The sequence below is a fragment of the Danaus plexippus genome (genome assembly GCF_018135715.1).
Source record: "Danaus plexippus chromosome 22 unlocalized genomic scaffold, MEX_DaPlex mxdp_27, whole genome shotgun sequence".
NCBI classification, from domain to species: Eukaryota; Metazoa; Arthropoda; class Insecta; order Lepidoptera; family Nymphalidae; genus Danaus; species Danaus plexippus.
Window position 1 is genome coordinate 2,917,900 of NW_026869855.1, and position 72,089 is coordinate 2,989,988.

The following is a 72,089-nucleotide window of genomic DNA, read 5'->3' on the forward strand; positions in this document are numbered from 1 at the left end:
AGCTTTTTGCAACGATGCTAAGATTAAAAAGGAATATTTTATACTAAAAATTTAGCATATTATTATGAGTTATGTATCAATTGATCTTAAATACTTATGTGAAATATAAGTACTTGAATATCACTGTAAATTTAGCGGATCATATTTCAGACTTTATTGCCATAGAGCTCTGTTTGAGCACGCAATGTGTTTGACCCATTTACGAGGTTTGAGCTCAAGTTTTAAGTTTACTAAGGTTTTATAAGGTTAAATCAATCTGTACCATGAATCAAATTTAACATTTTTATACTCGTTTAAATGATATGCACTAAAATCCCTAATCAATAAAATTTATGTTGATTTTCTTTCATATAAATCTCATTTAATATTGGTTAGGGAGAATAGGTAGAAATTAAGACAGAAAAATATGGTATGTCCGCTAGTATAAGCTTATTTATTTATGATGAATTCTCATAAAGCAATACATGTGTTGAAATTCTTTTAGTAAGGAATAAAAATGAATTTTAAAAAGCTTTTGTATTCATAAATTTTTGTTGATAACAACTATATTTATTTTTATTGGCTCTGGTTGGTTGAATTTCGGTTCAAAATACAAAGAATTCGCATTTGGTAACCTTAGAGCCGAAGAGAGGTTTTAAATAGTTGAATCGTTGAAATTTTAGTCTCGTATATAAACACATGAACATATACATACAATTCTTTATAAATATAAGCATTTTATACATATAGCATTTATCTATATATTAAAAAAGTAACCGTTAATACCTGGCTAACTCAACGCTTTTATCTTAAACAGTTAGGGCAGCATCTGTTTCACAGAACTTTTTGACATGAATATAACCTGCCGCTATTAAAAACTTTCTCTTATTTGTTATAGAGTCCGAAGCTTTAAGATTCGAATTAAATAAATTTATTTAGAAGATTCTTTTGTATTAAAAAAAAAAAAAACAACGATAATAAAACCGGTAATTTATATCTGAAATAAATATTGCCATTAATTACTTTAGCTGCAGACGGAAGGCTTAAGAATTCAAAAATAACTGCAAACTTCTTTTATAAATTAAAAATTTATAAACTTAATGTACGATCTACTTGACCTACGCTTGTTATATATAATAGTAAGATAATAAAATTTAATTTCTATAATTCATAAGCCTCGATTAATATGAATTATAGTTAGTTTTGATGTTAGCATACATTTGTCAACGTTTTAGGTTACGGTGAGAAACAATTATGAAAAAAATGTAATATCCTAGTGTTATTTTAGCGATAAATGTACATTATTGTTTCTTTCGACGCAAATCAATATCAGCTATCTCCAACGATAACGTGTCTGTAACTTATACGGAATTGGTCACTTTACACACACTGATATGAGATATATAAATACATGTAAAGGTATGTGTTAGATTATTCTCCTAAGACATAAAAGTATAATCGTCGCATATTTTTAGTAAAATTTAACGAAATATAATGATAAGTTCATTATTAGAGCTAATAAAGGATATTTTGTTGGGTGCATTAAGATATGAAATCAACTCTGTGACAGCTGACTTCTGTTTTGATTTCGTTTATTCGAAAACAAAGTAATTCTGAAAAGTCAAAGAACTATTGTTTGTTTCCTTTGTCATCGATTACAAGCATGTATTTATTTTTCGTCTTAGTATAGAAAAGGTTTCAAAGAAAAGGATTTGTTGCACCAAAATAGTAATTTTTCATACAATGCTTCTGATTTATTAATTAAATTTACTATGTTCTCAAAGAAAAACTTTTTATAGACCATAGTAATGTTTACACAGACGTTAGAAACACTAGATGATTTTAAGTGGTTTCGATGCTAATGCAAAAAAGAAAAAAAAATTGTTTTATCTGAAATAAAAGCTCAAATTAATTCAATTATAAAGAGTTTTATTATAACTGCATAATATTTCCTATTCCATAAAAAAAAAACATACACTATTTTTATGATAAAAAATGTTCGTGTATTAATACGAATAAAAATCTATATAAATTTTCATTGCTGTATTTAGGTATTAATAGATTCTCAAAAAAAAAACTGAACTAACCTAGAAGCGACAAAAATTTTATATTTAATTTGCGGTAAAACATATGAAATAAAAAAAAAAACGACGGGAAAATTCTCCGCCTTACTCGCGTTAAACAACTTGAAAACAACCAGACGTTATAAAAAGCAATAATGTTGTGTGCTGCGGAATTACGAGACTTTTTATTTTGTATGGAATTCGTCGCGTGTTCAGTTTGAACTTTGGGAACTGTTTACTGAATAGGAAACATTTTTATTCAGAATATTTTTCATATGTACATACATGATAAATTCATTACGTAAATTACGTTACGTTTTGTCATAGTTTTGCTTGCTTAATATTTATAACTAATTGATATATTTGGTTATGAAATCGTTTTATCTGTCAAAGGTTTATCTTTTTTCTAAACTAATAAAGGGATATTTTCATTTCGTGTCTACGCATTGGACAAGTTTACAAACAAAATAGTATTAGATTAGCTAAAGGCTGAATAGAAAAAAAAAATCTTTGTTTATCTGAACGTAGTTATTAAAAATTTTAAGAAACGTGATCTTTTTAATGTAACAATATTATGTGTAAGTGATAAAAATTTATATATTGCATCTGTATCAAGAAAGTAGCACGTATAACGGTTCGAGATTAAGTTTTATGGACGATATACAAGCTCACCTGTGATATGAAGGAAACAATGTTTATATAAAGGATTGTAACTATTTGTTAATTAATAGATTACTTTTCATATTATCTTTTTCTATAATAACGCAAAAATATATGTGTTTAGTCAAATTTTTAATTACAATTTATGATACTATAAATAGTCTAATGATGCCATAAATTTATAATATTATTACATTTTTCCGCGGTCGTAATAAAAGTATATTAATTGCGGTGTATAATATTTCTCTTTATTATAAAAATATACGTATATTAATTAAATTAATCTTTTTATCTCACATCTTCAGACGGTCGTCTTAAAAGCATTTATGTGTCATTTAAATCTCACATTATTCTACAAAGCAAATATTTCTATAGTATGAGTTCACAGATGTATCATATTACCATTATTTTCACATAAAATAATTATAATAGATACATCACAGCAGTAAATTACATTAGGTTATTAATAACTGACTCACTATTAATTAAAATGATCGCTATAAAGATCGATAATATTTTTGCTGAATGTTAAAAGCCTACATCTTGATAAATTACGCGAAATGATTGACGAGTCAGTTGAGTGAAATGTCCAATCATCGTCATTAAATTTAAAATCAGGCACTTGAGAATTAAGTTGAAGATTTTTTTTACAAACTCACTATTGCTTTAATAATATTATTACGTATAAAACCTAAACTGGATTCGTATAATCATTATCTAAGAAAATGGGGAATTTATGCAAGTAATCATGTCTTTAATTTCCTAAAGATCTTCCTTAGCTAAAGGTCGCAATGGATTTATCTGTTTGGATTTTATCTGGCACCTATTCGTATAATCTTATCACCTATACTTTAACTATAGCTATGTTATTAAAATCATGAAGCGTTTTACTTTGCAATTAGTGTCATGAATAGCTGACAGCTAAATGCAAATAGATTTTAGATTGAAGTTGTTTTTATTCAAAGTATATGCAAATAATAATTTGTGAATGAAAAATATGTTTTTATTAGAACGATAATTTAAGTGTTCTTAACATACTATTTATAATATAGAATTAAATAATGTTCTATAACGAAATTTAAACATTATTATGAATATTTTACGGGCTTTTTTTTAAATCACACACAGTAATCGTTTTTGCAGTTCAAATATTTATACAGTTAGTTTAATCCAATGATAGTCTTACAATGCTAAAAACATATCTCTGTGGCACTGGCATCAACTATTGGTATGCTGCTTGTATCCACGGATTTGCGTGACTTTCACCATGTCATCGGTCTATTGGATGTTGGTATTTATCTAAAACAAAAATGCTGTAGAGAACTCTGTTTGAATTGATTAAATGATGCAAGTTAGATTTCTAGTCTAGTTCTAGTAAAGTCCAAATAATGCCGCAAGAGTCTGCTATTTTCAAATTTTTCTTAACGGTCTACTCATTGGATGGTGTACATAGACTGTTGGAAGATTATTTCTTAAAAATTCTCGTTAAATCTGTGACTAAGCCACAACATGTCCCGCGCTTCGAATAATATTTCTCTGTTCATGATAAAATCGTCTATACACTGAAAGTCTTTAAGTATTGGTTTTATACCGTTTTGTTATTCTATTGAGTTTCGATCTTCACTTGGTACCTTGTTGTTCTTTATTTTATTCGCACCCATACTCATTTCGCATATAAATATATTTTTTAAGGATATAAGGCCAATTTCATTTCATAATATCAGTGGAATTGTAAAGGAATTTGTGTTTTATAGAGTAGACCTAAACGTTTTTAAGTTTCATAAAAAAATTATCTTAAAAATTATGCATATAATATCGTTACACAATTCATTTTCTTGTGCAATTAAGAAAATATAAAATATTATTCCTTTACTGCGGAGTTCTTTCTCAATTAATTGGAGAGTTTTCCTGCCTCATAGCTTTTTAGCTAAAATTGTATGTAACAACCAAGTAAACTTCGTAACTGTTAGTTGTTAGTCAGGCTTGTCAGCAAAATCTGGTGTAGAGATTGCTAGCATCCCCTTAACTATCGTTACTATTATAATTGGCGATGAATGGGACAATAAGGCAAAACTTCAGGTTTTGTACCTACAGCTTGATAAATTATAGATAGAAGTAAAGTAACGAAGCCTCATTAGATAAAATTTAAAACTAAGTACCCTGTAATCAAGCATTTTTTGTACCTATTACGAATTACTCTGCCATTTAAATTTCCTTACAGCTTACAAGCATCAAGTGGTCTCAATGTGGATATTCTTTTAACACATATATATTTTCCTTATAACACTTTATACTAACATATTTTTAATTACGATTTCATCCGCAAAAAATAATTTCTTATCACCTTTATAGCAAGCATTCCTGAGAATTTTTAGAAAACATATTCTTCTAACAAGTACATAAAAGAGCTTACTATTTTCTTAAAATATTGTTTAATATTGTAAGTATTCTGAACAGAACACAGACAATGCTTTCCTAATACTATGTATGCAGGAGCGTTGCACAAATTCTTAGTTATGGCAATTTTGCACGTATCGCGGTTACGAGTACTCGAATGGCCGCAGCTATAACTTCATGTACTAGTGTAGAAGCATTGTTCGGGAAATTGTTAACAGAATTCCATTTTTTTTGCTGCGTGTTTTTTTTTTATATTACTTGTAAATGGAATATATTAAAGGCCTTTTTATAATTCTTAAACAACATAGTCAGTTCTTCATAAAATCAATCATTAAACAACGACCGATTGGTAGCATATACATATTTTTATATGATTCCATTGGCATTAGGATATTAATGAAAAGTAGTACTGAAAATAGCAAAAAACATAATCTTTACTACAGGAATTATTGTTTATCGTCAGGTCACACACATTTTTATAATTTGTAAACAATTTACGTCGTTTACCAGCAACAAAGTGGACGTCAATTTTTTTAATTAAAACTTACACGATGAAGTTTACTTTGATCAAGCTTGCGTCGGTTTAATGTAATTTAAATATACAATTGGCGTATATCCAACCAACATAAATTAATCAATTCGTGAACACAGTGAATAGCTTTGAGGATTAATATCTGTTACGTAACGTAACTATGCAATCTAAAATAATCAAGATTACGTTAACAGCTCTTCAAATTCTGATTGTTGGCTAAATCGACAATTTTGTAGTTTGTGGACATAACATATCAACCAATAGAATAATATTTATTGGACTTTTTGTTTGATTGGATAATGAAACTTTTTATTTTTTGTACTCACCACAAATGGACACAAAATTATGTTTTTTATTCGAACTACGAGCATCAACTTAAAAATCAAATACAGAACACGATACTAAAAGCAAATGTAAAGAGAACGTTTAACATTTGGTTCTTCTAAGATGACTATCAAAGCTTACAGGTCACATTCTCGATTAGTGTTTTCCATCAGCTCAATGTTAAAATTGGATATATTAAAAATAGTAATTAATATGTTGCTGATAATTGATCCAAAAATAAAATGAAGTTGTTTTAATGTTTTAGGAAGAATCATGATTTGTTGTCTGACCAAGACTGTTTAGTTTTTATTTAATATCTATCATCTTAGTTAATCAGAAAATCTACAGATAATTTATATTATATTTTTAAAACGCCTTTTTTATTCTACTTGAAAAATAAATTATATTTTGAAATAAGACGAAGATTTTTCTTATTTTAGAAATAAACTTACTTTCATGATCTTATGGATGCATGTTATATTTACGAGAATTATTACAGTAGTTTGTTTTAGTTTTTTTTTCGATTGGAGTGGAAGAAAAAATCTACCACTTCCGATTGTTTGAATATAACAAAGGAATCATTTAGTTATAAATAAAAAAAATCAGTTTAATTAATTATTCTAATCAGATAAACAACTAGATTAGTAATTCGATAAGACTAAGCTGAGAGACATCAGACACTCAAGTTTCCAGGATATATGAACTTCCTCAAATATTTAACGTCTTTGCTATGCTAATATCGGGGCTTAAACTTGAGTATTCCAATATTATCTTCTAATATTTTATTTGTTTTAGATTCAAAACGACTTTAACACTCAAACCTTGAGATAACATTTATTTTTATATAGAAAAATTGTTTCGTTGCCATTATTTTTCTAGATTTTTGATAATATTTTTACATTTCTTTAAACCAAATCATTAAAATATTTTGGTATCAAGATACTAGTGTTGCATATTGTAAGAAAATATTTACCTTTGTTATTAATAAGTAAATTAAAAATGGAAAGCAGTTCTTGTATATACGCTGATTGGAAGTAAGATTTAAAAACTGTGCTCATTTCTATACAACCTCCTCTGTAATCGCAAAGGCGGGATAGTTTTCTTTTACATTGTAAACATGCTTTTATTATTATATAACTTTAATTAAAAATGGTAAGATAATTAATAAAAAAAAAGGTTCTTATATCATAACATTATGTTGTGTTTGTTAGTACTGTAACTACATCTAATATATTATTTTCAATCACGCTCACTCTACGTTGTCACAAGAATTTGTCTTGGGAAAGCTGAGGATATGAATGAAGGTGACATGTGCGGTGTGTTGTAAAGTTTTTGAACAGTAAAACATAGTGACACTTTTACCTTTAGAGCTGTAAATAAAACAATTTTTATTCAGTAAATATCTGATTGATTTTTAATTGCAAATTTTTTTTTACATTTTAAAACAATCTCAATGCATTTATAATTTAAGATACAGGTGTCATGGACGTTTTGTTTCGAGCTAATTCGGTATGATTTTACGTCATAACAGCCTATGTCTGGCTCAATCTGGGATGTGATTGGTTTGTGTTAACAGAATGGGATAATGAACGAGCATGACCCAATTAACGAGATTGGTTAGTACATTAATAAATTTTGAACTTAGCTTTAAATTTGCCAACGTAGCAAAATAGTCATTCTTGAATGGTGTTTGGTTGATGAATTAAAAAAAAAAATTTAAGACGGTCTAAATTTTAAACTAACATCGAAATACTTTTACGTTAAATTTACATTTCCTGGCAAACCATGTTGTGGAATTAAGTAACCAATTGTATGAAATTATATTAAAATTGTTCACGTTAGACTTGATATTCTTTAAATTTATTCTTAGGAGGATAGGAAATTATTAATTTGCCCATGAGACCACTTTGGAAAATTTTAAATTAAACCATATTAAACATATTTTGATGGTTATCCGATGAATTTGTTTTTACTATTTTCTATAAAGTCTTCACTTTCACTTAAAATTTATAAATATACAAATCTTGTACTGCAAAATGGTTCTTTATAAACATCAGACATAAATACTTACTTCAGAAATTTTTAATGTAGCTGTTTGCGTTTTCGTATTTATTTAAAAAAGAAAATTTCAAAACGTTATGTAACATTATACCAATCTTCAAATAATTTTAGACATTTTTATCATAAATATCAGACATAAATACTTCAGAATTTTTTTAATGTAGCTGTTTGAGTTTTCGTATTTATTTAAAAAAGAAAATTTCAAAACGTTATGTAACATTATACCAATCTTCAAATAATTTTAGACATTTTTATCATAAATATCAGACATAAATACTTCAGAAATTTTTTAATTTAGCTGTTTGCGTTTTCGTATTTATTAAAAAAAGAAAATTTCAAAATGTAATGTAACATTATACCAATCTTCAAATAATTTTAGACATCGGGTAAGCCACTTTAAGTAAAAAGAAGTTAAAGATCAAAGTAAAACTTATTAATTTTCAGGATTTATTGAATGTTTGTGTTTTGATGCATTTTTTAATAATTCTTGTTATAAATAAGCTGGAACGTCTTGTCGTTTACTGAATTGCACTCGGCTCTGATTCTGTTTGGATACAACAACATTTTAATGACATTCTCTCATGAACGGAAACTTAAGCCGTTAGGAGAGCCTAAGCTCACAGACATTTCAGGGATAACGAGAAGAAATATAACTACATATACGGTTCTGACAAATTGTAATAATCATTAACTTAGTTTTTGGTTGCGAGCTTATTATAGATTTAAAGATAATTTTGAAATAAATACAATTAATTTAATTGAATAGAAGAAATATCAAATTTTGTAATTCGAAATTAAAAAACAACGGTTTATTAAACCATTTTTTTCCTTTAGATAAATGTTTGAATTGTTTGATGAACAAAATATTGATATAATGTTTTAGACATAAAAAAATAACTTTTGAAAGACAAACTTTCTTCTATATAAATAATTTTAGTAACTTCAAAACCACATCGACTTTCTGTTGAATATAACAGTTTGAGTCAGTCAGTATAAATTTCGGTTAGGTTTTTTTTTTCTTACCTGACTTTATATTTCGGGAAAAAATTATTTTCATAAAATTCGTAAAATAGTTAAAAAAGTTATATCAGCTTATGCTAATCTTATATTGTAGAACTTCAGAGATTTGCTTAATATCAAATAACTTTTTGTTTATCTGTGAAAATTTTAGTCTCATCTGTATGTAAGTTTTTCCTCGTAATTACTATTCGGTTAAATATTCTCTGATTATCTATAGTTATATTTTATACACATAATATTGTCTTTGGGATAGACTGGTTCAGGAAAGGGAAAACAAGTTTATACACGGAAGCTAGGATGTATAACTTGCAAGTTAAGGAGATAATATCAGTAAAATGGCTGGAAGCCACTTTAGGAGAAGAACTGAAGATCGAAGATCGTTCGCTATGGAAGAGCCCCATATTCAGCAATGAAAGGCTATACAATAAATAGCTTATTATTAACGGGAAAGAAACTCCTGAGGGACGTTAATAAGAAAAATAATTAGAAAATACACAGGAAATTAAGACGAGTTTATTACAATACGTTTTAAGGTATTTTAGTAGATGAGTGACTGTTAAAAATAATATTTCGTCTTATTTATTTTTGATAGAATATAATAGACATATAAATAAGTATTAAAAATATACAAAAAAGAAATCTATTGTCATTTCGACTTTTGACTTATGGCTTATTTTGTTTTCATCAGATAACCTTAGATATTATTAGCGTCGTGGTTGTATTTATGCTTGGAATATTGTTTACAAGTAAATAGCTGTGTATGTGAAGTTTCGCGTAAAGTTAACCCTCATTCAACTCGATGGTAAAAATTATGAATTTATTCAAATAAAAACTTAGTAAATGATTTTAAAGAAACGCTTGAAATATTCCTACAAATGTTCCAAAGCAAGCCGTTTCAAAGTTTTTCGTCTGCCAATGTTCTTTTTTAAGTGCCTATATTTATTTTTGTTAGATTTATTTATAAAATCTATTTTTTTTTATTATTGTGCCATTAAATATGTAATTTAAGATTTTTAAATTATTAATTTTATATTGAAACGGATCGTGTTACGTTAAAAAAGAAAAACTTTACCAAGCCCTTTGTTGAATAAAGAATTGAAATTTGCTTGCATAAGTTCAATTTTGTTTATGATTTAATTTTAAATAGAGTTTGTATTTAAAAAATAAATTTAAAATAACTAGACATAAAACTGATAAAGAGAGAGAGTTTATTTTAATTTCTATAACCCTAACTTGGCCCCATTATATTTAATACAAAAAGGTTAGGCAATGAAAGGTATAATTTTTATGCTTCAGCAAAACTTTAATTAAGTTCTTGTGTATTATTGTTAGCCATAAACCCAAGTTATGAGGGTATACTAAGTATTTGGCGGATAATAAAGCAAATTCTATCTTTGCATTTATACTATAATATATTACGACTTTTTACCCGGGACTTAACTTCGGATCCCACGGGATTCATAGAAAATGAAGTGGTCTATGTGATAAAAGGGTATTTACATTTTTTTTACCCACAACATTTTATTAAAATTAGATTTGATATTTTTTGTTTTATTGAATACCAAACATATATTTGCATTATCATTAGTGTGATAAATTATAAGATTAGAATTTAAGTAATTATTGTGCAATTCTTTCACAGTCTAAATAATCCAACTATGACTATTTATGAAGTCAAGTTATTGGTCAAGACTTGTATCCTTAATTTCGAGAGATATTTACATTTGTTTTTGTAATCCAGGATTATCAGATATATTTAAAGTTGAATTACGTCTTGCGGCAGCAAAGGTCGAAAGAAAAATCAGTTCTACTTAAAAAACTATATTCAATATATAATTAAGACGTATAACTATTTACATCCGCAATAGGTGTGATTACGTCAGCGATTGACTCCAGACTGAATAGTTAAAACCCATTTCCCATTCGTACTGATGGTGCAAGGTGTGCGGTGTCTTTTTCGCTTTCCCCTGCTTTCCCCTTCCCACCGATAGCGTCAGCATCTGGTACTCAACACCAGCTAGAGGTTGTGGTGGGCACTCCACTTCAATATAAAGTCATCTTGTAAGTCAGCGACAGTTCAAGAACTTATACATTTTATTTTGTTACCCAAAATGTACAGATGAATACTTTATTTCTTATCCTTTTTTGTCTTGGGACTAAATTGTATTTAAGGCAATATGCATAATTTTTTCCTTTACTAAATATATTTCACTCTTGTATATTTAAATATACGTCGTTAATATAAAATATTTTGTACTTTTGTCTTAGTTAGAGCATCATTTTTAAATCTTTTTAAAATAATAAATTACTATACTTGAAAAAAACGAACACGTCTTTGTTTCATCAATTACCTTTGTTTTTGTAAAATTCAAATGGCAAGATGGATTTAGTTGAGTTCAGCTCTTAGAATTAAAATTAGATATTTCCATCTATTCGTTTCCTAACAGTAAATATTTTAATTTTTTATAAAACTTTCTCTTACTCCTTCTATATGTTTATTTAAATTCATTCGGGTTTGCTCTTCTCAGTAATACGTAGAAGATTATTAATCAAAAATCTGACATCCATTATAATAATTGTACAAGTACAGACATATGACGTGAGTTGCAAAATTAATACCACAATGAATCGTAGCTAATAATTTTATAATGAATATGAAAAATATGTTAAGATAAACATATAGTAACATTTTACTCACATTTTCGCCAGGTTTCATCAATCTTAATACGAAATAAGCTTAAAATAACATGGTCTCAAATATTATCATCTATTCCTCTCGTAAAATCTTTTCACAAGTATAATAAAATTATGAGAGCGTGGGCAAAAGCAATTGAATAGTTTTAACCTAGATTTGAGTCTTCAAATTCATATAATTATAACTAACATTAGGTGATTGTGGAATGGTGACAAAAATATTTATTTTGGTCATACAAAAAATGGTACTTTGGAGTAAGGTAAAAAGCTTTTTTTTATTTATCATAGAAGATTTCAAATATATATATATCTGTTGTGGGTGTTTAGAGGAGTTCTGAACCCACGCCTAGAATTATTTCGATATAAATAAACAGTAAAAAATTCAGGTTTATATTTCTTTTAATATTGAATATTTTCGTAATAAAGCTTTTCATCTTAAATAATACAAATTTATAAAAAGTCATCCGCGGTTAGATTAAAAGTATAACCTGCTTCGTTCAAATAGCGGAGCAAGTAAATGTAAATTTATATGAGTATTAGTTTAACATATTATTATATTATACCTTTAAAATAATAAAGTACATTTTTAATATTTATAAATATATTTTGTATTAATATTCATTATTTCATTTACTTTATGTATGTGGAATAATTTTGATTTAAATGTATGAATGTATTAATAATGCCGTGGGAGAAAAATTTAAATTTGTTGCTTCGTATTTTGCAATGCACTGGCCAGTCTGGACTAATGAATAAATAAAATAAAAAATTCGTAACTAACACATTATCATACATTCCCTTTTTTGTTATTTTACAATTTACATATTAAAGGAGTTTATAGAGAAATTGTAATCAGAGTAAATAAATACTATACACATTTAGAAAATGTGATTTCTTGAAAGTGGTTGGGAACAAAAGTTTTTCAAAATCCTATTGCTTTGATAATTTATTAATATCATATAAAACAAACGGTTCAATTTAAATAAATTTAAGTATATTAGATTTTGACATCCCGACGTGAAATTTCACATCTCGTCTGCCCGTGATCACGGTTGCTGAAAAGTAACCGAAATGTCGGGATTATGTAGTTTTTTAAAATAATAAAAAGCCCCGTAGTTTATCCGAAAAATATTAGTTTCATTTAAATGTTAAGGATATAGTAATGGGCGGTATGATCGAAGTATTAATGGGAGATTTTCGCAAAAATGTTTGCAGTTGTACACGAAACACGTTAAGATAAAATAAAGGCATGTATTAAATTTTCTGTCTTGGCTCTTTTTTTTAATATTTTAAGAAAAAGCAGAAATATAAGAGGGCATTGATGAGGGCACATTTTTGTAGGTAAATTTTACGATCTTTTTCAAATAGGGCGTTCCCTATTTTAAGTACTATTTCCCTATTTTAGTAGTATTCATACCATTATATATCGATTATCATCACTATATTATGATTTCTATACCCAAACAGTTCACACTCTGTAGTTACTGCCGTCATGACCTGCTATGTCTCAGAAGAATAAACAAACTAAAGTGATTAATGGCGTTTTGATGAAACTGTTTCAAAGTTGCGAAATATTATATGGTTTAAGAGGCATAGATAAAGCTGTCAATTATCTCGTAGAGTTTATAAACACATAATCCTTCTCGTCTCCGGTTTTATTAACTTAGATTGCTTGTAGGCAAACTTGAGATATTACTTAGAAATTCAAATCTACCTAAACTGCATAACGGCAACAGACTGCGAGTTAATAATGTACATAATTATGTCATAGAAGCAATAATATTAACAGGATCCGCCCAAGGCGACAATTATATTACACACATTCCACTAATCGAAATGACCACTCTGTCTAGTTCTAAAGACTAGTTTCCATTAAAGGTGTCTTTGCTGTGACCAGGGCCAGACTCTAAATTTTGCAGGGGTTGACTTTAAGCAGCCCTGTTTTTTAATCGACTTCAAAAAATGAGGTTATGAGTTCAACCTATATGTTTATAATATTGCCAGAACTGAACCGTTTTCATATAAGTTACTTTATATCAGCGTCTGAACAAATATGTCAAATTTAAAAAGTGTATGTATGTTTTTATTCTCATTTCTCCGATATTAATCAAAATTGGTTCAGTAGTTTTTGAGATAGATAATTTTCACGAAGGATTTTATTATGTCAGTGTAATAAATTATCAGTTAATGTAATAAAGTATGATAAGTATAGTATAAGTACGTAATGATTATATAGATATAAAATAACAGTTTAAAAATAATAAAAAATCTGTTATAAATCTTATAAATATTTTCTACATTATAAAATTAGTATATTATTTAAGGTCGCGAATAAAACTGCCTCTAAAAGCTACTAAATAAAGTATGAAGAAATTTTTGTAATTAAATTATAATTTGAAGTTTTCATCCAATGCATGAAAATTTATAAGTACCTTAGTTTTAAAAATAATCTGCTTAGGTTATATTCATTCCGTATTATTAATTATTAAAAATAATATTCATAAAATTAAAGTAGATGTTAAGTTTATTTCTATTTATCCTTGCTCTATCATGGCACTGGGATAACCCAAAAAATTGTGTATATTTTGTCCGCATAAATGAAGGAAGCCAGAATATTTGATTGAACTATGAGAGTAATTGTAATCATAGTGATTTTTTTGAGTATATTGTATTGACATGAAACAACAAATATTATTCGGAAACTCGATGAGTTAATTTAGTAAAATTTTGCAAGATTTTTTTGTTTGCCTCGTCGCTGTGGGCATTTTCAACATGCGAGGTGATAAAACATATTGTTTTCGAAACTAAAAAATAAAAGATAACTTTTGAAATTTAGTTTGAAGTATAATTTTTTTCTTCCGATCAAATGCTTTTTCAATCATTTGACCTTGAAATTTTACAATATTGAATTATTGGTTTCTATTATTGCTTTACTTGTAAAATGTATTTTTCACCTCGTTGGAATATAAAATGCTGTTGTCGCTAATTAACCGCGAAGCCTCATTCCGGACGGGTGTGTGATGAGGAAGCTGCAGGCATTTGTTCATTAAAAAATATAGATTAATTGATTCTATATTTTTATTAAAATTACATGTAAATTTACAAAAGCTATTGTGTTGGTGTAAAAATAATGTTATCGTATTTTTTTAATGTTAATATTATATAAAATATATATAATATTATAAACTTTTGAAATATTTAGTTTCTAACGAATTAACGATAATATTTTTGAAATTAACTTATCTGTATGGCAACGATATCTAATAATAATCATTGAAGTTATTCATAGTAAGTCTTATTTGATATTAAATATCAGATGGCTGCGTTTTCATAGTATCTTCTTAAGAACATAATATAGTATAAAATATATAAATCCGCCAATATTAAAACGTTCAAATGAGCTTATTTGATATGAGCACGTGTTATGTGATAAATTCAACTAGAAGAAAAAGAATATGTATTCAGACAAAGCAAAATTGCTGTTTTCAATAAAAATTGAAATATTGTCCGTAGCATTTGACGCCAGCGTGACTTTGTAGAATGTAATTCTATTATTAAATTTTCTCGTGTTAGTGACATTGCGACACATATTAGAGGAATACATAAGTAATGAGTTTAAGCATTGTCCTGAATTTGTTTCAATGATATTTTTTTTATCATAATTTTTATTTACATATATAAACAAAATATTTTTTATATCTAAATTGAAAATAATTTAAACGAAACACTTACTTCATGGTGATTTTTTGCAAAATAAGACTAAGTAGATTAGGACAAATTTCTCCTCAAAATCATATAAAATGTATTTCTAAATGCATCTAAATTCCATTTCGAAGTGTATTCTGTGTAAGACGCTTACTACCAGCTTGTTTAGAACTAAGATTTACCAATATTTAACGTCTGTGTTTAATCCACTGTGGCTTAAACTTGAGAATTTCAATCTAACGTTACTTTAAAATCTTAAGACGTCAAAGATAAAGTGCAGCTACACTAAGTCTTATTTAGACAATTATTTGGATTAAAGATGAGTGTAAGGTTGTCATATTTTTATTTATATCTTTAATCAAAAACGTATTTCAGATTAAGTTCCAACAGAGCTTTAAAGGAAAAATGTAATCGTGGTAAATAAATTAAAAACTTAATTCCTGTTTAATAAGGTTTAAATTGTGTTTCAAAACTTATAAATAATAAACAACTGTTATGTGGTCTACTTTCGTTTATTATTCCGCAAACTGTTAACAATGCAATCACATCGCAGATTGACTCAGTCCGCTCTCGTGTTGTTATGTCGCAGAATTACGGAATTAGCGTAAAACCGGCAATACCTAAAAATCGGTAAGCTAACAAGAAAACGTAACTGTACTTCTATAAGTGATACATAGTTTAAAAGTTTTGAGAAAAAATAACGCTTGCCTTAAGATTTGTATATAAAAACATTCTTCTTTTGAAAATACGAATATTTAAGTCCAGTTCTTGCTGATGCCGATTTGATAGGCCTGAGAAAGAACCGGAGCATCATCAAAGTACCATCATTTCTATATATATTTAAATTTGAATAATCAAATAGCCTATCATTTCATTAAATTCAATAAAATCTTAGTCATCAGTTTAAACAAGATGAGGATCCTTTTAACATTTTTGCTAACAAAAATCGAAATTATTCAATTTTCAGAAATAAAAGGTTACATCGCTTCAAACTTCAAAGACAACAGTTTCACATTCCTATGTGGCAATACTCATATGTTCGCTTTGAGAAGGCGTTAGCAAATAAAAAGAAAGTATGAATGGTATTGGTTGAGCAATGAAAATACTTCTTGGTCCATTTGATGATCGGGCTTTTTATAATTCCAAATATTAAAAATCGTATATCCTCCTTAATACATTTGTTAAAGAATTTGACTATGATTCCTCATTTTACAATAATTTCAGAATCTAACTAAATAGTACACTGTTTCTGTACGGGCTATGTTGTATATTCCCGAAACATTATATTGATTTAATTATTATGAAAAATTGTTTTTTACTTTCTCCCGGAAAATAGGGGTAATATAAAAGTCAGTGTCAGTATATGTGTGGGTGTTCGTGTTTATGTGTGCTTGTATAATTATATTTCTTTCAGTATCGTTGTAGCTCTTAAATAGATCTACCGATTTTCTGTGACATATTGTGACACTGACTAATTTATACCTGTGATTAGGGCTGCCCAGATTAATCTTTACCAGGTCATAGGTATCAATAACTCTTTTTGAACGTTTCCTTACGGAGTTCTGGCCAGTGAAATGAGAAAGGACATCATCGCAATTTCTTTCATTTTTGGTCCAAATATGAAAGTGCTGGCCAATAAAAAATTATCCTGTATTCCGTTAGAACTTGTCTCCCTGAATATTTATTATTATGACACCAAAGCTGTAGGGTTATTGTCCTTGGTTTTATTGGAGTTCAAAAATTCAACATCTTCATACATTTTTAGTGAGTTTAATAAACAAAAACAAATAATTTGTCCTACCATATTTTTATTTTGAAAATCGTTTAGTAAGATATTTTGCTTCTTGACCTATTTCTGACAAGAAAACATATTATATCTCATTTAAACCACTTAATGTTACTGGATAGTCGGCTGGGATGCCGGGTGTTTTTCCTAAAAAATGGCAATAACAATGGCCGCGCAGGTAAACACTCACGCAACCAATGGAATACGGTGCAGCGAGCAGATGCCCTTCTCTTTACCGTGCATTACCGTCATCGTGCCATGCTCATTAGTTTGCTCGCAATCGAAAGCAATGCTGCCGTGTGTGTCCGTGTGATGCCCACTAGTTCTCGTGCTTTGATTTGTTTTGTTTTTATTATCTCCGTTGTTAAGTTTAAACATTGCTGCGAGTCATGGCAAAGTTGTATATCTCGTGCCATGTGTCGACAGAGAATCGGCGAAGATATGATTGGGTTTCCAGAGAAATGCAACATCTTGATATCGCCCAAATAGTGATAGAAGATAAAGTAGCTCGACAATTGGAGCCTACAGCGTTCATTTGTCAACCCTGTTGGAAAAGAACGGAATGAACGCACCAGCGACTTATTCGGAAGGCTGAACAGCAAGCTGATCAAGACCGTGATCCATCGGAAGTTCCAAATCCAAGACCAATTTCACCGATTTTGCCAGGTCTTCTTCGTGCTCCAAACACCGCAAATAGTTACATTTTCCAACATTGTACGAATGAATTCCGCTGTCGTGTTCCAGAGAACATAATTTTTTGCATGGTATGCTGCTACATATTTCGTGCCAAAAAGCGTGCGTGTCTGTAATGAGCACGTGGAGCAAAATCTGTGGCATTTACTTCCTCTTCTGAGGAATTCACTGCAGCTCAAATAATGACTATCGTGTCTATGTTACATAATCATATTACGGAGGAAATACTTGATTTTGAGCAGTATGAAAATAAAGCACCGGCCGGGTTTCATACTTGGACAGGACTGATTTAAGACCAGTTTACTGAATTATTAGACAATTTACCAAGTCTGAGACCTAAAAAGAATAAAAGAACCGTACTGGCGGCAGTATCAGTCAAGTTAAGAATAGGTGACTCGAACGCGTGGCTTTTAATACGAAACAGCGTTTCAAAGGTGATTAAAAATCGGACGCAACGCTCTGTTAGAAGATTTTGTGCCCTTAACGAGAAATATCATATTTCCCGTGAGGGTGTAGCCCACTGGAAACTTTTTCTACCCAACAATCTGTTTGGGAACCCATCGAGCCCAGAAGACGAAAGGAAAGTTATAAGGATTGTGATAATGAGATCTAAGATTTTCGCGAGTATTCATTTAAATGAAACTAGTATTATTCGGATTTACCACACACCTTGTCTGCCCGTGATCACGGTTGCTGCAAAGTAACCGAAACGTTGGGATTATGTAGTTTTTAAATAATAAAATCCGCGTAGTAAATCCGAATAATACTAGGATTTGTGATGGCACGTACATCTATCTGCAAAAAAATGGAAATAATTTTTTCCAACGCAAGTCTTACAGCCATCACAAATACAGAAACCTCCTGGAACAGTTAATGGGTTGGTTCTATGCTATATTGGCTCAGCAGTTTAATACTATCAGCTCTTTACTCTGGTGAATTGAATGAATGAAATTGAATTTAATAATTTCTTTTTATATAATCTAATTATATCTAGTTTATATAGCGATGTTAAAATATTTCATATCTTACAGTAAATAAATTCTCAAACAACATTTCAGTTAAATATTCCGTGCAATATTTCAGGTATCATTGAATGCGAAGTCTTGGTTGCCATCAGAATACTAAAACGTTGCCTTTCTGAGTTGGATTTATCACGATACGTGCAAATAACGAGTATTGAGATCAATATTTCTTTGGAAATGTGAAAACATTTCTACTTAAATATAAAATACGAATAATAATAAAAACAGTAATAATAAAATGTTTCAAAATTTTACATTTATTCAAATTACTTTTTTGCATATTCTGCTCAAATTACAATTAAATTCAATGAGAAATAAAAATATATTATTTATTTTGCACATTACATTAAATCACTTGAAAAAACGTATTTATCAAATAGAACTCATATAATTATCAAAAGTATAACAAAATTAATAAAAACACGACATTATTTCCATCAAAAAAATATAAGTGTGATTGAAATGGTATTTGTTTTGTTTTTAAAATTACTTTACTATTATTATTATTTTTATTATTATTTTATATATATATATATATATAAGAGCGTCAGGATGGTGTCTCATGGCGGTCTCAGCTATACGTATCCATCATTTTGAACTCGCACCCTCACGTATGAGAGGCAGGCCTTCAACCTCCAGGCCATCACATCTTTATAAACGAAACCTGGCAAGTACCAATGTGATCTTTCCGAGTCATATGTACTTTCCAAGAGTTTTTAGACACCGCTGACGGACGGTGAAGGAAAACATCGTGAGGAAGTAAGGAAAACATTTCCTCTCGTTTCTGCTGGGTGGAATATAAAAAATAATACGCTTGAACAAAAATAGCAAATTATGATATTTTGTTAATTAGGTTACTAAATTAAACTGCGTAAATGGGAAAAAAATTACATTATTTACAATTTTTTCAGATGTGGCAATTTTTGAGGATGTTTCCTTTATTTTTTGTTATTTATTAGTGTTGTTATATTATTTCCAATTGTACAAATGAGACAGATTTTCATATAAACCTTTAATTATTTTTTAACAAAATTAAACTCATTTTTTATTATCGTTGTTTGAAATAAAAAACTATTATGCATTACAAAATGCGATAAAGTGTTATGACTTGGTTAAAATTAAAAAAAATATATATCATTCGAAACATAATTTATGATATAAAAACAAAATAGACATAAAGTTTTGGAATATTGCCATGTTATTGTAAATTAAAAGTCAGTCCTAATTTATGTGCACTGTCGGAAATTTATAAACCTGAACTATAGTTCAATGGACTGGCAGCAAAGTAACGTACAATAAAAAAAAATACATTTTGTATAATATAAGCAGTATAAATATATTTAAAAATATTATTCGCTTCATATAAATACCAAATCATACGATTTTCAAGTAATTTCATTATCGTATTAGTTAGAATAATAAAAAAACGTGTAGTAAAATGAAAATCTGAAAATCTAAAAGTCTTAGGTCTAATTCATTTCTATACTTTTATCAAAATCGAGTGAGGAAACAAGGAAAAATAAACAGTTTAAAAATATATATTTCTGATATAATTGCCTTGAAATAAGATCTTAAAATATATTAATATATCATTTAGAGTCAAGGTCTAGGGTCTGGGAGGAAATTAAATAAATATCTGATATTTGTAAGAACATAATGAACATGATATATATATATAAAGATTTATTTATTGCTTATGGTAAGTACCAGATAGTTCTCGACTTCATTGATAAGAAATATTTTTATTTGTTATGGACTAAAAATTAATATATAACACTCATTTTACAAGTTTTAGGGAAACTAATAAACTGCCAGAGGCATATTGTTGTAATGTTTACAAAAATCACTTAAAACCATTTTATCTAGACACTTTAGTCCAAAATCAAAACGCAAATTCATCAGACATTCAGACATATATGCGTCCAACGAATTCATTTTATAATTTTTTTGATTAATTATAGCAAAAGATTTGTTCGTAATTGTTTAAAAAAATTGTGGTATTCAAAAAAAATCAGGGACAGTTAAAAGAAACAAATAAACTTATATGTGTAATGGATTAAAATAACATAGATCTTGACGTAGTTTTTATTACTTTTGTTAGACTGTGGTCTGATTATTTCTTACGTAGACAATACATCCTCCTACAGATATATGAGCCGGGAAAGCTGTTCCTCGTAATTTAAATCTGCTACCGGTTACCGAAATAACGTAAAATTGAATGAAGCGTCTGTATTTTTATGTTTTTCTTAGAAAAATATAATCACCAACAATATTCTTAGGTCTTGCTACTTTTCTATGTTATATATTATATAGAAGTATATATTTTGAATCACGTATCTAAACGAAATAGAATGAAATGAAAATGTTTAAAAAAAATATTATTAGAATTGTAGCTAAAAATAAAAAATAATGTAACGAAGCAACTTTTGAGATTTAAAAGTAATTTTTTATATGAAATATATCATGGAGTAAAAACTAATAAAATAAATTTGTCAAATTTCATTACTTTATTAAAAAAAATATATTTCGTTAATATTTAGTAGAAAATAATTCATATAAATAGATATCCAATGAATTCTGCACATGAAAAATTTTAAAAACTTCTTCAACTCGATTTCAGTCGAGTAATCCTTCTAAAGTCAACATTGAAACACGACCCGTTATTTATTGAACTCGCCGGACAACGACACTTTATTATGCAATTGGAGACCAATATTCCGTACCTCAATAATACTTGAATTGTTAGTAGTAATATTTTAATGTAAGCTTGCTTTCTTTTTTTAAAGCGATAATAACTTTCCAAGTTCAGTGTAAATGTCCGAGTACATATATAAGGCAAATGTTAAATGTATTGTCATTGTGCATTGTCTCATTGTATGGGGTTTTCCAATAGGGACGCTTGAACTTTGACAGCTGATTGCGGCCATGTTGTTTGAGTGACAGCTGTCAAATGCAGTGTGTTATATTCATTCCGTCCTCCCAAATCACTATGGCAGGTTACAGTGTCGAGCAGCACGTGCAAATCATAAAATTGTTTTATGAAAATGGGTCTTCAGTTCGAGCAACGTTCCGCGCACTTCGCCCGTTTTACGGTCGCGATGATCGTCCTGCCGAGTCGACTATCCGTCAATTGGTGGACAAATTCGAGTCAACCGGGTTAGTTAACAATCAGCCGGTTCCCGTGCGTCAACGTAACGCGAGATCTGCCGAGAATATCGCCGCTGTGCGCGACAGTGTCCTCGAAAACCCGCGGCAGTCAATTCCGCGTCGCGCACAGGAACTCGGCCTTTCGCAGACGACAACTTGGCGAATTTTGCGTTGTGACTTGAGCCTGCACCCGTACAAGATCCAGCTGACCCAAGAGCTCAAGGTTAATGACCATAGACAGCGCCGTGTGTTCGCTGACTGGGCATTAGAGCAGTTGGAAGTTGACGCCGATTTTGGCAAAAAAATCATCTTCAGCGACGAGGCGCATTTTTGGATGAATGGCTATGTCAACAAGCAAAATTGCAGTATTTGGGACGAGACCAATCCACACGAGGTTCACCAAGTGGCAATGCACCCGCAGAAAGTGACTGTTTGGTGCGGATTTTGGGCCGGAGGCGTGATTGGTCCGTATTTTTTCGAAAACGATAATGGTGTGGCCGTCACCGTCAATGGTGAGCGATACCGGTCGATGATAACCAACTTCTTTTGGCCTGAAATCGAGAATATGGATCTGGACAACATGTGGTTTCAACAGGACGGCGCTACGTGCCACACAGCACACGCTACGATGGAAGTTCTGCACGAGCAATTTCTGGACATGGTCATCTCGCGCGGAGGCGACGTGAACTGGCCACCGAGATCGTGCGATTTGACCCCGCTGGACTTTTTCTTGTGGGGTTTTCTTAAGTCGCAGGTCTATGCCAACAAGCCGCAAACCACCGATGCCCTCAAAGTCAACATACGCCACGCCATCGATCAAATACAGCCCGATTTGTGCGCCAGAGTCATCGAAAATTGGACCTTTCGTGTGCGCGCCACCAACCGAAGCCGTGGCGGTCATTTGAATGATGTCATATTCCATACATAATGGGGTCGATAGACCTTCCAAATAAAAAAAAAATTTCGCAAATATCTTTCCTACATGTATTTTTTTTTGCATTTCAAAGATTAAGCGCCCTTAATGGAAAACCCTATATGTATTAAAAGATAATGTAAATGAAGAGATTTTTTTCCTCTTCTATGACTTCATTCACACTGAATTGCGGAATGTGTTACCAATGTCAACCTTTAATTAACGAAATTATAAAGCCTGATAAATTAATAGCAAAATACCAATAAGTATGGTTGCACTCATGGAATTTCCAACATTAATATTATTTGAGAATTATCTATAACCTTTCATTTTAATTTTACTACAAATTATTTTAACCATCGTTTCGTCATTTGTCATCCTAGTGTCTTATCATAAGGGTTATTATAACATACAATACCTTTTTCCTTGACCGTTGATCAAAATAAAATTATTTTTAAGTAAGAACGAAACTGACTTCAACAAAACAATATAGTAACATAAGAACTACAAAGCAAAAAATATTTTACACTTAAATACAATTTCCTAAACTAACCAACCTAACAATAAATTCTAAATATATGTACAAAAATCGACTAAACACCTAATGTAGTGTAAATAAACGAACACTATTTTTATTTACTTTCAAATAATCCAATTTAATACTTAACTAAATATATACAATTTCTTAATATCTAATCACATTTTGAAATCGAATAGAGCAGAATTTAGTAGCTGTTTCATGATGGGGAGATCTTCCTTGCATATTGTATAAAAAAAAAAATATTTCCTCAATTGTTTTGATTCCCTTCAACTTTCAAAGCATGCCATTATAAAAACCTGACTTCGTGATCATAACACAACCCGAAAGATGCAATATTTTCAAATCCTGTCGTTGACGAATAGTTATGGATTTAATGCTTTTATTTTAATTAAAGCATTGTTAGTGAAAACATATTATTGGGTATATAATCTTATCAGCAATGAAAACTTAGCATCGACATTTTATAGATCAAATAAGCTTAACTATTAAGTAAAATATATAAACGTATAAAGTTTGCTACAAATATAATCAAGCTAAAACCTCTTAATAATAAAACTTCTTGTATTTAAAATAACATACTAAAAACTTTTGTAGTAATGAGATTGATTTTTTGATGCTGTATAATGTTTATTACTTTAATTAAATCTGTTATGTTCGAGGAAAAAACAAAGTTGTAACATAATATACTTTAAATATTAAAATACACAGCGAATTCGACAAGACCAAAACTTATATCACAATAATTAAATATTTTGCTAAGTATTCCCAACTGAATAGTCATTCAAAGGTTTAACATAGCCTGAATTGAGTTATATCGTCTATGCTACGATATTTATTATAAAAAAATATTTAAATTACCTTTTTTAAGTTCCTGTATTTGATTTGAATGTTGAAAACATTTTTATGGTTATTTATACAATCCTGGCCTTAAAAGATTAAGGTTAATCGAGATTTAATGTAATGTAACTTTATAAATGAAAACGACAGAACTAGGTCAGGGGAGAAGCCTTTAAAATTAATAAAAAGTGACAAAAAATTTTATTATTCATACATACTTTATCTTCCATTCAACCACATTTTGAACTGTTACATGCAGTTTCACAGCTGCAGCAAATAGTTTTTGTCAAATCTAACGTTGAAGAAATGCCATCGAAAAGACAAAAAATAATGGATAAGTGAATAGAATTTAAGACAAAGTATGTATAAATAATAAGTTTAATGTGTTTAAAAATATTGTAATGAATTACGTAATCAGAATTTAATAGTGCTATTTATATTGATTTATAATGAGATTACTATGACATAAATATAATAAGCATTCTAATAAATAAATTTTTTAATTAGAGCAAATTGCAATCACATTTTTTAGATGAAATTAAACATTTAAAATTAAATTTTCGAATTCGAGTTTTTTCTATTTTTTGCATTTTCTGAGAAGATTTACTATTGTATAATATATTTATTTTTTCACCATCGGAAAGTAGAGATTTCAACGAACAGAAAAAATACCAAGTTTTTGAAAAAAGCTGATATTTTGATGGGTGATTTTTCGATTGAAAATGAGGGTGCTTTTTCGATATTACTTCGAAATTAGCTGAAAAAGTAAGTATTTCTAATCAAATAAATTTCAGTGTATTTGGGACATAAAAAGGTAAATTTTCACCAAATTTCGTGACAATTTTTTTTTTTTTTTGTAAAAGATAACAATAAAAAACCAAAAACTCGGTTTTTTAAATTTTTCACATAAATTTTGAGGTTATTTGAAAAAAGTATAAAAACAAAACTTTTAGATCTTTTTATTACCTACAACTTTGCCATATTACAATTTTCAGTAGGACTTTTAGTTTTGCCGGAAATCGAGAAAACCCATTTTTTACCCTAAAATACCCACTCCCACACCCTTCCCGACCTCAGATCGCCCGTAAATTATTTTACCTTTAATTTTTATAATATTCCTCTCCTTTTCTAATGGGTTTCATTCTACTATATTTTTTCTTGTTACAAAAGTTATCGAGATTGGTCTAAACGTCCTCTGCAATATGTACAGAATGCTAAATTCAGTATCTCTAGTATTTGCATCAAAGCTTATTGGTAATGATCGAGGGCAAGTAAAAAACCTTGTAGAGGAATGGTATTTTTTTAAATATCTATTTAAAATTTAATTCATAATCGTAAATCTGTTTTAAAAATAAGTGACGTATCAGCAAGCATTGATGCTCCAATATACTAAAACCTGAAGGCTCTGTAAAAGATGATGCGATTATTTCTGTAAATTTGGCAACAAATAGTCGTACATTGTAATAAAAATTAATGGAATAAATGATAAATAAACTAATACTTAAGTAAGATAACATTTTATTTATTTAGTAAGGCAGTCAACAATATTATTATACATTAATTACACTAAATAAATAATATAAAAATAGGAAAAGAAAAATGTTATAAAAAATAACCACAGCCTATACGAGTACTCCTGTTTGTAGTATTATTTATACTCTTGTAAGTAACATATTTAAACTTATTTAAATTATTTCCGTAATATATACTTCATATTCTTATTTTTTTTTGATACAAAAGTATTCATTTTAGAAGTTAGTGTTAATGAGGAGGTATTTTTAAGTATATTGTAATTATTTTTATAAAGCTGAGAATTTTGTAAAAAAACCTTTGTGACTTTTTCGATGTGTAAATTCATGTGTAATTTTTCACATATACTTAGATTGCATATGATTTTACAATTATCACTTTACATTAATAAATACTATCGAAGCGATGTGCATAGACTATAGAGCAAACCCAGAGTCGCTGCCCGAAATCTATCTTTTATTTGCATATTACATGTATTTCATATTTATTGATTTCTTTACAAGTTAGGTCTACACTTCTTGTAGGCACATCTAGGTATGGAATAAAAATGTAGCTGATAACTTTCTGTGTTAATAATTCAAAATAAACTAAGAGGTATATAAAAAAAAGCTACCCAAAGCCACTATTCCACTCGAACAAAGTCGTAGGAAGCCTTGAAGAACTCCCGAGGTAGCTGCGAGAAAATCAGAGCGGAAACCATTCATACAGACTGCTTGACTTCTATTTTTAACAAAGATTCTATTCAATGTAAAGGTTTACCATAAAAACCTGATCTTGTTATATTATTTCTAAATAAAACATGTATCTTTGGTATCAAGTTACTGAGAAGTCATCATAAGTACTTACTTCATTAATTTTATTCATAGCCTCTAGTATGTTATTTGTCAAACAGAGCATATTTGTGTAATAACTTCGGAGTTCTCTGAAACTATGCTGAATTTCCGATATAGACTTCAAAAGTTATAAGAAAGAGACTCGGAACGATTTATTATAAATAAAATTTTGTTTTTTTTTTTTAATATTTTAAGAAAAAGTTTTAATATTACACAAATTAAAGCATTGCAATATATTTCAAACTCTAAATGTATATGAAAAGAAATTGATATTATTCAGAACAATCTTTAGGCACCATAAGTGCAAATAAAGATAAAAATGCCATTAGGTGAAGAGAAAATCAAATGCATCTTTGTGAAAGTTGAGATTGAAAGCATATTACTTGAACGTTTTGAATAGTAAACCGATGAATAAGCCATAATACAGCCATTCTTTAATAAGATGCATTTCGTTCACATTTAACAAATTTCTCAAAGGAATTCTTTTTATTTCTATTCTTTCTTCACACAAAGGTTACGAATATTCAATTATAATGGAAAGTAAGAGAAGCTTAAGAAAAGTATGATAAAATGTATTATGTAATTTAATTTGTTAGGTTTCGAGTAATTTAAATATATTTTTCTAAATACCGTCTTGTTTCATACTATATAGCCTTTATAAACTATAAACAATCAATAATAGCGGTATTTTTTAATATAATCGACTGTCAACATTATCTTTTTTATGAAAAGGCAAATATGTTACCAATAATCCGTCAGGATAACAAAAAATCCTTGATGGAAAGTCATTCTTTTTCCTGTTAATCAAATCACATACAGCCGCTATTAAAGAGATTTACGAGATATGATATTTTTAAGTAAGTCCATTAAATCTAGAAGATTTGTCAAAGAGCTCGGAATAGATACCGACAATTACATCATAAAATTTCAACATTATTTTCATTTAATTAAGTTTTAAATAAAAACGAAACTTTGAAATAGAAATCTTTTTATAAAATGAACTGTTCAATTTAGTTCTTTATTTACAGCTTTAATCGCTTTCAAATCATAAACTGTGTCTTTTCAGTCAAATGTGAAAATCCCATCAAAGAAAATTTTTAGCTGACACTGTCAGAAGTAACATACAGCGCAGAATTGGCTTTAATTCATCCACAACGCTTCAATTAAGATTCTGGCAGCCAAGCAGCAACTTAATGTTCTTCATTTGCCTCATGCCAGTAAACAGACATAATGTTGCAGTCAATTTCGTTCTTATAAATAATATTTTCCTTCTTCACATATTTAGTTTCATATCTACGAATATTGTCATGGAGTCATTTGTTCGTTAAGATAGTCATGAATGAAATTAAACATTTAGTTTAACAAGCTTTATAATATTGCTATATTTTGAAACTATTTTTATAACCATAGTATTAGTTGATCTAATTTTTTGGATGTTATTTTAAAAACGAATGGCCAACCGGAACAAAATTTCCTGCATACAAAATATAAGCGGTTTCATGATTAAAATTCATGTGTTGGGATTTTTTTTCTGTTAGGTAGAATATTTTAAATATATATTAATTTACTTTTCTGTATGTTTTTTATAAAATAAAAAATTAGTAGTTTCATTAAATAATTATGTATGTATTTGTATTTTAGTTGGAGATACAACTAATTGTGTTTAAACAGAATTCAATATTAAATAATTTAACGTTGACATATGTTAATAAATCTGGGAAAACTGTGTAGAAAAAATTAAAAAAATACCTTTGTAAAAATCAAAGCAGCCGCAATATTTATTTGCATATTTTTTTTTTATTTTTTATAAACAACTTCCTTATAGGTCTTTACGTATAGACTCGAAAAATATAATTTATCTATTATATATAAAAAGTTTTATTCATTATTTAATTCCTACCTATAAAATATATTTATAAACTCCTTTAACACTCCCTTGTTATGTAATGTTAAAAATAAATACGTTCCGTAACAAGCAATCACAAAGTAACAAGTGTGTAAAGCATCTCTCGATTGATTTTAAATTGCTTCTTTATGTTAGAAAGTCTGTATGTTATAGTTTAGTGTTTACATTTCTTAACAGGTTGTTTCAAATTACTTGCTCTCTGAAGAGTTTTTAACATCAAAATAGATTTCGCTACATATTGCTGGATTATCCGAATATACCGGAGGTTGATTGTAGAGTTGAAGTAGCATTAGAAAAATTAACTCTTTTATTATTTTTGACTACTTTTTAAATAGCTACTTTGATTGTTAAGATAAAGTTAAACACACAACTTTTATTCAGGTTTATTGCACGTTTCCTATAAGATTGAGATACAAGATTGAGGTACAAGAAGGAAAGTTATTTAATCACACAATTAACATGCATCTACTAGGACTTCTTATTATCATGCGTATACTAAATTTTGCATTGTTTCGGTTGTTAGTTGAGTTTTAATGTAAAATGAACGAAAAACATGTTTATCTTAAAAGTTTTTGAACCAAAATAAACATTTGAAAAACATGGTTAAACAACAAGACAACACGCGTTGCTATACAAGGGATAAGAGACAAACATGACAAAGATTTTTTTGTTTGCCTTACAACACCCTGTTTACATATTTAATAGGACATTAAATTAAAATCTTACTTTGGAGTTACAATGACCATGGACCTAAATGAAACATTTTCTTAAACATGAGAAATTATGTGGCTTACTAACACTTTCATTTGAAATGTAAATGTATAATATTATATACGTCTTTAATAGCTGTTAAAAGTTATGGAGAGAAGAAGAGAAGATAGTCCTTAACTATGTAAAAAAGGTCATAAAAACAGAGTTTTCCTAGTCCCGATATAAAAATGGTATTGGATTCGAGTTAGTTCAGATTTCGTTTAAGATATGATTTTATAATTTTAAGAAAAGGATTCTTCCATCCCTGATTTCTTAAATTTAAATCCTGTTCATGTAGATTTGAAAGTTTATTTTAAATTGTTTACTATTTTATTTCATCTCACATTTCTAAGTTCAAAAAATCCAAAGGTAAGATAAATAAAATAATAAATAAGGTTGGCATAGGGTTACGTTATTGTTCAATTCAATCTCGACCAGAACATATTTGCAACTGTCAGGACGTTACTTGAATAATGAGGTGGTATTGAGGAGAAATGGAAAATAAAAGCCTGAATGTATCGATTCTTCTAGAGGAGTGATGAGAAGATACTAGAAGGATTTAGGTCGTGTTTTGTTTTGATTTATAAAAGGCTCCGAAAGGCTTTTTTTGTCACAGTATTATCTTAGATAGTTTTTCGTAATAGCGCTAAAGAAAAAGATTTATGATTGTATATGGATTATAAAGTAAATAAAAAAATCACAAAGGTATAGAAATAAAACCATTTTATTTTAAGTTTTATATCTTTATTTAAATTATTGAATCGAATATGTAAAAACATATGTAACAATATTAGACTTCTTTTATATAAATCTTGAGTGAAACACGTTGAAAAAACTAGATATAAATAAATATAAAATTCTTTAAAGAGTAAACTTCATACATTATAAAAATATTCAGCAAAGTAAAATGTAAACATTGTAACGAATTTTATCAATGTCATTGTAAATATTGTCAGAAAACTTGGCTCTCTGTGAATTCCAAATAAATGTAGGCCGTATGCAGTATTTTAGATAGATGTTATAAAATGGCCAGGGAAATAAAAGAATGAGTGTGAGAGTGTTAGATATAACAATGAATATTTTTCAATGAAAATATATTCTTTAGTGATAAAAATATAAGAATAAATTGTGTCACTGTAATTTTTTTCTGAAAGGTCAATATTGGGCATTTAGTTTAATAAAAAATTTAATTTTACGTCATATTACTATTTCACTGTATTATTGGTCTGGTCCAATAATTTGAACGGTTAAACTTTAATTAATTGTAAATAAAGTTTTAAGTCCAAATAATTCAACTTGCTAAATGCGTACAAAACAACTAATTTAAATCGAAATATGTATGGTTAAATAAGCGTTCACAAGTACTTTTGAATTGTTATCTAAATGTTAGTCAAATTTTTTCGTCAGTCCGGTTAACAAAGAGAGCTCTTTGGGTGAGCGTGAAAAAAACTAAATAGTTACTCTTTGAAATCAAAATAAAAATCATTAATTTTTTTATTTTTACAAACAAATCGATAAAATAACATTCGTGTTTATAGAACAGAAATGCTATAGGTAGTTATAATTTTTGAATTTTCGGCTTGAGTAATATGACAGCGTCTTTGGAATGTCATAGTCACGAATACTTATCATATAATATTATATATTTAGTCACATAAATAATGAGTATAACTATTTGTGAAAAAAAAAAATAGAAACAAAAAGACTATTTATAACGGTTAACATGTCTATGGTATTTAGTTAAATATTTACAAAATATTATAAAACGTAAGATAGTATCTAATATAATTTTCCTTAAAAAAACCCTTTATTAATATCGAAATCTTAATTTATATAAAGCAGCAAAATTCTTTTGTACAAAGGAATTTTTATTTGACACCAGTGACAACTTCGCCATAGGATTCCTAAAGACATAAAATAAAGCTATTTTTTTGGTTAACGCGGTAAAATGTTTTATAGTGACTCCTCCGTCTAGTGGAGACGGGGGTTTAATTTGGGATTTACGGTCACTCTCACTCCTCGCCTAGTGTATCGACACAGAAATCGCTCAAGGCATAAGTCTGCGACAATCCGGAGGTAGGCCGCGTCTTTTCAAGCATGGCAACTTCTCCTTCTCCTACTCCCGAGATCTCCCTCCAAGTGACTAGGAGCGTCGTCCCGTCTATCGGGTTTGAACTAGGCAAGGCCGTGGATGACCGATCTAACTCTTGGGACTGGTGTGGCAGGAAACCAACTGCCCCCATATGTCAGCACAGGTTGGCCCGCCGAGCTTAGTCCAACCCTCCTCTCAGGGGTGTTCTCCCAGCCTGGGCCAAGACCCCGCAGGAAAGTCAAGGTCCTCCTCCCCGTGACTGACCGCACCGGATACCCGGTGGGCAAAGGAGTCACCTTGTGCCGCCGCCGAGACCCAAAACAAATCTGTATTCAAGTCTGTTTACTCATAGTAATTAGACTTACACCGATGGTATTAAACAGAAGTAGTTTTTTTCCAGTTCATAAACAAGGAGATCAATTATTTATGTATATATCGACGCAATTGTTATTATTTGAATAACTAATAATTGAGGGAAGTTGAAAGCATCAGGTGTCATCCGCATAACCACCTGCGTAGCCAGCTGTGCAAGTGTAATCACAGGAATGTTGGTATAAATAGAGGCGAGGGTACAGATTACTGATAGTCTCACTCAAGCCGTTGCAGGGATCGGACCTCTTCGAAGTAAGGGGTTCGTCAAACCATCTATGAAGTTACCTTAAAGAGCCTGGGATCCTGACGACTATCTAGAATAAAGTCATCGGTGACGTGAGCAAAACTGACGTCACCGATGACTCTTTTAAAAAACGACAAAGTGCTTCCTAATCCGCCATATACATTACAAATAAAAATTGAAGCAGTATGGATTCTTGACGAACGCTCATCTTCAAGGGCATTCACTCCATTTCACATTAATTATGTGTAAAAATATTATGGATGATAATATTATTCAATTTGGACAAAGATAATTAAAATTTTCGTAAAGCCACAAATACGATAATGGTTTAATTTAATGAATAATATTTGTTTTTATTATTTTATTTTATTAAAATACGCACATATTGCTAAACGTGTGTAGTTATTTGATGAGGACGTGATGACATACGTCATAACTTTTTTGTGTTTTTATTTATGTCTATTAACCTAATTAATTACAATTGAAATAAATTTTAACTAAGATGTTTCAAAATAGATTGGATTTGAAGTTACTTAAATAATAATTCTACTAAATTCTTTCATATAAATTTAAAACTTATACAACTTTGAAATTTAAATATTCTGATCCTAATGAGATCTAAGACTTTCGCGAGTATTCATGAAACTAAAACTAATATTTTTCGGAGATACTACGCGAATTTTATAATTTAAAAAACTACATAATCCCGACGTTTCCGTTACTTTACAGCAACTGTGATCACGGGCAGACGAGATGTCTGAAAAATATTAGTTTTATTATTCTGAACCTTTTTATACGGCTTTCTACAACGAAACATGATTTTTATTCACAATGCTGTGCTATGATTACTTACTGTTGCAATTTAGATTGATATGAAGAAGCTGCATTATCTCTTCAAGCTTAACAAAGTTAACCGTAGCGAGCTGTATACACGTAATCATTTATCCATATAGCTCAATATACACATCTCTACTACGTCTAAATGAAAATTTTAATATGACGTATATGTATACTGTCCATCTTTATGAAATAATTATGAAAATAATGAGATTTACAAGATCTTAATTTTTATTGGTAAGTAAAATTCTTTTTGGCCCAATATTATTGGATATTCCATAATAAACGAGATCTGCTGTCTAATATGTGATGTAATATGAGATAGGATCGAAAAGTTAAACTTAATATTTTTTGCTACAACTGATCTATGTCCCATAAGATAAAGTTTTTTCTTGTTAAAATTTTAAATCAAAAATTGGAAATAACATTTGTAAAATGCTCTACTTAACAAGATTTCCCTAGAGAGAGTTCGATTTGAACAAACATTACCTTAGGAATCGGGTTTAGAGTGTTTTTAGTTTTCGTGTTACTCGTGACAGTGAGTTATATGTTTTTTTAAACGTTTTCTATATCCTGGGTGTATTAAACATTTTAGATAAAGGTAGACATTTATTTTACCTTCATTCATTGCCAGTAATCAAATTAAGGAGGAAAGAAAAATTATGTAGATTTACCATTACATAGAATTGATCTAATATGACAACTGAATTCTGAACAGTTATTTAAATTTGTTTTTTATACAAAAAATATTTTTTTATAACTGTGTAGGTAATTAAATAATTTTATTTAAAAAATCCCTCGAGGTCATGAAGATATGAAAATTAATAAACTTATCACTTTTTTTTTAAACCGTTATCGGAAAAAAAATTATTTGTATTATTGACTTAAAAAAATTATTTAACTAGTTTTAATATTTCATAATGATAAAAAAATGCATTTTCAATGAAAATCTTCGCTGCTACAAGTTCATCATCATTATCATCATCAGCCTATACTGGTCCACTGCTGGACATAGGCCTCTCCAATTGCACGCCAAGCTAAGATTTAAGAAATATTTTAAATATACAGAAAACAGTATATTTGTTCAGAAAATGTTATGTGTAAAAATTTAAAACAAAAGTGAAGCATCTATAAAAAATTTGATTAATAAAAATTTAATTTAACATTACGCTGGAGTAAAATATTACGTTTGACAAAATGAATGAACAAAACTTAATTTCCTTAATTCAACCACTAGGATGACCAAAGTCAAAGAGTAAATTGGGTACGGAATAGTAATTAGTGATTAATGAACAACAGTTAACTGTGCGCTGAGTAATTAGCGGACTTGAATCAAGCGGCTGGAAGCGGAGTCTAGCTGCTGCGGTTTTATTTATTTATTATAATGTATTGAACCTGATTATCACAAGATCACTTAAATATAATGAAAAGCAAAATATTTTTTGCTTGATATACCACTGTCATCTCTATTATATTAATTAAGTTAGATTTAACGTATTTCGAACTTAATATACACGAAGTGGAATTAAATAAGTCTTGAGATGGTATGTGTTAATATATAAACGAGCCCTTTTATACTTACAGGTAGGATAAAATCTCGCATCGACATAAATCTTTTCAACTTTTTTTTGTTTGAAATCTGTTAAATTGGCTGTGGACGTATTCTGTTAACTCATAAGAGTCGATAGTAGCAAATGTAGCGTGCTCCGGGGACAGATAACGAATAATATATTTGGCTTTTCACAGTTCAACACAAAGCGTTACGCATTGCGGCATTATGCAGAATGGAAACGTCTCGTCCTTCTATTTTTTAATTTAAATACTTTCCTATTCATTCAGAATGTGAGTTACTGGTACTATTTTTATCTTCGGCCGGTATTTTAATCTTAACAGTAGTGATTGCGACTGAATCTGACTTGAAAATTCTTTGCTTTGATTGCCTTACGAACTGTTTGAATTCCTCAATGTATAAAACGTTTGATATTAAAAACAAAATAAATATGATAATTCATTATTATTTTAAAATATTTAAATCATTTTGTGTCATGCGAGAATCAAATTGTATTTAATCCGAGGGTTAATAAAATATTATAATTATTTCTTTATTTCTCTTCTTTTTTGATAATTAAAAATGTAAATTGAATAAATTATGTACAAGCACTATAATCTAGAAAGACAAAAGGCTTAATAATGAAGAGACAAGACATTTACATACAACTCTACCAATTTAAAAGTATGGTTGTCAGCTTTATTACATTTATATACTAGAGGAAACTTGACAAGAAAAAACGGGAAGGTCTTTATTATGTTCAATATGTAAATGAAGTAAGCAAATGAAATTTCACATCAACCATACTATTATAATAATTACTACTGCTTCTACTATAACTCTTGAGTGTATACAAATAAGGCGCACTTTATTGCACTGGAAAAAGACAAGATAAATAAACAATACCAATGACAATTCGTAATCTACTATTCATTCTCCAATATATCATTCTAAACTGAAATTGATCTTTTTGTTTCAGGTTTACTTTCACGTCTCATAAAATGGTGAGTACAGTTTGATTTTGCTATACTTAGAAAAAAAGTATTTGTTTTTAAGTCTCTATTAATACGGACGATATGGATAATTCTGTGAGAATCTTTTTTAATTTAAGTCAATATGGTCATTATGTTCCAAGTATAAAAAAAGGCCTCCAAGAATAATATATTTCATTTCATCAATATTTATTAACACAAAAGTTTGTTTTCATTAATCCAAGATTTAATCAAATAAATCTCGTTGATTATCTCACGCCGAAAGCCATTTGATCAAATAAAGACGTATTTTCGTCGCAAAATGGATTAATCAGAATGAAATGTTGCCAGCATTTGTTTGATTTCAATGATAATAATATAATCGTTTCAATTTGTATAATGGATTTTTATGACGGATTGTTGCATGCATCATAAACGTGATTTAATTTTTTTTATTTTAAATGAAACACCAATTTAGTCAGTATAAAGATAACATTAAGCGATTTAGAAAGCAACTTTAATTAATTACAAAAATAGCAACAGATATCTAAGATTATATGAATGGTAAGTAAAGTAACTTTTGCTATCATTTAAGAGATTTTTATTTTTCCTGCCTGATTCTTTATTAGACCTAAATAGTAAGATTGGATGTTATTCGAAAAAGAACATTGGAATGGATTAGATGAATGTGAATTGAGCAAAAATATTTGAGTAATTGTAAAATCCTAAAGAGCAAATCACACGATCCAAAAATATCGAAATTTTAAATTACCCCTACGTGTTATTTGTCATTTCAAAATTACCCTACCACACTTTAGGTTTTTAAGAGAGTATTCAAAGGTCAAAAATATCCAATATTCTATCACTGCTGGATCGACATAACCAAATATAGCTTAAAACTAACGCAAAGAAATTAGTTTTGAAAAAATAAAACTATAAATCGGTCGGCCTATTTGAGAGCTATGATGCCACTGTCAGACACATAGACATAGATATCGAAGTTACGCTTATAACACCGCTCTTTTTGCTTCGGGCGTTAAAAACAGACGTAAAAGTACAAACAATGAACATAGGGTATTTTTTGAAGCGGAGAATATTGCTGTCGCTTCCGCGAGAAGCCGGATTTTTACTTACATGAGTTCAAATTGTGTGGACTTAACTAGGTCAACAAAAGCAATAAACCGTAATATATGTTTAACAATCAAAACGTGCAGACAAAAGTTCCCACTTATATCATATATTTAATGTAAAATTATTCAAATTTAATTTATATTTAATATTACTATAAAATCTCCCTCTTATTTATCGTTCTCCAGATTTAATACGGAATTTACAATGTGAAACTTAACAACTGATTCACTTTATAATGTTATGACTACGAAAAAAATTTACATCTTTTTTTTTATTACTTCGTGATGTATATTTTATATTTTGCAAAGACATTGTTATAGAGAAACTTTTCTTGTAAAAAAATAATAAAAATATTTCTTCTATTTAAAAATATTTGATTATTGTAGTTATTTGTTATCGTTTTAATCTCTTAATATAAACAATAAATATATTGTGTTATATAAATAAATGTAAATATGTTTTAAGCCGAGACTATTGCTTAATTTTGTAGATTTATATTTTATTATTTAATAAACTAAGCTTTATAGAAATTCATTATAAACATATCTAGGATTGATGCTGGTACATATATGTATAAATGATCCATACTAATATTATAAATGCAAAAGAGACTCTGTCTGTCCGTCTGTTACTCAATCACGCCTAAACTACTGAAACAATTTGCACGAAATTTGGTATGGAGATGTTTTGATACCCGAAAAAGGACATAGGCTACTTTATACCCCGGGAAAATGACGCATTCCCATGGGAAAATTCAGGTGGGCCGATCGCTTTTACGCCTATGCTACTGAACAGATTTAAATGAAATTTGGTAAGGGGATAGTTTGAGACTTAAGAAAAGACATGAGTTATTTTTGACCGCGGGAAAACAACGCATTCCCATGGGAAAAATTTACTTTACTGGCCAAGGAAGGAAAAACAAAAACCATCGTATATATAAATGTATTGCAGTAACCTACCTTCTTTTTAAAATGTATTAACCTAATCTATGACAATCACACTTAGTATGGCCTCATCCCATCTCGGCGCAATTCAAACATACGTATAAAAAAGTACAGCTCAGGTTGTTTCATACTACTATACAAAAAAACTATGCAATGCGGACGAAGTCACGGGAAAAGCTATATAACTAATTCTGAAATTTACGCGGATGAAGTTGCGGGCCAAAACTAGTTCCATATAAAATCATACAAATTGGATCTCCGCACTCACAAAATTGTTTGAATTCAAGCAAAATTTTCACTTACAATATTATTAGGATCGACGACAACATGGTTTCTTGGACAGAAATATAGCAAGAAAGTTAGCAATGTGTATTTCTTGTAAACTTTAGATTGCCGTTGATTAAATCTTTATCATAAATCTTATGAACTTGTGCTGAGTAGTCAAAACTAATAAACCTATGAGAAAGATAAGAAAATACTTACTCATTACTTTAAAAAAAAAAAAATTAAAGGATACATTTTGGGAAGTATTTGGTTTCAACGATTTGGCTTTTATTAATGGCTTGGCACCATAACCGCTGCGGAAATTGTTTACGTGATGCCGCAGTATATCAAGGTTATGCCTATAGCTTATTAGCCATTAATAAGATTTCAGGCTTCGACAGTGCCAAATCCTAGTAAACGTTGCTCGTATAATTTCAGTTACTTGATATATAATCTGATATTAAATTGCAGAATACTTTTAATTTCACGCTCTATATAGAATTTAGCTTAAGCGATAACATAGAAATTCTCCTCACGATATTCGAGTGGAATCGATAAACACCACATTTATAGAAATCGGTTCAGTAGCCGTACAAATATCTACTCATTCATGCCGATGTTTGGGGTACTTTGTTCGTTTTCTTTTCTCTTACGCCATTTTGCGTAGGTACGAGCCAGTGGGCCTACAAATATTACGATTTATGCCCGAACATAATTTCTCTCGTTTTATGGAAATATATTAGAATTTTTCACTTATGTGCTTAAATATAATATATTTTATAAAATCCACTTATATTAATAAACAAACTCAGGATTTACCGCATTACGTGGAAGAGGAAAAAGCTGAAAAGGAAATATTAAATTTTACGGAGAGCTCGGTGATTACAGGTGCGCTCTGGAAGCACAAACTACTATACATTAGCATACAAGCATAATCCCCTTTAATTATAATATGAAGAGAAATAATAGAATTTCCTAAGCATGTCAGTATATTATGCTACCTGCGTAAGACAATTATGAGATGTTACCGCCTCGTTAACCTCAAGATATTTGGAAAAGTTCCAGAGCGGCTGTTTGGGGAAAATAATATTCTATCGTTTCTTTCATAATTGTACGGGTCGGACCGGCTTTGTCCATTTAATAATATTATTGGAGATTTTTCGGTAAAAAATTAAAAAAAAAATCTTTGCTTAAATATCCTTTGGCAAGTAATTTAACTCGCACACTCAGCTTTCATTAATATTTATGCTGGATACTGCATTAGGACTAATAAAGAAACACATTGTTACAACCTAAATTAAACTACTGTGAAAATATTATATTTCGATGTCTACGGAACTTAGTCCGATGTAAAATAAAGTGTGAGATGTAAACGAACCTACCTAAAATGTAAGGGTCGTATGTTACGTTTTTTGTGGCCAATTCTCTTCATCCCCTCGCATCTTTTGTACCTAATTTAAGACGGCAGAAACAAAAAAATGAAGCACTTTATTATCTTAGTATGTTACACATAAAAACCCCCAACAGTATTTGTATTTTATTTCATAAGAAGCTTAATGTTAATAGGTATAAGTTTGTTTTTAGATATAATTGGTAAATTATTAATTCAAATTTATATTTTCCTTTTTAACAACGAGGCTTAAAGGTGAATGCTTTATTTTTAAGTCAAGTAGGCTTATATAATAATTTAAATAAAATAATCTGTAATAGAGCATAAATGGAATATTTGTCATCACTAGCAATGTTTGGGGAGCGGTCGGATTTTGTGAGATTTCAGTATCCATTTTACTGAAACGTGCAAATTCCATTTAGGGCAAGTGATTCATTTATCTCATGAAAAAATATATTGAATTGATAATAGACTTCTTTTTATATGTATGAAAATATGAACTTTTTTAATAATATAATATTTAAGGATAGAGCTGTTAGTTTAGTTAGTTAGTTAGTTAGTTAGTTAGTTTAGTTTAGTAATTTTTATTGAAATATAATTATAAGATAATTTCCTAAAGGCATATATTATGCAACAAATAAAGCGGTTTTTAGTTGAATAATAAAATTAAAATAATTCTCTTTGCAAAATATTGTAATAAAATATTTTTACATAAACAGTTTATAATTTTATTGTCTAATGCAGTCACGCGAAATACAAAGCTAGCCCCAAAGCGTTGAATTTAAAAGTTATTATTTACATTTATTCAGATTAAATAAGTAGTCTTAGCATGTGTATTCCATTTAAAATTTCTTTATCATTTATATTTTTTGAATTTACAAAAAAAAAATGAAAAACCATTTTCTGTAAAAGACTTGTAGTAATTATTAGATTTCCTTTTTTATTCAACATTTTTTTTTGTGTTAAGAACTAGAACTGAAGTTTTTGCAAAGGCTTAAAGTAAGGCAAAAGAGCAGCTAAAGCAGGACTAGGTACAAAACAAAAACGAATAATAGAAAACAATACAGCGTTTGAGGTGGTGGAAAAGAATAAAGGAGGTAGTTTAAAATTTCGTACTTGGAGAAAAGTTCCCGGCGATACAACGGCCTAAAATTGACAGTCAAACGATAAAATGTATTTAATTTTTTTATAAATGTTTGATGGAAATTTTTACATTTGAATTAATTATTTCATGCAGAATCATAGATATAAAATATTTTAAATATATCTTGTTAATATAAAGCTACAAATTCTAGAGGAAAATCTATTTTTTTGATATAAGTTTTCTAAAGGCTTAAACTGTTTTTAAATTTTATTAGATGCACGATATGTAAATCAAATCTATTAAGTTGCCTAATATTTATAATAATGAAAATGTAATTTACACTTTTATAAAATTGGACTGGATAGTGCTTGGCTATCATTCCAGCGGTTGGAAGGTGAAATTGTAGTCGTAGGTGGTGAATGTACTATCGCAATATTAACCTTTTCACCCTTTTTTGAAGAGACCCAAATTGTAACTCAAAAGAAACACAGACCCAGACCAATCAATTGCTGAAAATGAATAACTTTAAAAATCTTACATAGAAAAATATAAAATAATTAATCGGAGTGTCAGCTATCTCACGCTAATTTATATACTGGAACATCAATTCACTAGAAAATTAATTTGGTCCGTATTAAAAAAAAATCTATTATTGATGTATTGTTTATCATAACAAAATCACTATCACTGTGCTCAAATATTTGTAAAAAGGCCAGCTCATTGAACTGGATTTCGTTAACAATGGAGACAATTTCTAACTGCATTGAATAAAGTTGCCAAAAAAAGTAAAGTAGATAAAAGAGTCCTTGAAAATAAAACAAGGAATTTCAGTCTTTATCTGGGAGTCTAAACGTTTCATTGTTTATGTTTCTCTCGACTTCTAAAGAGGTTTTTGAAGATTTTTTTCTTTGTTAATTTAAAATTAAAGTTAGGCAAACAACGTATTACAATATTTCAATGTAAGTACATGTTTTAACAAAAGTAAAATTAATATTCAGCAACACAATACATTGCCGTAAATATCAGTCTGGAATAGTCATTAAACAAAAAAGATAATAAATCTAGGTTGCTGTTTTTACACAATTTATTATTATTGTTGGTTTCTATGTATCTTTGCCAAGCTAACCGTAGCAAGTACTTCAATGTTATCTCACTTAAATGCAGTAAAAGTTTATTTGGAATTTTAACACCTGCATGTTAAAACTGACTCCAGGCATTTCCAGCCGTTTTAAAATCATGGAATTTAAGTTAAAGTACAGGTTTAATGTTTAAAATTCATTAACATTTGTAGCCTTCATATTAACCTTGTTGTATTCGGTTTAAAATAAAAGATGTTTCATTTTAGAATTTTGATTATTGTATTATGAATGTTTGAATAACTATGTTAGCTTATTTTGAAAGTTATAATTCAGAAGAAATTCAACAAGTATGATATATTTTCAATACAAAATTATAATTTGCTGCAGTTTTTTGTGTTTAATTCCTATATAACGTTAAAAATTGTTTCTCTACTTTTAAAAAATCATTGACCGGTCTTAACAGACTGCTGTAGCTTCTTTTTTTAATGATCAATGCTACCACATCTCGTATAAATGGTTAAAAGAAAAAAGTGCAAGCGTTTAGGTTTTTAGTTTTACTGAATTTCGCGTGTCATGTATTTGAGAAAGATATCTCAAGTAAATGAAATTAGTACTTTTCAGCAACCGTGATCTACTTTTCAGCAACCGTGATCACGGGCAGACGAGATGCCCGTGATCACGGTTGCTGAAAAGTAACCGAAACGTCGGGAGTATGTAGTTTTTTACAAAAATAAATCACGCGTAGTTTATCTGAAAAATACTACTTTCATTAAAATGAATAAAACTCGCGAAAATCTTAGATCTCATATCTCAAGTAGTTTTGAAAGCTTTTTGATTTTTTTATGATAGACAGAAGTCGGTAGAACGAGTTTAATGATTAATTTTAAATTAAGCATTCTTATCATCTGGAATTCGGTCGATAACAAGGAAAGTACATGGTGTCTTGGCTTCCTTTCATGCAAATATTTAGTCGAGACATTGTAGTGGTGTAGATCGGAGATACTGTATTTAAACTTACATTTTATACGTTACAAGTCTTAAATTAAATTTTGACCTTAAACAAAAACACTGACTTAGAATAACACTTTATGAAATCAAATGAACTAAAACAAGATGTTATTAGCAATAGTTTTAGTTATTGAGTTTTAAGAATTAGTAGCAATAGTTTTAGTTATTGAGTTTGAAGATAACGACATTCCGCAAGGTAACATTGGAGAATAGATTTTCAAGAAGATTATTTTCCCCTTTCTTATTTAATTCTATATCATTCTTCGGTCTCATTTTCAACATCAAAATATTTATTTTTATTTTTCACGGATCATTAATTACCACGAGAAATTAAGATGTCAAAAACATTTCAATGCCTTTTCAAGATAAACGTGTTGGGTGTCAAAAACGATTGAGTAATGTGTTTTGCTGTAAATGGTATTTATTGAGGATAAGTTCGTACCTTCATTATTTTTTACTTTTCTGTAAATCGCTTAAAAAGTTATAAGATTGATCATTATAATGAGACAATAATCAGTAATATTTGAACAACTTTACAGAAGAAGAAACATTACTAAACTAGTCATATTTTATCTCCTATTTTCTTCTTCTTTACATCACCAAGAAGAAATAATACTAAGAAAACTTACTAAAATATAATGTCTTTCAGAAACAAAGGCGAACCAGATGAAATCTATGGATCACTGCTGACAAGATGACACCATCTGGCCTGTTGATATTCAGTTCGTTGCTCACTAGGACGCTATGTGTCATCGCACCTCAAATACCAGGTAGGAGTATTTGTATTCATTTGTGGGTACATACTACGTTTATTTAAACGATAGATTGTTGAATTAAATGTTTACAAGTATTTGCCTTTCCACCTGCAATCATAATAAGATATCATTTTATGATATTGTTAGGGCTATTTACTTATAAACGTGAATTCCTTGTATTACTGATTTGTTTGCTTTTTTTGTGTAATCTCTACGTGGATGTTTTTATTTTTATACCTTTTTCTGTAACAAATAGTTTAGTTAGTTAGATTTTATCAATCGATCTATCAACAGCCTGGTACACACATTTTTTAATAAATCATTGATAAAAATTGTTTTTTGCTACATACTTACTTTGTGTAATAAACAATTACAATAAACAATTTTATGAAAGATTCCAAATTTAAATTTAATGTTTTTTTTTTTGTTTTCAATGTAACAGTATTTATGACCAGGCTAAATCTATATTTAGTATATCATTATTATCGAAAGTAACATATTATGGAAAAAGAAGTTCACTATACAACAAATCTCGAATTCTCATTAACTCATTCATATTTTGTTTACATATATCCAAAGGATGCATACGTTTGTCTTGTTGTAAACCACCAAAGCCCCTTACGAACCCAAAATTCCCATTAAACAGGAACTAAAGCAGTTCAAAACCACATTTTCATAATAATTGCTTATCCTTCTATATAAGTGATACTCTAGGAGACCATAAATAATCATACTTGGATTGTATATAACGACTTGGATTGTTAGTTAAATTTCTGTGAATAATAAATATCTACATATCTGTATTTTCAAAAGCTTGGAGCTTGTCTATTACGGTTAATAATTAATACTAAATTTTATTAAATTTAATTATTTTATTCATTAAATAATAATATCAATGCGCACTCTACACATTATGTATGTGAAATACAATAGCTTACGTAACTACATCCACATAAAATATGTTTGTTTAGTTTCCACTCACATAAGAACAAACCCGGAAATATAATTCTAATGTCGCTTAAAGCATGATATATTCCTGCATATGTTACGAATTTATATAATAATTTTTATGTTATAATTAATATCGTAGAATCTTTATAAAGTCATTGACAAATAATCTTTGTTTTATTTTTATTTCATTGTAGAGTACGTTATTCGATGAACAAGGCTTTTATAAATGCGAAGCTACATATTTGTCTACTCTTCGATTTCAAGTTACTGGGGCTAATAAAATATGAAGTGAACGAAATAAAAAACAGACTTTTTTAATATGGGTCATAAGTATCGCTATGCGGTATCAGTAATTTAATTTAACTTTGCCGATAGAATTATAAAATTTTATTACTGGCCTATTTCATAAAATTGTCAGTTTATTAAATATTGTACGTGATGTTAGCTATTTTTCCGATACCGTTTTTAAACCTGTTATGGGTTATGTGCATATCTTATATGTGTAAACTGATAATCTGCAAAACTTTGAAATTGATCTAGAATCACATTAAAAATTTTCGGTTACATTTTATATTTCGCAGAGAAATTAAAATCTTATCTTTCAATATAAAAACATAGATATTAAATTCTTTTATTAACAATTAGATTATATTTCCATGACCGAAGGCAAGGGAGGGAAAATTGAATTAATATTTGTTTTATCCACACCAAATGCTGCAGCATCCAATTTGTTAGTAGAAGCAAATTTAACGCAAAACAGACCGTTTGTCTCAAAATGGTTCATCCCCTTCAATATAAGAGTGACTTTAAATTTGCTTACGTTTCCGTTCGGAACAAATTTAAAAATAAACTGTCTATTTCTGTTTCGTTTCCGCTTGTCATTTTGCAATTTTGCCCAAGTGTTCTTTTATTTATTCTCTTCCGGATATTAATGTTAGTGCTGACCGTGTTAAAATAGATTGGAAAGATATATTAAATTTTGTTAAAGTCTGACCACTATACAAATAAAAAAATATATATTTGAAGTATGCACACATAGCATTTTACTGTTTAAACTTGTACTAACATATTGACTTATTTTATTTTAAGTCTTCATTATATTAAAAGACTGTACTTCTTATGGACTTGATTTAAGAAATATAATAAAAAGTTTATGTTCTAATCTATTTCCTAACACACTTTCATCATACTTTTATAAACAATACAGTTTTATTGAAGGTAAAGTAAGCATAATAATAATGTCACCCTCGGCTTTGCTCTAGATTTCAAGACCGGTGACAGAAAAGTCATAAATACTCCATTCTGGCACGAAGTTTTTACGGAAGTGTACGAAGAGCAAGAGGAAGAAGCAACCACTACGTCAGAACCTCTGCCATTCTTTGAAGATGATGCGTCCACTAATAACGTGACAGCTCAGATGGGAAGCAGAGTCCACTTGCATTGTCGTGTCCATGATTTGGGTGAAAAAACGGTAATGATCTCTTAAAGTATTTAATCTATTATTGACATAAGGTAAATGATATGAATTTTCCAGATATCCTGGGTTAAACGTCGGGGAGAAGATCTTCATCTACTTTCGTTTGGTCGCCACACATATTCTGCAGATTCAAGATATTCCTTGGCGTTTGAGCATCCTAATGATTGGCGGTTGCTTATTCAGTATGTGAGTGAAAGAGATGAAGGTTACTATGAGTGCCAGATATCTACACACCCACCTCTAGTTAGAAGAGTTCACCTCACAGTTGTCGGTAAGTTACAAGTACGAATAAAAAAAAATATGAATATTTTTCAAAACACACTTTTTTATTGTGGTATTTTTGTATTAAAAAAAAAAAATATTTGTCAAATAAGAAGAACGAAATTATTTTTATAACGAAATAATATAAAGTCATGTTATAAAGTAAATTAAACTAAATGAATAAAATTAAATATCATGCTGAATGCAATTAAAAAAATATGGAATCTCTTAAATTGAACGTAACATAATTAAAAATTAATATACAAAAACTAATTAAGAGCTGAATAATGCATATTAAGTGTAACCATTCTAATTTTATTTTATGTCCAAAAGTGGTTATGATGATTTTGGTTTAATTTGTCATTTAATAGACTGTTTTATTATCAGTGTAAACGAGGATATCTCTTCTTGATGAGTTTAACATTATAGTAAACTTTGATTTCTAGTTTAATTTAAACATTTAGCTAGTTATAGTAAATTAATATAGCGTACAAGCTGCTTCGTTAACTAAGTTAATAAAGTATTTCAATTTCAAATACTCTTAGCCTATAAAATTTATGGAATGATTATTATTTATCTAATCAATATAAATTATTTAATGAGACAAAACATACACAAACAAAAAAAATTATATTTTAATATAATTTGTATATTCGAGTATGGTGATGAAAATAAAAATATTTACTTATAATAAGCGACATCAAAAGTTACAAGGTTAAATTCCGGGTACAATTCTGGAATAACCATGCTAAGCCCAAGCCGAAAAACAGTGGAATGGCACGGAAAAGATCAAAGGATAAAATTAATTCAAATAACTAAAGGACTAGAGCCAGTTATTTCCTTATTCACCTGCTGTTTTAAAATGCTTTGTTGTCTGTTTTTCATGTGTAGTTGCTATCAGAATTCCAAAATGAATTTAATACAAAAATTATTCACATTTAACTATTATTGTGAGTGTCATCAACTTATGTTTTTTATGTAAAAGCGAATTAACACAAACGAATTATAATTTAAAATGAATACTCATTACAGAGTATTTTAAATGCTATCCGTTGGTACTATTATAAAAAAAATTATTAATAGAAATGTGAATATGTTTCACGTTTAGTGCCAATAAAAGTGTGTGTGAAAGTTATGACGGTGTGGATTTGGTTTATTTGAAATAATTTAATCTTTTAATATAAAACATTTTACATAAAAACTAACGTTGTACATTTCATATGTATCGTTTCGTGTATTCTTTTTAAAAAGTTTTGTTTCACGTGTTCATATCATATCATATCATATCAAGTGTGAAGTAATGAAGTAGTATTTTTTTTACCACTAGATAATATTAATACGGAACCTACCATCGTATATTTTACATTTATAACAGGGTCATACTGCTTTTTTTTGCCTTTCCCTGTTTTCCAACCATCGGTCAATGGATTTTTTTCATTAGTATTTACTAGTGTGCAATCGAAAAAAATTGGATTGGAAAAATTTCAAGCGATCATTTATTTATTTATATATAGTTGCCAAAAGTTTAATTGAATTTAGAACAATATAATATTTTTGGATTTTTTCCTGTTTTCATAATTTTATTGTTCATGTTATGAAAGACGAGAACGGGAACAACGAGATTATAAAGAAATTATCTTATCCATTCCAATCTTACAAATGTAATAATCATATTACTCGTCGTAACCCCTTAATAGAGCGTAACACCTTTCTCATTTTCCTATAGCATTCGGCAAAATGCAAAGAATATTTCGTTTCATTTCCTTTGGTTACTTTTCATTTAGTTTTGTATAAGAATTAATTTTATTCGGTTCTTAGTGATTCGAAGCATAATATAGTTTTCCAATATTGGTAGCAGTTTTAGTACGTATATTGCAAACGGGACCGCTGTTCAGCTATAATTACCATAATAGTAGTAACCCGCTTAAGAAACAATATGATAATTTTGTGAGATAACAACAACTAGTTGGCTATGTAATATTTACAAATGCACCAATTCAATTTAAATATTGACACATACTTTCAATGCGAAATAGTTTACTACGGCTGCAAACTGAGATGTGCAACACGTGCTATAATTAATGGATACGCCGCTCATTCGATCATAGCTCAATATGTATTTTTAATAAGAATAGGTCTCCTTGTTTATGTTAATGGAAAAATAATAATTGCTATTCTTTCCATTTCTTAATAAAATGTTACGTCTCAAATATTAAAGCTATAAAACAAGGTACATAAATACGTTTCAAAGTAAAACTAAATTTCGACCAATAATAAAAGATTGTCAAATCATATTTATACACACAAAATTCTAACCTTAGTAAAAGGTGAAATTGGAACAGTGATTTATTATTTTTATTTTTTGAAACACTTAACATCTCATTATTACTTGTTCATAAAAACGGATAACTCTTCATAACTGAATAATCGGTCATGTTATGATAAATTGATTGCAATAAAGGAATAAGTATATAAAGATCTGATTTCACAGCACGTAGCTTTTTCATAAACAGTGTGGATAAATTAAAAAAAAATATATATATACTCGTAGTCGTGGTTGCCTGGAAGTTAAGGCCCGCCTCTCATGCATGAGAGCGTGGGTTCGAAACCTGACAAGTACCAATGTGATTTTTTCAGAGTTAAATTTACTTTCTAAATGTATATAGACACCACTGAGAGACGATGAAGGAAAACATCGTGAGTAAACCTGGACTTATAACTTCAAATTATAAGTTTGAATTTGACATCCGCCTTGAGTAACCTAACCTTATCCATGTGGGAGAAAGCCTTTGCTTAGCAGAGGGCACAGATAGACTGATGATAATGATACACACTCGCAATTATATATAGCCCCATAACTTATTTTTTTTCTTTACGAATAATAACAAAACCCAAAAGTTATATAGCAAATTTCTAAATGGAAATTAATTTATTATATTTAGAAATATATACCGGAGTTAAACTACCAAACTAAATTGTGAGTTTCAACTGAATTTTGTTAATTCTATTACTATTTACTTTACACTGCAACTGCGAGTGTCTAACTATTCACTTTTGAAGTTCACATAAGCAGTGGTGGTTAACACAAAGCATATAAATCTCCTTTGTGGGCGTGATATGGATATGTTTGTTACAGTGCTGTGTTTAACTTTGTGAAGAATGGAATAGCGAGAGTAATATGATCCAGTGAGATTTATCTTAGTGTGAAATTAAGGATGTTCATGTCATACTATACCCGAGTTTTTAAAATGTACTTTTATATTATGTAGTTCAAAAAACTACAAACAAAGACTTTAATTGAAACGAATAATTTTTCATGCCTTAATCATCGTATTTAATCAAACAGAAAGTACTAAATTGATGATCTATTACTATGAGATCTGATTGTAACGTTTGCACATATTCTACAACTGAAAAGACTTTTCTCTTTCAGGAATTAAAATTTTACTAGATGATAATATTGTTTGAACAAAACTTTAGAGATTAATAGGAAGTTGTCAAAGTTTTATAACTTATTTTTATTTTTTTTTAAAGAATTCTTTAAAAAATAGAAGTTATAAAGAAAAATTGCTGGGAACCCGAGGAGGAGACTTATAAGCCCATTTTTATTTAAACTGTTATTTTTTACCATGGAGAAGTTTTCCTTGCAATAATTATTTACCTATCTCCAGTATTTAGAATAAGATTAAAATACACAAACAAAATATTACACAATTTTTTTTTTGGTATTTTTTGAATAGTATGTTTCTCATGTTCAAATTCTTTGCTTTTCAACAGAAACTAACAAATTTTCTGTTAGTCTAAAATTGTTTCATCTAATTTTAGTGGAGCTTTAAAATAGTAATGAAGTCATTAACCTGAGATTTCGTTTTTATTATGTAAGTGTTAGTAAATAAGGGTATATTTTAAAATAATATTTTGGTAAATATTATATTGTAACGTGAATTTTGATATTACATTAATTATATTTTCGATATTAAATTTTAAACACTATCAATATTGATTTTGACGATAATAGAAATACAAAAATTTCATATAAACATTATTATTTTTTTATTTTCTTAATATAAAAGTACAAAGAAAATATTTTACACTAAGATTTTCAAGAGGAATATAATATTTTTGCTTGTTTATCACATAACAAAGGCGAACTTAAGTCCGAAACCCAAAGTTAGGTTGGGTCAAAACTAACATAATGACAATTATCAGATAGTAGTATATGGAACATGATCCGACAGCATGCATTGGCTGTGGGCAGTATCGGTTAGATAATCTGTAATGTATCCCTAATGTACTCTAATATATATAATTCAATGTATCACGCAAGCCATCAATTGATTTGGTAAACTACCGGCTATGTTTAAAATACTACCACTGAACTGTCTCTTTTAAATAATTAATATCTTGGTTTGTTTATTGTTTTTGATAGAAATATGAAGAGGTTTTATAATTTAAAAAAATAAGTTTCTATTTTGTTTCAATATAAAAAGCCAAATGTTTTCAGTCAGATCAGTTAAAAATTGTTGGTATCCTTGTAAGTATACTGATAGTAGATTCCTTTAAGAAATTAACTGATCGTTTACAAAAGCTTTAAGTTAATAATTAATATAACGCCGAATACATCGGCTGATCCATTCATATAATAAAAATTTAACGGACCGCTCTATGTACATGGAAAATTTATAGGAAAAAATATTGTTAGGACCTAAATTAACACTAATGATTGTTAGAAGTTTTGTCTGTTTGTCTGTACGTTTCGATTAAGATGTGACATTAACAAATATATTGTGGTAAGCTTTGCTTAACATTTACTTTTAATTTCATTTGAATAGGCTCATAAATAAAAAAGTTATGCCAATTCAAAATATCACATGTAATATTTAATTAAATTATTTATTGAACTTTCCTTATATCTACTATTTCTATGTACAGTTATATTGACTGAAACTTTGCTCTTTGTAATGTTGTGATTATAAATTATTTATAATTAAAAAGAGAAACAGATTTCTAAATGTAACTTGACCTGAGATTTATATAATCAATAACAGGAAATACAGCTCTGCTTATACTGGACATTCGTACACAAAAAATAAAGCGAGCAAATAAGTACATATATAAAGCGAGCCCAAAGTCGCGAAGCTGCTCATCTAAGTGATTAATAAAAAATATGGTGATGTTCTGAAGTTATATTTAAAGTCAGCTTAAAATGCAAATATATAAGTTAATATTTTCTTGGCTTATTTGTTTTTCAACATTTCTTTATAATATTCAGTAAGCACTTACAGTTAAACCCAAAAAGGGCTTAAAATTTAAAAGACGGCGTAGTCATAATGGTCCAGACTTAAGCCCGCCGAAAATTTTGCAATGGTATCAGACTAAATGAGACCCATTTAGGATGAAACTTAATAGCAGCAGAGGTTTTAACGGGCTGCGGAATGCGTGAAAATATTTTCATTCCTCGGATTTCTATCATTCCAAACAATTTTCCGTTTACTTTTTAATGTCTGGTTTCCAGTGAATCCATATTTCGTGACAACAATTAATAAACTTCAAGGTCAGGACCCCTAATGTTTCTAGCTTTTTTTTCGCACGATCATTTTTATGTGACCCTGTCCCGTGTTAACTGTTCTGCCAGCCTTCAGTTTAATGTTCAATATTGTTTTTAGAAAAGCATTATTATAAACTTTTTAAAGTAATAAATATATTTAAAAAAATGCTCCTAAATTCACTATACCATAGACCATTCACATAACTGTGAAGTCCATATTTAAGTTATATATGTTAATATTTTTCAGTACCCAAAGTTGAAATAATAGACGAAAGAGGTCGACCACTTCATGACAAATTCTACAAAGAAGGTTCTATAATAGAGCTTAGGTGTATTGTCAGCGAAGTACCTCAACCCGCGCGGCAAGTTAGTTGGAAACACGGTGGAAGACTTTTGAATTATGATACCAAAAGAGGGGGAGTAAGGTAAGTTTTTTATCTGATAAATTAAAAATTAATAAACGAAGAGGCAAGTATAGTTACCTTCATAAAACCTGATTCTTAAGAGCCACTACGGTTCAGTATTTTAAGTACGTGACCATATTGTATTATACGTGACCATATTGTGAACATAAAATGTTGTTTTAGAGTAGTTTTCGGTTCCTATCCGACCTTCCGTCTGTATCTCACATAAATCCAGCAACTTTTGCTACACCAACTGTTGTCGCGAGATCGTCTTATGTTTCAAAGAAGGTCACCTATGTTCTCAATCCAGGTTGGAGTAGTCAATATATATACGGATAGTTAACAGGTTTTCATAGATAAATTTTCATCACATTAAGTATTAACTTAGAATTTTCAAAGAGAAAGGGCAATTCTTCGTATATACGCAGAGTACCGATGGAAACTTGTATTAATCACACTAATGTTATAAAATTATTACAAAAGTAGACCCGACTATTATATTCAAATGTATATTTTAATTATATTTCGGTAGGTATTTAAATGAATTAATTAACAATCTAGTACATTTTCTTACATTATAACTTGTAAATACAATATCTTTAACATCTTTACTTTCTTGAATAAAAATATGACTCCTAAATTTTGGTATTCACAATTCAGCGATTTCAATATGAATTAATTAACTGTTATTATAATATGTAATACTTTTAAATATAAGTATTTATATATTTAAGATATATATTGGTTTTTATGTTATACCAAATAGAAAAACGTTGAACAAAAAAAAATTGTACTCGTAATTTAAACTTACCTTGCAGTCAATAGTCAAAAAAGTGTTTGTTCTAAACGTGTTGACTTGAGTATGTTCTTTTTAAAATAAAAATCTTAAAAGTACTTTTTTCCCAAAAAAAGACAAATTGTCATCTTAATGTTTCTCTGATAGAACCTATTGTCTGAAATTTAAGTTGGAGCTTCGAGAATTCTCTCTCGATATAATATTATGCTCAAATTTCTTTCATCAATCAGAAAATTTACAAAAGTCTATTCATATTTTCCCACTCCACGTGTATATAAAGTGACTCAGTTATTAACTATATAGAAATATACAATTTTATTTATTCTTAAGCCATACACGTGGAACTTGAATTCTGGATAATAATAAAATCAATAAACAATTACTTTTCGAATTCTCATTTATCTCGAAATTCCAGATTAGGAATTTAATCTATGAGATGTTAGAAGAAATGACCTCAGTTTCCAACATTCTCATGAAAATTCTCAATCTAAATCTAATTTCGTCAACCTTACCCTAGGTAATTAATTTTTGTAGCTTCTGATAACAAAATGACAGACCATAGTAATGGTAAGATAATATTAGCTAATTTATTCTCAAAATGCTAAATACATTTTAAAATAAAATATATCTTACCTTTCCTTAGAATTGTTTTAATTAATAATGTTACACGAGGTCTTTTATTTGTAACTAATTACTATCGTTATAAATCTAAGAGGACAGACGATAAATAACGTTAATTACGAGTCATTAATTCTTGGATGTTTAGTCTCTATAAATGTCTCATTCTTTTTATTCAATTACCACTTAATCTATTTGACACTGAGTGGTTTTCCCACTCGTGGTTTGATTTCATATGAAAAGATTAATCGAATACTAGCTACCGTTTGCTGCTTTAAATGTATTTATTCAGATACCATTTATTTTGAATACAAATAAAAATTGTTCATCGTTTTGTTTAAAAATCTTTAGTTCTCTTATTGTAAAGGAGCGTTCTTATCTGGTTTACTATTATGCTACAAATTGTATCCCAAATACCCATCCGATGCAGGTTAGCCGTAATCAAAGGGTATAGGAATATTAAAGTTTTGTACCTTCAATCCATTAGGCTCCAATGACTAATAAACCCAAACAATAGCGACAGAAATTGAACAGATCTCTATCTTCTGTTTTGAATAATAGTGAAAAGGGAAAACCGATTTAGTTAAGAAATTATTTGTGATCCTTTTGTAGCTGTGTGACAGAAAATTAAATTTATGAAAAAGAAAAATATACTATTATGATAATTTAACTTGCCTTTGTTAAGGCTGGATGGAACGTTTAATTAAAACGAATCTATTTCACGGCCTACCTGTTTTTGAAAGTAAAACACTGTTATCCATTAAATTGATATATCTTTAAAACAATCTGTGAGTGTAATTATTGTGTTAAAATGGTCTACATGTCTACATTTACTTAATATTTTACCAAAGATTTTAGTTTGTTTAATTATAATGTTTTTGTGCTGTATTCACATTCACTTTGTGTAACAAGAATTCCTCGCATTCTGATTCATTATATGCTTGACCCATTTATGTCTACATCCCTGTTTATTTTTACTACGATGAAAAGGCAGTCTTTTAGTCTAAGAGTTACCTATTTATATTCATTTGTCTAGAAGAGTTTGCTGAAAGCATTCACATTTTCTATTCTAGTGGTCATTGTCACAATTTAAATTACAAGACGTAGGAGTAATGTCAGGATACAGCCATTTTGTGATGTCATCACATAGTAGAATTTGAGTCATGGAAATAAAATAAAAGTATATAATTCATTTTTACCTTAATGTCTTTCCAGTGCGTATTAAAATAAAAATGTGAATTACATAATTTTTTATGAGGTAAGGACTGCTGTCTTTATTCCCTCGTTATACTCGTATAAGCTAATACTTTAACAATGCAACTCATTTTGGAATTAAATTGAGTTTTTTGAATACAACACGTTTTGTATTATTTTATAACTACATATCACCTGCCCGTGTTCACGGTTGCTGTAAAGGAAGCCAAACCGGGATTATAGATATCAGTATAATCTTTTTATGTAATGTATAACAAAACAAAGTCAAGCTCATATCTGCATTGTTATTATTCATCTTATATTTCATGTACAATAATAGCAATATAATCTGATTCTTGATAATAATAATAATAGATGAATTTAATTCATCCCAAAAAAATTTTTCGATTTTTTTAAATCTTAAAAATAAAGTAAATGATATTCCTATTCTTTTCCGTCAGTGTGAAGACAGAAGCAACATCAAATGGTGCGTTGTCTCGTCTGTACATCGCGAACGCAGTCAGAAACGATTCTGGTAACTATACCTGCTCGTTGGCTGATGTCGCAGCCTCTGCTGTCTCAGTTCATGTTTTGAGGGGTATGTATTGTATTTTAATACATTAATATTATCTATAATATATTAAAATTGGTAGAGGATTTCATCGTCAATAGATTTTTATTCATCACTGTAATCATAAATCACAAGAAGCAAATATGATTATATTTTAAATAACCAACTTGACATTATTTTCAACATATACAGTTGTAGATTGTAAAATTTAATGTTATGAAACCTTTCAAAGCTAAGAAAATAATGACTATAATTTTAATACGCTTCTTCCATTTAAAGATCAATGATAATAAATCTTGAACTATTATTATTAATAATTAAAATCTTTTATAGGTGAAAACCCGCTCGCAATGCAGCGAGGAGGTGCCTCTGTACTTCACCCCACACTGGTTTTGTTAAGTTGTTACGTTAGCTGACATTTAGTCAGCGCGTTATAATCGCGCTCAATGTAAAATACATTATAAAGTTCGTGGAAGTTTTGCAAATATACTAGATAAGTAAAGAAAAGATGTAAATACTAAAAATAAAGTTTATATAATATTATCACCTAATGTAACTAAAATGAACAATGTGAAAATGAAGTTGAAATAACTTCCCTCCATGTTAGTATTTGTTGCAATTCCAACACACTCTTGTATTTCTTCAGGCTTTGTTCCCAGTTCCTGCTCACATTGTTTTCTTAAGAACAAAGTGGATAAATTTCAAAGCGTCGTCTAAGTGCAACTGTTTACGAGTTGACTTACTTTTACCTCGAATTAACTTTGCATTTTTGTAGCAAATTGAATTTCTTCTGACCCACATTACCAAGGTAACGAGAAATAATATATAATTTATTTTATTGCAAAGTAAAATAACTATTCTGTCACCACAGCGAATTTTTGAGATGACGAGACAAAGAAAAATACTCACATAAGTTTCTACTGTAGCCTTTTGTGGTAATTGCTATCGACTTGTGTAACTGTAAGAGCAATTTAAATAATATGAAAAATAAAAAGGTAAATAAGTATCAGATAAAGTCGAAGAAATTTTTGATTTTGGTTATAAAAGACAAAAAACACAACGATATATATATATCTAATATAAACTTTGAATTATTAAGAACTTATCTATAAATTATACATACTATAAATTATACATACATACAACAATACATATACGCATACGTACAAAAAAATATTTATTGTAGCGTATTTAACTCTTCATAATAAATAGATAAATTTAATTTCAAAATCTCTAAGATCCAAGCCTTGCATTTTGCTTAGAATACTACATTTATTACAATTAGTTTGATATCGAACTCGAAATTACTTCAAGTAGTGGTTAAATTTGTAAATGCCTGCAAACCTCAGAGTTAAGATATTTAAGTCTAAAAGTTATTTGATCCCAAAACTTATATTTGAGCAAAGATGACTTGACCTTACCTTGGTAATATTTCGTTTTGTACGAGCAAATTAGTTACTCGTTTAAAAAAAAATGCATAAAACTACTTTTTAATTTCTATGTGTTATTAAATTTACTTCAATGATCCACACTAAGAGTTCCCTGGTACAGAAGTTAAGACAAACTTAGCTCTAAGTTTGTCTTAAGAAAAGACTTAACTTAATCATTCTGAGAGCATAATTTTTAAATAAATTTATCTTTCGACACTTTCGAGAAGTTTCTTTAATTTATTATTTGGTATGAAATTGGACTGCATTCTTACTTCTCGTATCACACGTCTGTAGACTGTAAAGCTATATGGTGCAAAATTTCCACATGAAACAGCTAATTAAGATAATGTAAATTGTACTTAAAAGTGTTTTACTGGTTTGTTAGAATTAAATGAATAGAGTTATTTAGTACACTTCCATGTGAAAATATATCCAAATTCTAAATGTAACTTGTTGTATTAAATAAAGTAAGGTTTTAATTATTAAAGATTTTGCATGGAATTTTTATATCATCATCAACTGTTGAATGTAATTCTAAGAGACATAACAGTTATACGTAATTTCTTGATGTATCTATAATAAAATTATTTCATATTAATTTATTACTTAACATAGTTTTTAACATTATCTCATGAAATTTTTCACATAATTACATAAATTTTCAAAACACCAAAGAAAATAAAAATTATTTTTAGCTTCTTTTCAAAATGTATATCCCTAAACAAATAAGGTAAGTCGCTTTATTTACGTGTATTATTAATTATCATTGTATGTTTTCACCTTATTTCCATGAATGTACAGGATTGCAACAATTTTATCTTGATCTTGTTTAATTGAGTTGGTAAAACAATTATCTGCTTTGATATTTGCTAAAATATTATAACGATATTCAACTTTAAATCTGTTTTAAATTCGTCTTGAAAGATTAATCAACAAAAATCTCTGATGAGTGAAAAATAGTGTCAGTGTATAGTATCACAATGCAAAATCATATAATTTATGGTGCCATTTAGATCGGGATAGAAACAGTTAATTTTTTTTGTCATTCTCTTATTTTAACTCAGTAAAACTTTATTTAATGGAAACAATAAAACAAAATGTTTTCAAATTGTAATGCACCCGTCATGTAAATTTGGAATAGTTAAGTAAAATTCTCAATAAGGACTTGAGCTCTTAGATATAGTAAATTAAAAATCATGTAAAATATGTCTTGTATAATACTATTTTAGTAAACTATTTCTCTCCGTAATATGTACGTTTCAATTGTAATTGGAGGAAGAAATAATAAAACTTGTTTATAATAAACGTGATATTCATTACCTTCTTGTGTTTTACTTTGATTAACAAATCTACATTACGTTCAATAACCTAAGGTAAGGTTGAAACATATACTGTTTACTGACACACCAACATCTTTATATAATTTACAGGTACATACCTCGTCATAGACTTTAATCGTCATAATATTAGTTGGATTTTTGTGAATCCACGTCTAGACTAGACGGATTTCTATATTCACAAATTTTAAAGGGCGTTGTGTTAATAGAGCTAACGGTTCCTTGTGAAACCAACATCCCCAAAGCTTCTCTCCTCAATGCGATGGACCCAACACCCGCACAATGAATCCATGGAATGCTGAGAAGTTTCCGTCTCGTTAGGTTTGTTTGAAATTGTACACAATTTTTTCATCTATGGGGTTTTCCAATAGGGACGCTTGAACTTTGACAGCTGATTGCGGCCATGTTGTTTGAGTGACAGCTGTCAAATGCAGTGTGTTATATTCATTCCGTCCTCCCAAACCACTATGGCAGGTTACAGTGTCGAGCAGCACGTGCAAATCATAAAATTGTTTTATGAAAATGGGTCTTCAGTTCGAGCAACGTTCAACGCACTTCGCCCGTTTTACGGTCGCGATGATCGTCCTGCCGAGTCGACTATCCGTCGATTGGTGGACAAATTCGAGTCAACCGGGTCAGTTAACAATCAGCCGGTTCCCGTGCGTCAACGTAAAGCGAGATCTGCCGAGAATATCGCCGCTGTGCGCGACAGTGTCCTCGAAAACCCGCGGCAGTCAATTCCGCGTCGCGCACAGGAACTCGGCCTTTCGCAGACGACAACTTGGCGAATTTTGCGTTGTGACTTGAGCCTGCACCCGTACAAGATCCAGCTGACCCAAGAGCTCAAGGTTAATGACCATAGACAGCGCCGTGTCTTCGCTGACTGGGCATTAGAGCAGTTGGAAGTTGACGCCGATTTTGGCAAAAAAATCATCTTCAGCGACGAGGCGCATTTTTGGATGAATGGCTATGTCAACAAGCAAAATTGCCGTATTTGGGACGAGACCAATCCACACGAGGTTCACCAAGTGGCAATGCACCCGCAGAAAGTGACTGTTTGGTGCGGATTTTGGGCCGGAGGCGTGATTGGTCCGTATTTTTTCGAAAACGATAATGGTGTGGCCGTCACCGTCAATGGTGAGCGATACCGGTCGATGATAACCAACTTCTTTTGGCCTGAAATCGAGAATATGGATCTGGACAACATGTGGTTTCAACAGGACGGCGCTACGTGCCACACAGCACACGCTACGATGGAAGTTCTGCACGAGCAATTTCTGGACATGGTCATCTCGCGCGGAGGCGACGTGAACTGGCCACCGAGATCGTGCGATTTGACCCCGCTGGACTTTTTCTTGTGGGGTTTTCTTAAGTCGCAGGTCTATGCCAACAAGCCGCAAACCACCGATGCCCTCAAAGTCAACATACGCCACGCCATCGATCAAATACAGCCCGATTTGTGCGCCAGAGTCATCGAAAATTGGACCTTTCGTGTGCGCGCCACCAACCGAAGCCGTGGCGGTCATTTGAATGATGTCATATTCCATACATAATGGGGTCGATAGACCTTCCAAATAAAAAAAAAATTTCGCAAATATCTTTCCTACATGTATTTTTTTTTGCATTTCAAAGATCAAGCGCCCTTAATGGAACACCCTATAGAAATCTGTTTAGTTATTACAAGATGTTACAGTAAAAAATAAAAAATCTTTAAAATGTTTTTACACGAGCGCTCTATTTTAATTAGTATTAAAATAAGTGGAAAAGGAATTTCACAAACGTATTTTGTCGTTCCAATAAGAAGTCTTCTATCTCACTGCTGCTATATGTATTGTTTAAATAAGGAAATATAAAATACCAAAATAACATCGTTCGAAATAAGCCAATATTACTTTATAGCAATTGTTAGTTATACACAACTTCACCGTCAAATTGCTTAAAGCACTTTGGATATTACTCCAATCTTATAAAACTTCAGCCTTGTTGGTAATGAAACAAATTTGGAAATGGTTTATAAATAATAAAAAAGAGTTCCTGGTTCACAAAACGATTGGGGTACATTTAAATGATGTTTCGAAATTATATAAGAAAATCGCTATAGCATAAACTGAAAACATCGACTAAGCCGTCAGAACTAAAAGATGACGTCACTGTGTTTGTTTTATTATATTTTTACCATTTGAATTTTATAGCTCCATATAGGACAGTTATTTTACATCGTAAAATGAAATCCCTTAAGTCTAGACAAATTCAATCGTTTATTTGTTGTTGTTATTTTTGTGTTTATTCAGAGAAAAAAAACTAAATAGTAAAATTGTAGGGCTTAAGTGAAAGGAAACATAATGTTTGGTCTACGTTAGTAAGAAAATATCTTTTATCTAAATTTATTTTAAATAGTTTTTGATAATTCAATGAGAAGTTTTTCGCAAAATATTCCTGCATGGTTAAACATTATTAATATATATGATTTTAATTTACTCGTAAATTTTAAAAAATATATATATTTCAAAACAATCGATTTTGTGAGATTAAATTGATGATGAAATTATTCGATTTGTTTTTAATTGCTTCAAATATGGATAAGGTTAATTTAAATTAAGTATATGAATTTTATTCCATCTTCTGTCAAAAATAACAAAACAAATCACGTCTTAATATAAAGATTTATTATGAAAGAAATATTTTCTGTAGAAATTGTTTATAGAGTTAAGTAATTTTTATTTTATTAACAGACTTTACGAAAACTGTTCCATTAATCATTATATTATATTAAAGTAACAATGAACACTGTTTAAAAAAAAGTATCGTTTGAACAAAATTCTTAATTAATTTATGAAATAGACGTATCATAAGTTTTTATTTCAAAACATCGGTTATAGCAACATTAAATACCTTTTCAAATGATTAAGATTTAGTGAGAAGATATCTTTATAGCTTACTTAAAAATATATAACACAGTTAAATTGCGTTTAATTTTCAGCTCTCCAAAGCAAATCAGAGCCGTGGTTAAATTTTAAGGTACTCGAAAATGCCTCCAAACTTCGAAATTCGGCTTAAACCCAAAAGTTATACAAGTTGACAAGTTTTACTACATTTGCTTCAATTTGTTGGGTTGGTAATGTATAGTGTAAATATTAATTAAAAACAGGAATTTTTAATCACCATCACTAAATATATTTTTAATAAGATATCAATCAAGGAATAGGCATTAGTGATATTATTAGCTGGAAAATTAACGTTGTATAGATTTGATTAACATTTTGATTACCGTCACATTGCCTGATGTCAGAGGTCTCACACTGAAATAAAGAATATAATTCTAAAACGAGGAAACAAACTCATTGTTGTACGTATAATGTATGGCTGTAATGCTAAAAGTATGTTAACGCAGGATGATGACCCAGTTGTAGAGTAGGTTATCTTGTCACCAACGTTTTACAAATGATTATAGGGTAGAAGAATAAACAGTGTTTACCTTTTTGTTTAAATGAAAATTTTAGTCCAAGTTTGTGTTATTATTAGATTATTAGTTTTATAATATAAAATAAATTTTATTAAGAAAACAGTAACAAGTAGAAGTAAGAAAATATAAGGGAAAATAATTTAAATGTAAATATGTAAAGGAGGGGATCTTGTGAATGTTTCTAAACTGTTCCGTTTCTGCATTTCAAATCAGTTGTCATACTAAGACTAAGACAGGGACTCAAAGGAGGTAACTATGTTAGTTTATTCCATGGCAGTTTATTGGAGAGAACAGACGACGTTTCTTTCTCAATTCCTAGATAAAGGTGACGTGTTCTTAGCGTTCAGTAGACGGACCTAAAACTTAGTTTTTCTTTTTTACCACGTTTCATGATTTAATTGGTGAAATTGAAAAATGTATGCCATGAATCCACAAAACCAATATGAAGAAACTTAAATTTTTCAATATTAATAACGTGAAATATAAAACTGAGCTTCAACAGGTCAAGTAATAATTAATTGACTTCTCTTTAAAATTGACCTTTCTCAGTAAGCTAGTATTTCGGTAAAAAATAGGACGATTATTTGCTGACTGTTTTCGTTTCTTAGCACTATTCATATTTTAAAATTTTAAGGGAAAGGCTGTTCTGCCAAACTTCGAGATTGACACAAAATAAATTAGTAATATACATTGATGAAAAGTTTTGTCACTACTAATGTGTAATATTTTAGTATAAATATTTTAAAGATTCTGCAAAACATTTTATTTCGAGAACAAATGACATTTTTTGGTCAATTATGGTGATATTTAAACAAGTTACGAACATTTAACATTTTGTATTTGTGACATCATGAAACAAATTTCACTTATAGTTCGTTCGCAAGTTTTGTGGTTGCTTACCTTTTTAGTCCCGCTTGTCAAAGAGGCTGGTTTATGTTGTTGAATATCACAGAGTAATTCATAAAATTAGCTTAATATTTAGCGATTGCCGTAGCATCATCGATGGTTGCACAGACAGACTCTGGAAACTGTATTTGTATCTGTGTTCGGTAAGTACTACTGATAATATGAGCTGTTAGATATTATGAGATGAGAATAAACGGGACGAAATGAGATGAGATGAGATGAATGAATTTTTATTACCTCACCAAATACAGCAAATATTTCGCATCATCTCACTGAGTACTAATGATTATGGACACTTACAATTCGCATAAACGCTCCGTAGTGTATTTATATTCATTGTACTATTAAAGAAATTCACTCTTTAAATTAAACACTAAGGTTTAAGTTGTATAATTCCTCGTCAGATGTATAACATATCCTCAAATAATTCGCTTCAATAAAGTGGTAAAGTTTATATGACACCGGGGTAATAACCAAAGTGCTTTACGCAGTATAATGTAAAACTTTCGTGTAACTAACATGATGTTATAACAGTAATGTAGCCTTTGTCAGTTCTTACCAGTAGGCTTCGATATTTTATGTACTATATAGCTTATTGGCGAACTGCTTTTAATTATTACAAAAAAGTTTTCTTAAATATAACTTTACTTTGGCATTTATTCACTGCTCGGAATATACAGGTACACATAATAACATAAGTCCACATTTATACAAGTCGTTTAAATTAGAATCAATGTGGCCACTAATTTCCTAAAAGTATAAAAAGGTGTCAATTACATTTAGTAATGCATTTTGATCATTTGTTTTGATTTCGATAGTTGGTTGTCAGATTACTCTCCTTTATTTTTTTGAAATTAGATAAAGTACTTACAAATAAAATTATACTATTTGCAATATGTTTAATTTAAAGCTCAAAAGTAATTAAGACGAATTTTTAACATTTTTTTCCTTCGGCGAAGAAAAGTTGGAGTTAAAAACTTATTTACTTTTTAAAGTATTAGTAGAGTATGATCGCTGTCATTAAAATAAAAGAGGTTAGCTCTATTTGTCTATGTCAATCACCCTACTTTCTTAACTTCAATGTTAGTTGAAAAAAGTTTCTTCCTAATTTTATACATAAGGAAACTACTTAATAATAATATTTAAAAAATAAAAGAGATTGTTTTTTTTTCGACACGATCAAAAATAGTTTGCCTATTCTCATTCCATTCCTTGTCATATAAAAGTGTTTATTGCATTTGTTTATTTTAAATAAATGGGTCTTATTTTTTCAATTGAATTTAATAAAATTAGATAATTCTTTTCATAAATTGTCGGTCTGTTTACTGTTGGAAGGATTTTTTTTAATCCCTACGCTTGTCTCAATAATAATTCAAGTTATATCTTTATAAGTTTATATTTTCATGTTATTGCGACCGTTATGTGACTCGGACGTGAAAACACATAAATTCACAGAAATAAATGATAATAACTGTAATTGTCTGGGAAAATAATAGCCTTCATAAAAGAATAATGATGTTGCGGTATTGTTGATTGCACAATAATAACTTATAGCGTTTGAGTTAACTGTATTTTTCAATACACACCATAAACATTTACTTTTAATTTACCGTATGATGATTATGTTTTTTGTTTAACTTTAACTTAATATATGATTATTGAAATCATATATTCCGTTGTGTAATAAAAAAAATTGTTTTAAGTACTTTTTAAATTAAAGGTCATACATTTTTTTTAAATTATCCGTATAAATAAATAAAAAAAAAACGTTCGGGAATGATAAAAGATCGAAAAACAAAGGCATGCAATGAAAACTATTTCATCATTATCTTGAAACCGAATTCTGTTATTGTATGTTTTTAAATAATGTATATTTTTTAAATAAAAAAAATATTTTAAAGAAATAAAAATTTATCAATTCAAAATAAAAGCTTGAAGATCCCATGACTATATTCATATGAGTGAAAGCTAACTATAAAAAACTTTAATAACATTTATTGAGTATACTTTAGAATGTTTTTTTTTATATTTTGTATATATACTTTACATATATTAAAAGTTTACATATCATAACTATTAAATTATAAATGACTTTTTTAATCATCGTCATTTTTATAACAAGGATTTTTTATCCATTGCTTCGAACTGTTAAAGCAAAATAAAATTAAAGTTATCATCTAAAGCTAAGGTTTAATTATGATTCTGAGCCAAATTTCTGTTTGTTCACAATAGTCTCGTTCTCTCAAGACTTTTGTAATAATGACTGATTATTCATAATCATTCTTAATTCTTCATTATTATTCTTAATAGAAATCAATTAAGATTTTGAAGAATAACAAAATTGTGTTATGGAAGACCGTTATAGTATTTGTTGGATGGATTTTTTATTAGTATGATGACTTCTTCATCCGACTTTAAAATACTTCATAAACCAATTTAGAAACAATTTATCGTAAAACAAGAAAAAAAAAATAATTCAATCCATAAACATGCATACAACATTTTTAAAACGAAAATAGTCATAACTTTTTTTTTTATATATCGTATCTTTTATGTTATGAGATGAGATACTTTCGCGGGCATTCGTTGAAATAAAACTAATATTTTCTGATTCAAAACGCGACTTTAATTATTTTAACTACATTCTCCGGACGTTTCGGTTACTTGCAGCAACGATGATAACGAGCAGATGAGATCTTTTCTTTTAAGACTTGTACTCAGCATAATATTTGATATTTCAGACAAACTATGCAACTATAATGAACATATATTGTATTTTATAATAGTATATGTCTATTCTCGTTTGTTTTATTTTTTCTTTAGAGGTAGTTTATTAATATATTAATTACAATTAATGAATCAATTTTATGATAAAAATAATAAATATTTATGTTTAGTAACTTTTAATTTCTTTTTAATAACCGTTGGTAACTCGAAATGTATTTAAAACACGATAATGCTTTTTATTTCTGACTCCATGTCTGTTATTATAATATCTCACTGCTTTAAATAAACAAAATTGTTTATACCGTTCAAAAGAACACAGTATAATATTTAAATAAACCCTTGATTTCTGCCTTTGTCACATTCGGATTAAATAAATTATATTTTGCTCTACTTCGTAGTTACAACATAATATTATAGAGATACCTATACATGGATTACTTAAGACTGTTAGGGATCAGCTCTTAATATATCGCAGTATGCCAAGTAGCCAAGTATGAAGTTGCTTGTTTGTAATAGCGTGATGTACGCAGATATTTATGCATACATATATATACTAACTAAAAGTAAATTAGTTGAAAATTTAACAATTGCGATTTAAAAGAATAAGATTATTCAAATGTCTCTGCTTAAAAAATATATATTTTTACTTTTTTTATTTGACAGTAATAAATAAGAGAAATAATTTAAAATTTACGTATGTTCAAATGTATGTATGTTATTGTATGTTTGTATTTACTATTGAAATAAGGTGATCTCCTAAAATGTGGACATGAAAAACATTTCTTTTATACATACTTTATTTTTATAATTAATGTAGGAATAATTTTTATTAACCGATTTACTTTTAAACTAAACTATTTATGTGTATTGTTTTTCATTTTGATTTTTTTGTTATCAGAGTTATTTAATTTCATTAAAATAGCTCGTAGAAATTAATAATACGATAGATTAATTATGAAGACATGTTGTACAGAAATTAGTACAGAGCTTGTCGTCCTCGTATTAAAACTATGCTGGACTAGCCGTTTCATAAATTGTCACTTTAATTAATTTATAATGAGAGGAAAGATGATTTATTCCTAAGATTATTATTTTTTAATATTCATAATATTACACATCGAAAGGAATAAACTAACCCCTACTAACTAACTAAGATCGTTTAATTGTCTTTCCATTCCGTGCTTCAAGATTTATTAGGTATTTTTCTTTGAACTACAACTAAGAAATTTGTCAATGTGTAGCTTCTTAAAGTACAATTTTAAGGTAAAAATCTAAACACTACTATTTTTAATTAGTGTTAGACCTATCCAGTGTGTAATAAAGGCGAATAAATTATCATTTAAGTTTGTCATGCGTAATGTGTTGTTATTTACTTTACTCAAATATTAAAACTTAAGTAAACGAAGTATATAATAATGTTAAATACTAGAATATACAAATATCATAATAAAACGAATGCAACGATGTATCAGCTTTTCCTTCTTATTGTTAGTAAAATCTTGATTCACTTGTAAATATCAGAGTTTTCACATTTTGGGAGCAGAAGGCTCCAATTGCAGATGATAAAAATGTCAACGTGAAATTTCATGGTATTGTTTTTTTTATTAAAGTGGAAACAATCGAATCTTGAGAGGACAAAGTATCCCTAAATCAAACTTAGCTTTTTAAAATATTCTCATTTCAACTGTAATTGAGTCATTTATTTCGGTATATCATTTTCTCGTTACGTTACCTTTGAAGGTTGTTAAAACTTATTAAATACTTTTATAACTTGGAGAATTAGGAGTTACATCAAATCATTCAGTAAATCAGAAAGATCAATTTGGACTTTAATTTGGTCTTAAATTTTGTTCTAAATAATAAATTTGTTAATAATTACAAATGAATATGACATTTTGTTTTATTGAACTAAACTTATTTAAATGTTTCAAATTTATTTAAATGTGAACATATTTATTACAATGTAATTTGGATAGAACACGGGAAAATCCATGGCACATACCTTACCTTACGAATACCCTCATACCTTCTTTACGAAAACTGATATAAATACTTTAAATTTTTGTTTTGCATTATTTTAAAACTGATAAAGTTTCAATGGCATATTATGACAAAGTACGCAGTTGCTTCTTATATTGATGGATAGGGGCGTTAAACCTACACCTGGGTCGCAAGTCCCATGCACTGTTGAAGCTCCTCTCGCTGCAACGCGATGGACCCGGCACCCGCACGGTGAATCCATTGAATGCTAAGAGGTTTCGTCTCTTACAATAATAATATTTGAAAACCATAGATAAAACTAAACCTCTATGAAAAAAACTCAAGTCTATCAACATACATACGTTATACTTATATTTTAAATTTTTCGATCAAACAATTTCAAGTTAAATAAAAAAGGTTCATGTCTGAAACTTGTAGTTTTTGTTGCTCCGACGTTGCGAAGTTGTTTATAGTTAATGCCAAAGGAAATAATTCATAACGAAACGTTTAAATTAAATTCAATTTTTATTTTGGTTGTAAACAAAATATGGTAGTAATTTAATGAGATGTAAGACTTTCGCGAGTTTTATTCATTTAAATGAAACTAATATGTTTCGGATATACTATGCGGATTTTATTATTTTAAAACTACATAATCCCGACGTTTCGGTTACTTTTCAGCAACCGTGAACACGGGCAGATGAGATGTGAAAATTCACAGTTTTAAAATAATAAAATCCGCGTAGTACATCCGATATATATTAGTTTCATTTAAATAGTTATAATTTATTGAATGTGTGTTCATAATTTGCAAGTCTTTCCTTTAGCAAATGTTTCGGTTGAAAAACATTTTTGTAGCAAGTGGTTTTTCTTAATATAACCTCTTATTTATAAATGATATCGATCCTACCAAAAAAGCGGAACCATCATATATAACCATATATTTAAAGTTACTCATAAATGTATCTACTTAAAGTTTACTTTACCAAGTTTTTGATGAGAAATTCATAAATCTTTAGGTATTCATTTTGAATATCAAGAAGTTTATATATTTGAGTTTTAATAATTATGAATTGAAAAAATATTGGATAATTCTTTTGCAAAAAAAATTATATATCCTTTAAGAATCGTTCCCAAATCCCGTGCAATAGGGGTTTATTTGTGACCTTCAACATAATCATTTAATTTCAAGATTTAAGATCAGCTAAGAAATGAAAATAGATATATTTCTTTTAATATGAAAGTTACTGCATAATCTTGACGTTGTGTACAATTTATATGAATTCATTTTCTCTACCTAAGGAAAACTTTAAATTTTTTACAGATACTTAGCATATAGCCATCGAGTTTGGGCAATATCATACAAAATTTTACCACAAGAAGACATTAATTATATAAGCGATGGATTACAGATTTATAAAGGACCAAATAACAGTAACAATTATAGCTTGAAAGCTTAATTTTTGATTCATATTAATCCCGTCTGAAATATCTAATACAGTAGTTTAAACATTTCCTTTTTGAACTAATATGTTTTGAAAGCGATGTGCACCACATCAGACGAGTTTTGCTTTAGATTTTAAGTAAGACCTCCAGCAATACAGCTGAGAAAATCCAATTTGCAATCCCGGCGTCCAATTTTGTGTAGCTTCTGCAGACTGACACAGATTCGGCAGATACAAAAGACATTTTTGATGGAATTTTATAATACAGCAAAGCTTTATTTTATGTTAATACAATAAAATTATAATCATAAATAATTTATTTATAGTGAATTCATTAGTATTGCATTGAGTGATAAATTATTCCGCTTGTTTTTCACGCTTTTAATAGTTTGGATTGTGTGTATGTATGTATGTAACGGAATCTTTGAGCTTGCTTTTCACCGGTTTCTAGAAGTCTGAACAATTTGAAACTTTGCATACGTATCAATGGCCGATGACAATACAATAATTTGATAACAGTTTTCCATTATCCTTATTAGGACCGCCAGGATTAATGATTTTTTTATAGATTCTCTGTAGTGGAGTGAGAGAGATATAGCTAGTGCGCGGTCTGAGCATGTCTGCAGTTAAATAATAAAAAAGTTTTAAAAAACTAAAAAAAAACACACTTTTATAGTTAACCGAACTAAAAATAGAAAATAATTTTCAATTACAAAGAAATTTTATTACAGTAGTAGAAGGCCAAACAATCACCACAAAATAAAATTATAATAAAGTTTAAGTTGATAACAGAATAATTTAATTCAGAGTAAAAAGCATGGGGTGCTTGATATTGAATCTTACAACCATTCTAGTGGCAACTATCTATGACAAGAAAGATATGAAATATAGTCAAATGCAATGATTGTGAAAATGTTAATTGTTTTGAAATTTTTAACTGATAATATGATTCAAAGACAAGTCAAAATCAAATATATAGAAGTTTTTCAAATAACATTTTCCCCTGTCTGTAAGTAAATGTCGGGACAGTTATAATGTACTGTCATCTGACAACTATGTTAAAATATATCGAAATTAAATTTCTCATTTTTTCATTACAATTGTTTGTAATGTTTCTTAATTAATTTGTTCAAATAAGATAAACGATGTTTAAAAATAATTCATTTTCACGTTACACAAATGAACAAAAGTATTCTTAAAAGTCGCCCAGGCGACAACTCCTTTAATGTTTGTACACAATTTAGAAATTTTTCTGTAGTACTAATTCAAAGATAAAATGCAGTGCTTGAATTTCTGTCAAAATTTTACAAATGTTGCATTTTATCAGCACTAAAATTTTTGCTGATGGCGAATCATTTGATTTAGTGCAGATCTAATAACGTTCTTTCTCAGTCTTATTGAAAGACAACAACTTGTGTGGATTTATGACAACGAAAATTTTATAATTGTATATTAAGTTAGAAAATAACTGTTATATTTTATCACTCAATTTCGTTTGATGACCCCAGCTGTGTCTTAATGAACATTAATTTTTATTGTATACCATAATCCTAAGAGTTTGTCTCAAAAATCCGTTATAATTATTATAATCCAAATATCTTTTCCTCTCTTTATATTTCTATTTATTAAAATAAATATTAATTTTTTTTATTATTTTTGGAAAATTAAAAATTTAGTACATTGTATTAAAAGAACTTTGTGTTCAGGTGGTCTACTTTTACCACCCGAGACAAAATATCCGTCGGTGAGGGGGTGTATATGTGCGATGGTCTTTGTCTGTGCGTCTGTCTGTAATTTTGGTGTATGATTACTCGCTTAATTGCTTCACACCTGCAACACAATGTTTGAATGACAAGGAACATGTTGGAAGTTTTTTAATTTAATAAAATGTTACAATCTTGTTCTTAAATATATATATTTTTCTGTTGAATTTTATATATTTTATTGAATTTTATATATCTGGTATATATTTAATTTTTTACTGATACTAGTTTACATATTTAAAAACAACGACGTTTAATTAATTTTAAACGAATACTTCATTCGACTTTATATCCTTTTTTAATTAAATTGGCAAGCTGCTATTATATAATAAGCCCATGTATATTTTCGTTAACAATTTCATTCAGTTGAAAGCTATCCGATAAAACCAAATTACATTTGTTTTGCTTTATGGCAATAATTTTTATTTTGTGTATTTTTTTTTTTTTTTGATATTGTTACACTTTTTGTCAACTGCCATTCTGTTATAATATATTTTTTTAATATCCCCTTTAATAAGATGTTCCGTTATGTAATATATATTTTTAATAATACAAATAACATTGTTGTCTTTTGTACTGGATAAAGTTTAAAATGTTTCATATATTTTTACTACATATTTTATCGACAGTTTAAAAATACAGTATTCAAAATACAGTCCTTTGCGGTTCCGTTGAACCATCAGTTTTCACTGCACGTTTATTACTTTAGGGTTGCCGAAATATATTTTACACAACAATTTATGAACTATAGAAAAAAATATACATCATAGATAATAATGTTATAGTAAAAAATATTGATTCATCAACTAAATTAACCTGTGTTAATAACGTTAAGATGTAGAATTAATTATAATTAGTATTAATATTTCATTCAAATTATAGAACAATTCAACAAATATTATATATAAAATACTTGCATGGACAGCCCTAACGAGGATAGCGATTTCGACAAAATATTCGAGCTTTGATTTACGACTACGTTACAACTATCACTGATTTTTATATTCTTTTTGGAACTCGGTTCTCTGTGCAAAATTAGAATTTCAAGTTGCTACAGCAAATAATGAAGATTGGGTTAAATGAACTTACTTTATCATTAATGTCAACCGGTCGCGTCTTCTGAAATGTAATAATATTTTATAACATTTCAAATATGAATGGAATAAAGCATTTTTAAAGAATTTTCTTTTCAAGTAGCAGTAATGTCATAGTTCTATAATATCATGCAATTGTAAAATCTAACAAAATCATAATCAAAGGTAATTCTATAGTTTGAATTTAGAACTTTAAATAAATACAGATATTTTTTGGATTTTCCTAATAATATGTATATTTATAACTCCTTTTTTTTTTGATGACGCAGGGAAACTCTTTTTACGAGCAGTCTCACCGGCCTTGGTGGGGCCGGAGAGGATGTGTGAGACTCGACCTGGGCAGGTCGGTACTCACTAAAACCACTGCGAAAGCCATCGGCCGCTATGTTGGTGCACCCCGGATCTATCAGCGACAGGGCACACCAGCGACAAACTTATTTATAACTCCTAGACCGTCGTAGTATAGTCTTGTGCCGTACCAATAGAAACTATTAGGGACATTAGATTGTGTTTTGTTTTTATTATTACTCATGTCAGTTTATTACCATTGAACTTTACGAATGCACCTTACCATTCAGTGCTTATCGCATTATACAATAAAGAAGAAATCTATCATCTCACGTTTTAATCCCAGGCAATTATAATTCATATTTCATTTTTTTTATATCACACCGGAATTATACTTTCATCTTTATTTCCAATTCTTATTTATAAATGATCTATTTTTGGTTGCAATAAATATCATAACGAGATTTAACTGAAGAACTAATATATAAGCTAAGCTCAATGAAAACTTCTTGTTGGTCGTTTTATTGCAATGGATTAAATCTGTAGTATGATCTTATTATTGCCGATATTATATTTAATATATTTTTATATTAAGTATATAATTTTATTGAATAAAAGGTGTCTAAAAACCATAAGGAGCGTATGTTTAACTTCCTACGAGCGGACGCAAGTAGGGCAAGCTAATGCAATTGTTATAACCTGAGAAATTATAAAATTTACTGT

At 29.0% G+C, this 72,089-nt stretch overlaps 1 protein-coding gene across 1 annotated transcript; it reads left to right on the top strand.

The window, feature by feature from the left end:
* The first annotated feature begins 43,052 nt into the window (after positions 1-43,052).
* On the top strand, positions 43,053-55,830 carry LOC116773647 (basement membrane-specific heparan sulfate proteoglycan core protein-like). Its single transcript, XM_032666143.2, has 6 exons — positions 43,053-43,128; positions 45,327-45,535; positions 45,599-45,812; positions 51,598-51,775; positions 54,824-54,960; positions 55,267-55,830. The coding sequence occupies exons 1-6, from the start codon at positions 43,053-43,055 to the stop codon at positions 55,347-55,349; spliced, it is 897 nt and encodes a 298-aa protein (XP_032522034.2). The 3' UTR covers positions 55,350-55,830.
* Positions 55,831-72,089: the final 16,259 nt, after the last annotated feature.

Excerpts from the sequence above, each read along its gene's own strand:
- LOC116773647 (XM_032666143.2), top strand. The coding sequence starts at position 43,053 with ATGACACCATCTGGCCTGTTGATATTCAGTTCGTTGCTCACTAGGACG. Across the intron at positions 51,776-54,823 it reads ACCAAAAGAGGGGGAGTAAG|TGTGAAGACAGAAGCAACAT; the intron begins GTAAGTTTTTTA and ends CTTTTCCGTCAG. Across the intron at positions 54,961-55,266 it reads CTCAGTTCATGTTTTGAGGG|GTGAAAACCCGCTCGCAATG; the intron begins GTATGTATTGTA and ends AATCTTTTATAG.